This window comes from Helianthus annuus, chromosome 8, assembly GCF_002127325.2.
Source record: "Helianthus annuus cultivar XRQ/B chromosome 8, HanXRQr2.0-SUNRISE, whole genome shotgun sequence".
Lineage (NCBI taxonomy): Eukaryota > Viridiplantae > Streptophyta > Magnoliopsida > Asterales > Asteraceae > Helianthus > Helianthus annuus.
In genome coordinates, this window is record NC_035440.2 from 92,076,343 (window position 1) to 92,148,431 (window position 72,089).

At 37.6% G+C, this 72,089-nt stretch overlaps 2 protein-coding genes and 1 long non-coding RNA gene across 5 annotated transcripts; 2 read left to right on the plus strand and 1 right to left on the minus strand.

Annotated features, from left to right (window-relative positions):
* The first annotated feature begins 13,537 nt into the window (after positions 1–13,537).
* On the plus strand, positions 13,538–14,338 carry LOC110870343 (uncharacterized mitochondrial protein AtMg00810-like). The gene has a single exon (XM_022119529.1). The coding sequence runs from the start codon at positions 13,538–13,540 to the stop codon at positions 14,336–14,338; it is 801 nt and encodes a 266-aa protein (XP_021975221.1).
* Positions 14,339–16,206: 1,868 nt separating this feature from the next.
* LOC110873416 lies at positions 16,207–29,095 on the plus strand. Of its 2 annotated transcripts, none has more exons than XR_002555138.2 (3): positions 16,207–16,339; positions 16,465–16,555; positions 28,585–29,095. It is a non-coding gene; the product is annotated as an uncharacterized LOC110873416 (long non-coding RNA). The 2 variants fall into 2 exon arrangements; XR_002555139.2 differs by lacking the exon at positions 28,585–29,095 and adding an exon at positions 24,248–25,150.
* On the minus strand, positions 17,711–22,976 carry LOC110873413 (disease resistance protein At4g27190). Of its 2 annotated transcripts, XM_022122333.2 has the most exons (5): positions 21,247–22,972; positions 19,901–20,181; positions 19,747–19,827; positions 18,734–18,794; positions 17,711–18,345 (listed from the first exon to the last, which is right to left on the minus strand). In XM_022122333.2, exons 1-3 carry the CDS (start codon positions 22,766–22,768, stop codon positions 19,783–19,785), a joined length of 1,848 nt encoding a protein of 615 aa, XP_021978025.1. In that variant the 5' UTR covers positions 22,769–22,972; the 3' UTR covers positions 17,711–18,345; positions 18,734–18,794; positions 19,747–19,782. The 2 variants fall into 2 exon arrangements, with proteins under 2 accessions (XP_021978025.1, XP_021978024.1); XM_022122332.2 differs by having other exon boundaries at positions 19,901–22,976.
* Positions 29,096–72,089: the final 42,994 nt, after the last annotated feature.

A 72,089-nucleotide genomic window follows, 5' to 3' on the forward strand; every position in this document is an offset into this window, starting at 1 on the left:
GCCGACATTTTCATCAACCTTTTTAACAACCCACACTTGGTTGTTTTCAGCTTTCTTTTTGTAAACATTTTTAGAACATTCACCAACTTCATGAATAGAATTTTCAAAAATTTTGAAGTTTTCAGTTGGTGGTTCAACATCAACAATTTTCTCTTTTAGTTTCTCAGAAACTCCCTGTTTTTTCTTGATATTCTTTGGGCAGTTCCATGCAATGTGACCAGCTTCATTGTACTTGAAACAGGTTCGAGTTTCTCTTGGATGAAACACACCAGTTCCATTCCTCTTCTTTTCAGCAAGAAAATCCTGGTTCGTTTGTCTCCAGAATGGTTTCTTCTGTTCATCTTCTGATCTTCCACCTGAAACAAATTCTGTTTTTGTTTTAGAATTTTTCTCATTTTTATAAATTTCTGGTGGATTAAAGCCTAAACCTTTCTTTTTGTAGCTACCATTATGGTTTGGTTTCTTTTGAAAACCAGAACCAGAATTGTAACCTTTTTTCTTGTTTAAACGTTGTTGAACTCTTGAACTGTATTTTTTAGGTTTTCCAGTAAGATTTAAATCTTTTATTTCATAAATATTAATTTCTATCATTTTGAAAACCTTTTTGATCATGTCAAAACGAACACTTCTTATTGGAAACTCTTTGTCAGAGTATAATTTGTCCGAATCATTTAAAGTGTATGCTACTTCAAATGTTTCATCATCCAAATTTGCTTTTGATAATAAAAACTCTTTACTGTAAGACCGTTTAACCGACGACTTTGGACTGTTGACAGACGAACATGAACCTCCAGACTCAGATTTTGACTCGGACTCCTCATCAGTATCTAACACCTGATCGACCACCTTTTTGATTAACTCAGACTCATGATCAGTGTCAGGCGATGTGTAAGTAACGTCAATATTTTCTGGTAATTCATCAGTGGTGTTGGTTTTTAGCTTAATATTGACCGCTTTTTCAAGTTGCTCCTCGTTCGGTTTTCTAGGAGAATACCCTTCCCAAATTGGAGGCGGACACTTGTTATAGCTAACAGTCGGTTTCTTACCACTGTCTTTCTTCTTTGGCTTGTCCTCTTGAAAAGCTTCCATACCTGCAACAGTTGGATAAATTCTAGCAATGAGATAATTAGAACTAGAATAACTTTGCAACAAACGTCTAATTCTCTCATTCTTAATCTTTTCCATTTCCAACTCTTGCTTCCACTTAGCACTCTCCTCGATGTAAAAATTAATAGCTTTCTGCTTTGTCATCATCACAACATTCATCATCGTTAGTGCTTGTTCTCTTTCTGAGTTTGTCTTTTGAAGACCAGTCACTGTTCTGTTCAAAACATCATAAGATTCTTTCACATAGTTGAGATTGAACAACAACTGCTCTTTCTTCTTTTCATACTCAGATATCAACTCATCTTTGGTTTTGCATTCTTTGCATGGTTCCAAACACTTCAAGCAAGGCTTGACAACTTCAATAATCTTCTCAATTTCAATCACTTTATCAGCATCAGTCACCTTTTCTTCTTCATTCACTGTCTTTTCAGTAGCAACTTTAACTTCTTCAGTTTGAACACTCTCATCCTTTTCAGCATCACTTTCAATTTTCATTTCATTTTGCTCTTTTGCAGCTCGTTTTGCCTTCAGCTTTTCCATGCGATCTGCAAAATAGAAATGAAAACTTTCAGGAGACAGATGAGATTTGGCAATGTTAATATGTTTTTCTTCCTCATCGTCACTACTGCTGTCATCAGTTGGTGACTGATCAAACTGTACAGATTTTTCAGAACTAGCATCCTATGAACCAGAATCGGATGGAGTTTTATCAAAAACAACTTCCTTTTCTGAAATTGCATCACTTAGTGAACTATCATCTGCACTTAGTGAGCTTTCATCAGATACAACTGACTCTTCCTTCACACTCTTCACAGTCTCACCAATAGACTTCATCCATTCAGTGAACATATCAGGTTCTTTAACAATCTTTGCAATGAATGCTTTAAAATTTCCATTTTCATCAGTAAACATATCCCAGCTAAAGCCTTCAGGTAGCCTTTCATCATCTTGATCGACTAAGCAGACTTTGCTGTCAGGTGATATGTAATCATTCCAATCAAAATCCACCACACATGCTCTCTTTGAATCCTCGATTCTTCTACCATGAGCCACCTGTGGTTCTTGTTGTTGACCAACTTGCTGGTAAATGGCTTTCCGGTAGTAGTCGTCTTTTCCAAATGGATTCTGAGCTCCACTAGCTTCCCTCTTCTTGCACTCTCTCTTGAAATGGCCTTTCTCCCTGCATCGAAAACAAGTAACTTTAGATTTATCAAAACCTAAAGTAGAAACATGTGCACCAAGAAAGTCATTTCTCCCGGTAATCAGCTTGAACTTTTCGGCTCATCTGAGAACACTAGCAAGACACCATTTGATATCCATCAATTCCATCTCTTCGGCGTCTATCTGATCGTAATTCTCCTTTGTAAGCATAGGATTCCCGATCCTACCAGCCACTAAACCCTCATATGATAGCAATACTGAACCAAGTAGAGCCATATGATCTTTCGCAGTTTCCTCAGAAAAACTTTGACCCTCTGGAAGATTCAAAGCGATGTTGCACTGGATCACATAACCATTTCCAGTTTTGTTGCTCTGAGAGTGAAAGCTTGTAGTTGACTCTTTTGGATTGACACTCGGAAATGAAGAGAAACTACTGCTTTTTTTTGAAGTCTGATCAGCTTTTTCTGTCGAATCACCAGCACTAAAAACAGTTTGAATCTTTGGGCTTCTTTCAGCTTCCGGCACATTACCCTTGTAGTACATCTTTATATCTTGTTGACCACTAGGACTGTTCATCCTCGAGATCTTTTGCTGTTCTAAATCCTGACTTTCAATTTTCTCAATAAACTGTGAAATCGTTAACCCATCATAAACACCCGTATTCTTCAAGATCATTAAATACGTTCCCCATTCTTTTTGCGGTAATGCATCGGCTAATTTGTCTACCCACTCTTCACGATCTTTTGTAATATTCAGCATAGACATAGTTCGCACCAAATGGCAGTAACGTTCAACCGGCTTCTTTGTATCTTCTCCAGGTAGACTGCTGAACAGATCAAACTCTTTCTTGAGCAACGCCTTCTTGCTCTTAATCATGTTCTTACTACCCTCAACCTTAACACGAAGCGCATCCCAGATTGATTTCGAAGTCTTGTCATGCTGAAGCAGAATGAAGATGTCTTCTTTGATGGCTTGTTGAAGCAAACTAATCATCATCTTTTCAGCTTTGTACATATCACGCTCTTGATTACTGAATTCTGATAACTCTTTGATAACCTGTAAATCTGTACGTGGCAAAACGTACTTCTTCAGAATACACCCCCAAGATCTAATATGGTTTGCCTGCACCCAATTTTCGAATCTGTCTTTCCACCCGTAATACTCTTCAATACTCATCAGTTTCGAGGGCTTTTGTAACGTTCCGGTCTCATTTTCCAACTTCAGGTTCTGAGCAATGGAAGCCGGAGTAGTCGGAGATGAAGCGAACGCGTTGTAGAACTCGTCACTCATGATTACGAATCACGTTTTCCAAAAACAGGCACTTTGGAGCGGAATTAACCAAATAGCACTTTCGAGCGAAATCAAAATGAATTCTGGAGCGAAATCAAACAATTTGCAATATGGAGCGAGATCAGATGATGCTCTGGAGCGAAATCCCAAACTATGTGTCACAGGAGCGGAATCAAACCAACTGATTTGGAGCGGAACCTCAGAGTTTGTTAATCTAGAGCGGAATCAACACTAATTTTGGAGCGAAATCTGATACTTTGTATCCCAGGAGCGAAATCAGATCTCTATCACAAGCGAAATCAGACAGTTAAGAGCGAAATCAAAAGTTGTCCCTTCGAGCGGAATCAACTCGGATGTCAATTTTGTCCATTTTTAGTCTGTATTCAGCAATGAAACTTTCCAGGGTTTGTCTATGTCCAATTCTCTATAGTCTGTGAAAAATTGATCCGGTTTTGACCTTGAAAACTTCCTGAAATGATGAAAGAAGGTGTAGAAGTAAGAAATTTTGATGAAATCCAGCTAATCTCTGCATAAGTCCTCCTCCTGTGCTCTGATACCACTTGTAGGATCGTGTGCTGACCCGAATGAGTCGTTCAGAGGAGTTTGATCAATTACAGGTGCGGAAAACAAGTAATTGACGTAGAAACAGCTAAATCTTCACTTCTAACACTGATTGTATTGATTAGAACAATTACATTCAGTCTTCACACCGGCAGCACTTCGGTATGGAATTCGACAAACTGATACTGATTTCGCTCAGCAGAACACATATATATAGTGTTCTGATTTCGGCCGAAACATTCACTGAACAAAAGGAGCGAAATCACCACTAGTGATTTCGGGCGGAATCACCTAATAGAGCCTAGGAGCGAAATCAGCCTAAATACACTATAACATTTCCTATTTTCTCGTATAACGTGCCCTGATCTATACAACGTAATCTAAGACTCGATACAAAACGAAGTCGACAGATGTACGCACCAACAAAAATTGAATAATTTTATAAAGTTGAGAGAGAGTTTGGGTTGGAATTGTTTAAAAATGGGGTGAACAGGGGCGAAGGTTAGAAGGGACCGGGGGGGGGACCCGCTAACTTTTCGCTCAGTAGTGTTAAGTATGTAGCTTTCGTATAGAAATTTTTTGGTATATACGTTTTTGACCCCCCGTCTAAAATCTCAAGCTTCGCCACTGGGGTGAAAGATGTGTATTTAAAGATAAAATAATTAATTAATTTTTTTTAAATCTAGCCGTTTGAGGGCATTTAATTCAAAAATAATTATTTTTTTTAATAAAAAAGTAGCTGTTAAACGGCATTTGTTTGAAAAGTTGGGGCCCGGCAAGGGCATCTTAGAGAGGACGGTGAAGACGGGGCCCTAGGGGCCGGTGCTCAGGCCCTAGGCCAGAGCACGCCAGCCCTTGGCTGGTCCCCATACCGACTAGTCTAAATATGTAGGACCATGATATTCACACACATGTCCTTATTCCACACCCCCAAAGCGTCACGGTTTGGCCAAAGCGCGGCATTTAGGGTTCCTTTTGCAGACAAAAGGTGATGTGACATTGATATGAGGTTATATTCTGACATTGATTTGGCCAAAGCGCGACGCTTTGACCCCAAATTCTCGTGCTTTTAATAGGCAGGCCATGCATTTAGTCAGATATTCAAAATTTGATATCGCGAACTGTGTTTCATTCATTCGTGTGTTTTGTTGTTTTAGTAACGTTTCTTCGAAATACAATGTCGTGGTTTAGCATATATTTTGTCGGCGAATACTCTGACGAGTCCGTTGTTCCAGATTCTTACGAGGGAACCGCTATTTCTGCTTCGTATGATAAACTGATCCCTTCCAACACGAGGGAGGATGAGGTTGTATCTGGCATTCGTTATCGTGACAATACAGTGCAGCTGGACTTGAATATCCCTGTGGAAGACTCGTATGCACAACACGGCTATTCGGATTATAGATACGGAGGTGAACCATATCCTCAGGCTGAATATCCGTACGGTAGCCAAACTATCCCGACCAAGGTTACGATGGTGATAAAAGCTATGTACAACAAGACTATCCCGACCACGGTTACGGTGGTGAGCAGAGCTATGTACAACTAGACTATCTCGACCATGGTTACGATGGAGAGCGGAGCTTTGTACAGCAGGACTATCCCGACCAGGGAGAGGGTGGTGAGCAGGATGAGGAATGCTCTTACCTAATTATATTTTCTTTTGATACAAACCAGACCTTTTCGTCACGTGATGAGTTGGTGGATTAGGTACAGAAGACGGGAAAGGACAATGGCTACGTCATTGTGATTAAAAGGTCGAATAAAAGATGGAAGTGCGTTCAAGGTTTGGTTTCAATGCAATCTTGGTGGGGAGTACAAGAGTGTAGCTACAGTGAGGAAAACACGTAGCAAGAAAATAGGTTGCCCGTTTGAGTTGATAGGGTTTACGGAAGCAAAGGGAAGTGTTTGGAGGATAGAGGTGACGAACGCGAGGCACAACCACACTCCTATTGAAAACTTGGAGGGTCACGCGTATGCGAGAAGGCTTTCTTCGAAGGATAAAAGACTGATTGAACACCTGGCAGAGCAAGATATTCCAAACCGTAGCATCTGGCATATGTTGACGAAAAAGAACCCGGATAAAAAGATTATTCCAAAAGATGTACACAATGTTGCTCGGAAGATCAATTCGGAAAGAGGGTCGAAGAATCTCCAATGCAATAATTCGAAAACCTTCTTGTAGAAAAAGATTTCACCTATTACATGCGGGAAAATGAGACCGCGAACGCAGTTGAAGATATCTTGTTTGTGTGACACCTTGAAAATTCATGTCCAATAATGTATGAACACATGTCATAAGCTCTGAACGTGTGAAAGAATACTTTAGAGGGACTAAAGTTGACAAACAGGGAAACTATGTGAATATAAGGGTCCAAAGTGTCAACGATGGATAAATATATTTAAAAATAGCCCTACAAGATGTTTATACCTTCCAACGAATAAATCATGGATCATACGAAGCTAAATATGAAAGAAAGTGAGAAATTACAAACTACAAGGGCTAAATGTGTCAACATGTGCAAAGTATACCTCTGAGTGACCTTTTAGCATACCCGACGATTTGTAACGGTAAATTATGCTCACTAGAATATGTGGTAAAAATTTCATTAAGTTTCGTTATCGTATGAGAAAGTTATGATCAAATTCGTGTACGAGGTGTTAAAAGCGTCAACATTGAATTCTAGGGCCTTATGGATGATCTCAAAGTTAGTCAAGGACTTAACTAAGTTAGTAAAGGTCCATAAGCCCTTAAAAATCAAGTTAAAGGGCTGAAATGGCAAAAATGGGACTTAAAACCACGTAACAAAGGACCGGGGACCAAAATTGCAAAGTTTGAAACTTGTTTGGCTGGTTCAGAAGGTCTAGGCGGCCCGCGTAAGAATCCCTTAAGGTCTTACGCGGCCCGCGAGAGAGTGCCAGCGACAGAAAACCTGCAGATGCCAGTTGCAAGGCTGTTAACCGACTTAAGGGCCTGTAAACTGATACAAGGGGCTGAACAAATGGATTTTCATGCACTAGGGACAGTTGTGATGATCAGGGATCATTCATAGACCTTTGTGGCATCATCTAATTCATCTAAGATTGCTATATAAGAGGAAGAAAGTTGTAACCATGCTCACTTGCAATTGCAAAAGTTTACAACTTATTCTCTCGAGCTCCTCTGGTCAGCAACAAGTGTTCTTAGCATTCCTAATCATAATTAGGACTCTTGTAAGTATATTTAACCCTTCTAAATTCGTTTTAGCTTAGTTAATTAGCTAAAAGTCAAACCGTCGTAATTAAGGTTTGACTTCGTGATTAATTAAGATTTGTCCAGTCAAATCATGAATTAAAAATACCTTTGAGTAGGTAATTATGTGGGTAATAAACCCTTAAAAGGGTATTTTCAGAATCCCACTCTAACTATGTTAATTGTCGAGTCAAAGCTTATCATAAAAAGTCAACAGAATGGGTATTTACAAATTTATGCATAATTAGCAATGTAGGACACATGCAACCTGTTTGATCATTAAAATAACTTGGTAATTAATGTAAGAACATGTCTCAACATGTTCAACTCGACAATTTTCAGTTTAGGCTCGGTTTGGAACCGAAAGTCGCATAGTTTGACTTCTGCTTTGACTTTCAGTTCTGACCCGTTTAAGCCAAGTTTAGGATTGCCTTAGAGCTTCTTTTGGACCTATTTACATGTTAGTATAACCCTCTGAGATTATACAACTTGGTTCATTAGATATCCGATTCACATGCATGTTTCCGTTAATTGCTCATATGTTGACCATAATGCCCAAATGACCTTAAAATGTGATTTTTGAAAATATAAAAGGGTAGACACCTTAGCTACTAATTTATAAACTTGCGTCTAAATTTGAGATCAGTTTGAGGTGTAGATTAAGAGTTATGCTCATTAGCGTAATTAGAAGCTTCTTTAGTAATTAAATGGCGTAAATTGCATATGGCCTATCTAAACCCAAATTTTTATACAAAACTTTTTTACCCACTGATATAAAATAATATTTTGGGATTTTTAAAGATTTTTATTCAATTTTAGGCTGAGCATAACTTAGGTGCTGTTTGTTTTTGAAGAGGTAAAATGTCTGCAATCTGCGGATCACATCTGCAGACATCTGTTGAAGAAGAGGTGGACCAAATGTCTGCAGTCTGCAAGAAGAAAACTGTTTGTTTTTTAACATATGTAGACTTCTAAAATAAACTTGTGGAGGTGTACAGACGGTGGTGGGTGGTTAACATCAATTCTACTATCAATGCTAACGTAACCTCATGACGCGTTTACCCCATATCCAGGGCTTACGATCATCGGCATTTCATTACCAAATCTATGGTTTCATGCTCTTATGATCCGTCATCGCCAAATACTAACCAAAACAAAATCTTTACTACTTAACACACCTTTATTTGACCCGTTTGGCTCATTTCTAGAATCCTCCATTTCTAATGACTAACAAACGTTTTCTAAGCTAATTGTCTCTTTCAATTAAGTGATGATCACCATCACTTCAACTAGTACAATTACTTATTCTAAAACACAATTTCAATTATCTAAAATATCAAATTTTACATGATGTATTGGAACATGTTACATACCTTCAAAGCACACCTCTCAAACGCGCGTCGCCACCGGCTTGTCCACTAGACGCTCCGGTTTCCTTTCCTATAGAGTTCAACCGCAACATGTTTAGAACACTTTTCTTAACATATATCACCTTGTTTGTCAAAACTTTACATATATGCGTTTTAGCTCAAATCTCAGTTTTTAAGCCCTCTTTGAGGCATTTTTACAAACACCTTAAGGGCATAATTTCTCAAAATTTATAATCAAGTTCATGGCTTGCTATTTAGCCAATATTAACATCAACTAAGCATGTTCATATCAATTTTCACATTATCAAAATTTGAATTTACTTTCTAGAATTCAAATTACTCTAGAAAAACAATCAAATTCTAGTGTTTAACATGTTCCTATAAAACCCACTTATCACCATAAATGGTGATTATGAATTCACTAGAATTAAGCATGATTTCAACATATAATTGTCTAGGGTTCACTCCTAGACACTATATTGTTCCTATTCCATCCATATAACATTCATGCAACAATGAATTTCGAATTCTCTATGTTCATCCAGAAATTAAAAATAGAGATTTCCTATAAAATTCACATACCTTATGACCCCCTTACAGTGGAGATCACCAATCTAAGCTCTGATTTCATTTTGGAACTGATTTGTGCCTTCAATTTGTGAATTTTGTGTGAGTTAGGGTTTTGGAGAACCCTGGTCGCCCCCCTCCTGTGTTCTATTCGATCCAGACACACACCAGTGTGTGTTGGATTTTAATTTTTATGTTTTAATAAAACTTGTTTCACAATTGGCACATTTAACCCTCCTACTTTCATGAGGTTTTTAGTTTAAGTGTTTTTAACACTCGAACTTAGTATTACAAGACTCTTATCTAACTAGGTTAATTTTATTCCTAGTTAGTTCACTAGTTTATTTACTGACATCATATTTAATATAAAAGGTTTACATTTTTGGGGTCTTACATGCTTGCCCTGACGGGCTTTCCTTGCCATTACTCATATTCGCGATTGTTACGCGATTTGGTCCTTGGTGAGCATGCTCCTCTTGTCATACTTCAGACTGTTCCTCTATCATATCTGTCACTTGTTACCCCCTCGCCATCTTCAGATGCGAGTATCCTTCAATTAAACATTTACAAAGATAAGTAATGTCAACTTCACTAAACGCCCCTATCATAATACAAGGCTTTTCTACTATACGTGTCAGCGCACGTAATTTCATTAACTATATCTACCATTTAATTGGGGTAACGTATATTACACGATAACCCTATGTGTTGTTCATAACACTTTAACATGCTAAACCATTAACATATATGTACTTACCGGATTTGCGATCAAGCCTTGAACCAAACACACTTACTATTTTTAAGCGAATTTCGTTTAAAATTACGAACATAATCATGTAAATATAATTACCAGTACCTTGGAAAAATAAGGATTAATTAAATCTTTGACAATTTTCAAGTACACCACATAATGTGACTAAATTCGACGTTTAAAAATAACGATTAACAATGTGCGGAAGCTTGTAACTTGATCGTGTTCAGTTCTTCGTTGAGCTTGATCGTCCTCCGGTATTGTATATTATACCTACAATTCATAAGACATGAATTGAATTAGTCATACGTACTTTAGAACGTGTTTAAACGAGTTCGCGAGGCGAAATAATTGAAAAAAAAAACAAATTTTCAGAAACTGACTCCGTCATGCCACGCGCCAGAACCAACTTGCTCCCTCACGTGGCGCGAGGGAGAACCTTTTTCAGCAGGTTCGTTTCTGGAACCTGCACTCTGCCAGTTTTTACGGAAAGGACCATAACTTATTCGTTATTGGTCCGTTTTACGCGATTCTTTTTCCTACGCGACCGTAATTTGATTCTCCATCATATGGAGTTAACATCCGACATCTGGATTAACAAAATTATGGACTTTTAAGCTTTCGTCTTAAAATATAATTACTAAATTTTGACCCGTTCATGTATTTATCAAACAAACAAGTTTGTTTGACCCCTAATTCACATGAACCTCTTAAATTAAATATTGTCTATCATGTTAGCCTCAAATCACGGGTTATTACACCTCGTTAACCCGTTTATGCTTATATGCTTAATTTGACCCGCTAAGGGTATTTACGCGCTTTTACGCATAGACTCACATATTCATTTCTATTATCAAAATTTCACATTTCTATCAAGTGGTATTCCGCCACAACTATTATTGTGGTGGATTTTTATGTGTATCAATTAGTTATTCCGAATTCACCTTTTCCGGTTGTTAGCTTACGATAGTGAACCGCTTTAATGCATTTGATCCAGTTAAGGTTTTTGCCCATACTTTAACACTTGACTAATCTTACCTTAGCATAATACTTGTTTCTAAATGACTCGTAAGGGTCGTTTGCCCCGTTTAACGTTCAAGGGCATTTTGGTCAACCTTAGTCTCCTCTTGCATGACGAAGGACCATTAATGATATGTTTGACCAAATTCACACTTTTTACCCATAGACCTACTTATACATACCTGGCTCGGGTCATAGCTTTGACCCGTTCAAATACCTTTCTGCTTAAAACCTTGTAGTTAAAAGCAACAAAGTTCGCGTGATATTTCCTGTGACCACAAAGCTCAACAAGCAGTCATCAATTATTGTTGTTAATGGTGTTAACACACCATTTGACCCGTTTAGTCAAGCTGACCATTTACCAAAATATGATGGCATCTTAATACCATCCCGCCTCTTGAACCTATCCCGGTTTGCACCGTGAGTTCTTATTACTAAAAAGACATTTTCTTAAATTGTTCGACCCGTTATGACTTTCACCAAAAGATATCTTTTTCAAATCTTTTGTTTATCCGTCAACTCATGTTCGGATTATCGTTTGACCACTTTTACCCGTTATAGTTCACCCCATAACGCGATGTCCAAAATTTCTCGTTTATTAGTCTTTACCCGACTAGTTTTCCGTTTTTACCCTTTTTGTCATAACTTATGGTTTCTTGCCACTTTTACTTATTCCGACTTGCAATGTATCATGTCGGAATATCATAATCAATTACTTAGCATAACTCGAAGTCAATACTCACATGTATGTGAATTATAATAAAAGAGGGTGTAAGCTTAACTTACCTTGTATCCAAACTACGCCTTTCTTCATACATGATTTGTTTGACCCGCCTCCTTTCCAAGCTTCCACCTAGCTTGTCAAGCGTCAAACTATCATTATAATTCATAAGACGGTTAGATTAGTCATCATTACTTATGACTATTTCATCTTACGGATTTTATGTCGAAACTACTAATCGACTTCATCATTGGTTTGTTTAACTTTCTAAAAGTTAACTACCGTTATTCATATGACATGCACCATTTAAATTAAATCAACTTCATGATTAGAACTCGTATTATCCCATATCACACGGGATTAATCAAATTAGACAATTACGCGTTTCATTCACAATTTCAACATATAAACATTCATTTAGGCATTTTAACAAATACCTTACGGGCAAGATTTTTATACCACTTTTATCTAGTTCATTACTAGCTTTTAACCAAGTTTATATTATCAAAATCAAGCCCTTGGTCTAGTATTCATGAACATTATCGCTATCTTACATCATAACATCAGTTTTCTCACAATTTAACATACATGATCATATGTTCATCACAATAATATAAAACCCACTTAGCACACATATGGGTAATCATCAAATTTCTATTTTTCAACACTAGTTCATCGAATTATTAACTAGGGTTGTTTCTAAACATGGATTTCATCACAACAATACTCATAGATTCATCATCCATTCCAGAATTTTGATTATGGGTGTTCATCATAATTTCAAAGTATCATCAAATAACAAAATTCAACATACCTTGTGATCCCCATGACTAGGTGATTATTTTTATGTGTTCATGCATTGATTTAGGGCTTGAATCGAGCCACAATTTGTTGATTTGTTGAAGTTAGGGTTTGAGCTCCCATGGAGCTTCTCCTGGTCGCATACGTTCACACACATGTGTGTGTTTTTGATTTTTTTATATAAGTGTTTTAATTAAAACACTTCTCTAGTTGCCCTTGTTTAGTCCCTTAAATTTAGAGATTTTATAAAGAGGGTTAAAAGTCTTGATTTTTTTTTTTTATTTTTAGTCATTCACTTAATTGCCCATTAATAACTAAGTTAATTACTCCTAGTATCTTAATAGGTTCCCGGGGTTATAACCTGTCTTATTTTAAGTCCCGTTAACTCGGGCTTCTTATGACTTTGTTTTCTCAAGGCATTTGTTTTCCTTTTTTAATTAATATTAGGATTATTTATTTAAGTCCTAATATTCACCGGGTAAATTTTACCACTAACAGTATTTTACCCGTCTTTTAGTATTAACGTGGTTTGATTACCAAACCCCGTTTTCGGGGTGTTACAGACATTCAGTCCAGTTGTTAAGCCTGCCACTATTCGGACTGTTTTGACTCTTGTCTTATCTCAGAATTGGCCCATTCATCAGTTGGACGTCACCAACGCGTTTCTTCATGGGAATTTGAGTGAAATTGTCTATATGTATCAACCCATTGGGTTTCGGCATCGTCATTTCCCAGATTATGTGTGTCGTCTAAGGAAATCTTTATATGGGTTAAAACAGGCTCCCCGAGCTTGGTATCAACGTTTTACAGATTTTGTGTTAACCATCGGGTTTCAACAGAGTAAGTGTGACAACTCCCTTTTTATTTATTTTCATGGCCATGACGTTGCATACTTACTGATTTACGTTGATGATATAATTCTCACCACTTCTAATGAAACATTACGGGTTGATATTATGGCACGGCTGGCCGCTGAATTTGACATGAAAGATCTCGGTCCCTTGAGTCATTTTTTAGGCATTCACGTGACTCACCAACACAACCGCATGTTTTTATCTCAACAATCCTATACTAAGGACATCATTGAACGTGTGGGAATGCATTCTTGCAAACCGGTTGCCACTCCGGTTGATACTAAGTCCAAGCTCAGTGCCACATCTAGTCCTATTTTTGAGGATTCTACACTTTACCGCAGTCTTGTAGGTGCTCTTCAGTACCTAACTTTCACCAGACCCGACATCAGTTATGCTGTTCAGCAGGTGTGCATGCATATGCACGCACCCCGTATAGATCATTGGAATGCGTTAAAACGCATTATGCGGTATCTCCAGGGCACTTCTTCTCTTGTTCTGACACTAGGTTCTTTCACAGACTTCTCGTTACGCGCATACACTGATGCTGATTGGGCTGGATGTCCTGACACTCGTCGCTCAACTTTGGGTTACTGTGTCTATTTGGGTCCTAATCTGTTATCTTGGTCATCTAAACGTCAGGCAGTGGTCTCCCGGTCTAGTGCAGAGGCTGAATACCGGGGTGTAGTTGCCGAATTATGCTGGCTTCGTAATCTTCTTCTGGAGCTGCATAAACTCTTACCAAAGGCCAGCCTAGTTTATTATGATAACATTAGTGCGGTGTATCTTTCAGGTAATCTGGTTCAGCACCAACGCACTATGCACATTGAGCTCGACATTCATTTTGTTTGTGATCTAGTGCAACGAGGTACTGTTCGTGTTCTTCATGTTCCCTCACGTTATTAGATTGCAGACATCTTCACCAAAGGTCTCCCACAGATTCTGTTCGATGATTTTCGTTCCAGTCTCAGTATTCAGCCTCCTCTCGCATCGACTGCGGGGGTGTAATAGATTAGATATATTTAGAGATAAATATTGTGTCAATATTATATTCAAATTAGAATATACATCTCCCAAAAATATGGAGAAGTCTTGTAATATATATAGGATGTCGATGGAATGAGAAGGCAATCAACAATTATTCTCTATCATGCACGGTGCATATGAATGTGTTATATACAAGGTGGATGCTTGAAAACAGTTTAAGAAGTATTTATAATGTTTGTGCAAGCTTGAATGTTGAAGTAGATAGAATATTGGAGATTGCTTGTGTCATTACTGATGGGAAGTTGAGGAAATTGGTAGAGGTGAGGTGATAGTATCTCTTTGGTTTGATAATCGTGGTTTGTGAATAGTAGAGGTGGAAGTTACAACCCGTCTGCTTATGCACGGGTCGATTCGAGTTATGCTTAACCTTTAATGAGCAATTTGGGTAAAATATTTAAAATTTGATGAAAAGAAAGCATAAAACAATCTAAATCTCTGTATTTAAGAAATTAGATTATTAATGAAATATCGTAAAATTTGTGATAATATTTGGCACACTAATTATTCATGAAAGGTTTTAAGACTAAAACTGTTTATGGTCCATCCAGCATGTTACTCGCCGTACAAAAATTCACATGCTTTGACTCGAAACCATTTCGACCCGGTACTCCAGCTGTACCAGAAGTTACATGCTTTGACCCAAAACCATTTGACCTGTTACTCCAACAGTACGAAAAGTTACATGCTTTGACCTGAAACCATTGGAAGTGTTACCTAACCCATATGAACCACCCATTTTCCACCTCTAGTGAATGGTGTTGGTCTTTACACAACTTTTTTACGTTTCCAACTGTGGTTCTTGTGTTATTGATTGTAGCAGACAATCTGTTAAATGTTACGGGAACTAAAACCAGCTCTTTTTTTGGTTAGGGTCCTGATTTGGTAATTCATCAAACAAAAGATTTTCTAGATGAAGTTGGAAGACGTGCCAAGATCATCATGTACGGATCGAATAGTAAGGCTCACATCTACCTTGTGCATTATCTTTAATTTACTTGTCAACTATCATTTTATGAGGAAGACATGCGATTTATGTATGCCAGAGGTGGCAAGGTGGATAGGCTGGACAACCGGTCAAAACGGGTCATCTTTTAATACGGGCCAAAAAAGTCCTAAGTAACATGCCAATATATACTAGGGTTGTCTGAGAAGGTGACACAAAGTACAACCACTGAAAAAGAAGCTGAAGAGCTGGTGAGATAAAACTTGTTCATGGTTCTTAAATACCAATAATGAAACTTTGTCAATCTTGTAGATGAAATCAATCAAAATATCGCAATGACTGCAGTGGCCCTTCATAATTTATATTTTGAACAAAATAGTTGATTTTGTATATTGTTGTCGGTTATAGATTTTGTGAAGGGACATGTCAGCGCATGTACGCCTTCACTTGCAGGAAATTGTTGGATGTAATCTTGATTTATAGGGTCAATGTTGGTTTTGGATACTAGTCTGATGAGTCTCTAAACTACTACAAAAGTTATCTATATTATTCACGTGCATGGCTTGAGATTTAGAGTAAATTATTTGGGTTTTATTTTAGAGTATATTTAATAATTTGGATGTAGTTGGAGTTGGTATAGTTTGACCGAATCTGTTGGATGTGTACGTTGTGAAGTTGCACATGGGTTAAATAGTGGGTCTAGTTTTAGGGTGAGTTTGTTGAGTTTGAGGCTATATATAGCCAACTAGCTTTATTGAATAAATGCAGCTTTTTAATCTTTCTTCTTTCTCTTTATATACATACAGTGTTTTTATCATCCCGTATTTGAGAGTTCAACACATACGTGAGTGCATTGAGTGTGTGTTGTGGGGCCTGAACCAACAAATTCTGTTTATGTTGATTTTATGTTTTTTAAGGTAAAAACCTGCTCATTTTCAGTCATTTTGTTCACACTTTTCATGTGTTATCTTCATGCAAAACACATTAATCTTTCATATTGTTTTCTTGCAATTAAAATCTACCAGTGTTCTTTCTATTGTAGAAGTACATGCCCGATCTTGCTAGTCTTTTCTCTCACGTTCTCGTTGATGTCAGCAGCGTCAAAGTTTTATGTTGCCATTGGTTCCAAGAAGGTATCATCTAAACTTATATCTGTTGGATTAGACGTGTTAATATTATTATATCAGTAAAATATAACGCAAATTGACATGCTTAAATACAAAGGAACATGTTTTAAAAGTGCTCGGATCACATGAAACACGTTTTAAGTTGTTTGTTTCTTTTTTTTTTAATTTCATTATGTTTAGTTTTGGCCAACCAACTAAATTTGCAGGGGGTGTAAACAGAAGTTAATCTAAAATAAAACCATACCCAGTAAATCCCACAAATAGCAAAGCTACTTATAGGAGAGGCTGCTTCCAAAGAGACCCTCGGCTCGAAAACGAATAGCATACCAACACATCAAGTCAAAAAAATCTAGAAATAAGAAGTCAACCATACCAAGAAAGTGGTCAGAGTGACACAATATAATGTAAATCATAGCATACAACATCATTTGGGCATAAACACAAGAAGACGATCACCGGAAAAGTCCCTTAAAGAGTAAGGAAAACCTACGTCTCTAAAATACACCTAAGACCTTACTGCAATATCTTCTAGAAGTCCTTAACCCTAATCCTACATCTCCACGAAATCCTATCTTAGACCATGTATGTTATGCTTGTTGGGCTAGATGATCCCATCTCTTGCCACTTGGTTCTTGGAATGCATTTCAATTTACACAACACAACAAGTCCACAACCACTAATCACATTTTTCTATATCTATATATGGGTTTGTGTATGATTTGGTTGGGTTTTATTGATCTGGATTTTTGCTATATGTTTGCTTTCCTTTGGGTTTCTTTGTTGGGGTTCTTTTGTTGTGTATGTGGTCATTACTTAGCTCGAGGTGGATTTCTGAACATGCAAAATGGATTAATTCATGCCTTTATATAACTGATTATTGTGAATTATGTTACATCAATTTCAATTATCAAAATTTGGTGTTACATGCCAATTATAACAACACGTTGAACATAAATTTAAGTTGGTAAACAGACAAGAATTGAAGGTCGAGAATGTTTAAAGTCAAGGTTGGAGAACTCGCTAGTCGTTAGTCGACCGGTGAGGTGGGGACTAGCGACTACTCGGGATTAATCGGATCAGAACGTTATATGTAAATTTTATTCTTTTTATAAATATGTATATATATATATATATACTCACACATCCATATCAATATAATACTTAAAAAGGTAAAAGTAGTTCAAAATACAAACTAAACTTACATATAAGTCATAATATAACAAGTCTCAGTACTTAAAATTCAAACATTAACAAATACCTCAAATGTAATCGTCATCCCCGTAGTGTTCAATGATTTCGACACCATCTGACTCGTATTCAATCTCCTCATCTACTTCATCCTCTTTCTCTTTCTCTGACTCAAATTCTTCGTCATATTAGGGTAAGGGATAAGGAAAATGGGCTAAAGTTGTAATCTTGGGCCTGTTTTGTAAGGATTTCAAATGGGCCGAATAGGGCGACTTGGGCCGAATAGGTCCGACTAGGGCGGCTTGGACCGGCTTTGACCGACTAGCGATTTTTTGACTGATTAGTGAAAAATTACCCAGTAGGAGGCCGACTAGCGACTACTCGGCGATTAATCACCGAGTAATCGCAATTTTTGAAACACTGTCTAAAGTGTACTTGTAACATAATTAGAGTTGGGAAAATTACATGCCACAAACGAAATGAATTCCAAATCTAATTAAAAGTTTAACACAAGATTATTTGCTTCAAAGTAAATATCAAATACCACCAGATAGTGCAATCTTCCAGTTCCATCCCAATCCAATTCCAAAAAAGCACTACCTACATGCCTACAATATATATAGAAAAACATTATGTTTATTACATCTATAACACATAAAAATAAATAATAAACATATAAAACAATACACACACATGTATATAGGGTGGTACAAATAATTTTTAACGTGTAAAGTGTGTCGAAAGCACTAGTATGATTATTACACCATAATTTTAAAGGAGAGTAATAATTATTACACTTAAAATTTGTTGCACTGTGATAATTATTACCCTACAACTAAAAGTGAAGTGCAACACTATTTACAAGCATGGTACTGTGTTTTTTTTTTTCTTGGTTTCGTAAGCTTCGCACCGAAAAAGTATTTGTATATTACTCCTAATACTATGTGTGTATATAGATTTTAAATTCCTAAATTAAAGGGGGTTTAATCAGCCTACCTTGGTTGGAGCAAATATTGCAATCTTCTTGCACCAACTCATTATTCAATAATACTTTCACCTGGAAATAAATTAAAAGGAGAAAGGGGTGAAGTTAATTAAAAGGAAACTCATTACAACCGGATTATTCTTTGCATCTTGTAGTTGGTGTCCCTTGAACAATTTTTCAAGCTACTCACTTACATCATATTATCATAGAAAATTAAATATTAAACGTTTAGGATTAGAATCAAATACAAAGGATCCTAATTGTAAGAAATGTAAGAAGGATTTATAGAGTGACAAGTGTTCAATAACCCAAAAAAAACCCACTACACAAAAACCCCACTACAAAAAAAAAAAAAAAAAAAAACCCCTTAAACATCCACCATCACCAAAAACCTAACCCCCCCACCCCCCTCCCCCATTTTTTTTTTTTGCCGAGGGGGTGGAGGTTTAGGTTTTTGGGTGGTGGTGGGGCTGGGGGTGGGTTTTTAGTTTTTTTTTTAGAATTTTTTTTTTTTTTGGGGGGGGGGGGGGTTAGGTTTTTTTTAGGTTTTTGGGGGTGGGGGGTGTTAGGTTTTTTGAGGTTTTTTTTGGTGAGGTATATTTTTTTTTGTTTTTTTTTGTCGGGGGGGGGGGGTTAGGTTTTTGGGTGGTGGGGGGGGGGTGGGTGTTTAGGTTTTTGGTGGTGATGTAGTGGGTTTAGTTTTAGCTTATTGGACACTTGTCACTCTATAAATCCTTCTTACACTTCTTACAATTAGAAGCTTTTGTAGAATAACTTGACCCTAAACGTTTGATTATAAAAACTATGTACTAGCAGATTTTCTCAATTTGTAACAAAACTTACAGCTCAATAATTAAAAACAATTCGATCAAATTTAACTGCGTAGTTTAGTTAATTGTATATTTAACTTGATTAGTTACCATTTACACAGTTTGATATATGACTAAGCAGCTTGGTTTCCTTTTCGGCTATATATAATTAGACGTATGGTTGAGTCCCATCGAAAAAAGAGAAAAAAAAATACCATTAAGTTCTATTGTTCACTTGCACGATAAACATACTAGAAAGCATATGCAACACCCTTGTACGTGAAGTTTCCATTCTTCTGTAAAGGTAAGGTAACAAATTATTCACATAGCAAAGCAATATTAATAATTTAAGGCATGCACTTTTCATACCTCATGTATTCCTGCAATATAATCATTAATGCTACACTCTCTCTCTTCATCATAAAATTTGATCTTGGTTGTACGATTCTCTCCATAACTCCATCTCTTCATGCTAGGACAATCATGCACTCGAATATCCTCCAAAGAAGGATATTTGATGATAGAATGGCCAGAGTAGAAACTCTCAAGTTTGGGGAGATTATAAAGTCGAATACGATCAAAGGAGAACACGATATTTGTATCTTTTTTTACCAATTCAGTTTCACTTCCAGTTGTTTGCTCATCTCCATCTGAAATAACATTCACCAAACTTTTACAATTTGAAATAGTTAAATCTTTGAGATTGACAAGCCCTTGCGCTACGCTTATAGGGAATAGCTTTAATAAGGAGGAGCTATTATATATAAGGATTTCAACTAGATTACAAAAGCTTATATATTGATGTGGGTTATCCCACAGAAGCTCCAACCTATCCAAATGGTCCAAGTGAATTACTTCCACATGGGAAAAAAACTTTCCCTTTGTTTTCATCGGACCACTTTCATTTGATGTCTGAATTCCATCCAAGTCACATGTCTTCACCAAGCTTCTAACATTGCCACACCTTCTTAAAACAATATGCCTTAATTCATCAAAACCTTCTTGATATAGGTCTGGTAAGATGTTATCCAAATCTTCTATATATGACAATGTTAACACTTCAGATAGCTGAATCAGTTTCCTAATTGGCATCGTTAATGAGCATCTATATTCTGAAACTTCTAGGCAGCGTTTATATAAACCCCATGTGTGTTCAAACCTTGCCTGTTCAGATGTCCCAATGTCAAATTCTATCAAGGTTTCAATTTTGGGAATATAACGCAATTCCCAAACTCTTAAATGGAGAATTTTCAGCAACGCCAATTCGCTTAGTTCTGTAAGAAAACTACAATCCCCCCTCATTAAACTAATATACAACTCTTCCAACATAATGAGCTTTGATATCACACCAGGTGTTACGTAAGACAAATCATAACAATAGTAAACATCTAACAGCCTTAAATTGGTCAATCGTCCGATCTCTTCAGGGATTTTTCTAATTCCAGTACGTCTAAGCTTTAGAATCTCAAGACATGACAACCCCCCAAGTAATGAAATTTCACAGAGAGACATGTTATCACTTAGATCTAGCAGGCGTAGCATTGTGAGCTGCGTTAGTGATTGTGGGAGAGATGAAAAGTTGTTACCCAACATATCTAAAACTTTCAGCTCTTTCATGCCCCGAAAGAATTCATCCGGAACAATTGAAAGTTCATTATTTCGTATAAGGAAAGTATCAAGGTATGGCAAATCAAGTTCATAATCAGGAAGCTTACATATTTTATTTTCCATGAGTGAGATCTTCTTGTAGCTTTTTATAACGTCGCTTCTTGGCTGCCATTCTCTCAAACCTTTTCCGGACTTCACCAAAAACTTGTCATCACCTTTAAAAGTAACGAACAATGCCATATCACGAACAAGGTCGTGCATTTTAAATAATTCTTCTTCTTCTCTTCTATTGTCTTCAAAAAAAGAAAAATCATCCGCAGGCAATAACAAGAAAGATGATTTAAGAGACTCAACAACCAGTTGAACTATATCTTTTGTATCGTGAATGCTATCAGGATTATTAAATATCCCAAGAGCGAGCCCATAATGTGTCAACTTTTTAAGGCCAATGTTTCCATCTTCTGGGAACATACTACACAATAAGAAAAGTGACTTAGCTACGTCATCTTCAAGATGGTCGTAGCTTAACTTCAATTGCAGTATACCTTCCTTTTTGTAGATGACATCCCCATCCATGGGAGCATGTAGTCGACGAAGCGTTGCCTTCCAAATTTTAATTTCTTTGTCTTTTAGGGCTTTTCCAAGAGCTTGAATAAAAAGTGGCAATCCACCGCATTCCTTGACAATCTTTAATGCAACTTCTTTCAATTTATCGTGCCATTCACTTTTACCAACCACACGCTCAAAAAGGGTCCACGCTTCTTCCTCTTGCAAAGGGTTCACCGAAATATTCTTTTGGACATTCATTGCCGCACACACCTCTATGCTTCTAGATGTAAGCAAAATCTTGCAATTCATGTGCTCACTCACACATGGAATGCCCAAGTCCTGAAGCTTCAGTTCTTCCCAAACGTCATCTAGAATGATTAGAACCTTCTCTCCCTTTATTATTCTACTTGCTGGAACTTTAACCTTTTCTTGAATCATTTTAGCATCAACAGTTCTTGACACTGCTATAAACACAATATCCGCAAATTGATTCTTTATTGCTTTAGCAACTTCACTAGCTAGTGTAGTTTTACCTACACCACCTAAGCCATTAATTCCAACGATTTGTGTTGTGTCATCTTCTATAGCTCCAATGATTTTCTTCAAAGTCAACTTTTGGGTATGGATATCTTCAAGATTTTTACTTTGGTACAAGTCTGTGAATCCTGGGGCTTGAGCAGGAAGGGAGACACAAGTTTCAAAACTCTTACCATCTTCTTGGTGCTGCCGAAGAGAAAGCGTTTTTTTTATCGCCGTCTTACTACAACGACGGAGGGTACACAAATTGAAGCGTTTCTCCTGGTCTTCTCCTCCATTAGTAAACTGCGTGGCGTTGGATGTATAATCATCTGCTTTCTTCATCCACTCTTCCACACCTTCTAGGAGATCTTCCCCTTTAGATTTAGCCAAATCTATATGTTGCTGAACCCTTCCCTTCATACTCGACAGCTTATCAGCTTCATTTTTATATTTTTCAACATTTTCAGAGCAATTACACACGTAGCTAATCTCCCTTTTAGCCACACCACACAACAAGTCTACTACTTTTCCCGTTATGGAAGAAATAACCGTCTCCGCCATACTGTTATGGCGGTTTGGATTAATTTGGATGGAAAAGTAGTTCAAAGCATAGCATGTTTTTTAGATCTAACAAGACACGATTGACAAAACCAAGAAGAAATCATAAAATCATCAGAATCTTCAAATGAATTTATTTTTTATTGGTTCAACAAAACTATAATACAATACGCAACGAATACCTTTTATTTAATGTAATGTGCTTATGCAATTTGTTATATTTTAACTCAGAAAGGTACACGCAGGCCCCTCTTCAGTTCATTCTTCAACGTTAAAAAATATTAAACTATACATTCCATTCAAAATGGACCATGTTACTTTGGCTCCTTTCTGGCTTTCTTTTGTCGCTTACGCTTATCGTGCGCACCCTCACAAATAAATATGTTCCTCGGTTTACTAAATTTCTGCTTGACCATTAGACAAACAAATATGGATGAGAATTAGAGGTGCAACTCTAAACCGGGTTGGGAACCGAACCCGACAACCTTACCCAACCCGAACTTGATTTGAACCCGATCTCTTGCCAACCTGGTTTGGACCCGTTCCAACCCATAGGGTAGGACTCAGTTTGGGTTTTTCACAAGCAAACCGGTTTCAACCCGGAAGTTCACAACCCGATCACTCAACCTGATTTGAGAACCTAGTTTGAACCCAATATCTGGAACCCGTCCTGGTTTGAGAACCTGGGTTGTTACTCTAAAAACTACACTTGTCTTCTTTGTTAATTTATCATATCATTAGAATTCTGATTCAAATAGTGTGGTGTTTTAGGCTAGAGTTTAGGTAAAGCAAAAAGAATGTTTTGCAAAAACTTAAGAATTTTCGCGTTTCATATACTGATACAAGAGTCATGAATAATCAAAATCCCGTCGCAACGCGTGGGGTGACGTCAACTCGTTATATTACAAAAATAAATAACGTATGAATTTTTAAGTTAATTATGTTTATTATTAATTTTGAATTTAAGTTAATTATGTTATTTTTAAATAAATAACGTATTAATTTTCAACACGAAGCAACTGGTTATATATCGGGTTACCATGATTAGAACTTTAATTTTGATAATTTTATATTAATAGATATGAGCATAGGGTTGTACCCGGTTTGAGAACCCAACCCGGTCCCAACACAACCCAAATCGGTTTCATAAGGTTCGATTCTCTAGTCTGTCAACCCGGTTAGAACCCAACCCGGTTTGAATATTTTTAACCTAACCCCAACTAGGTTTGACCCCGGTTCGAGTTGAAACCCTAACCCAATTTGTGCACCTCTAATGAGAATGAAACTAGTATTCGTAATATCAGTCTTGTAAAGTTACGTCACATACCACGTCTCAATATCTGTTGCATACTAGGCATAATACGTTTTAACTTGTTAGAAAAAAAAATGGTTGGATTTTCAAGTGGATTGTTTTCTTTATATTTTAATTTTAAATAGTCAGCATTACGCGATGGGAATTCATTTGGCATCGATTCATTTCAGCAACCAGAAGAGAAAATTTCAAAAAGATGAGAGGATGTGATATATGCAAAAGGACGTGAACACATGTTTTTTTATCAATCAAGAACTATAATTAACGGCATTGATATTATTCAGTCAGAACTACCATGGTAACAACCCAAAGTTTCAAACATTTAGTAATACTGAAACAAAGGAGGGTTCTGGGGAACACCAAAAAAAAGTGAGAAATTGGAACACAAGGGTATTTTTGGCCATCATATTCCAAAGTCCGGGTGCGCATCTCTTAACCTTTTTATCGAGAATCATCTACAGACTTTCATTCTCCAGTAAATCAACACCACCACCACCCTAGCCCGCACTACTCCATCATCGATCCCTAGGTTTCCAATGGGGTTCAGGTAACTACAAGGTTTGGATCTCACAACACTCGTCAATGGAAGAGTGCTAGTTGTGGTAGCTCGGGGAGATGGGACTTACCGGCGACAAAACCTAAACATAAATTCGTTATCTTCGTCGGAAACGTTTTCGATTGATGACACATTGTTTGCCAAATATAAGCATACCACCACTTTCCTCTTCCCTGCTCTGGTCAGATTTAAGAATTACAACAAATTTTTTAGTTTATTGTTCAATTGGAAGCTAATTGAAGAAAATTGTTTTATTGATATCTGAAAATTTGTGTTCAGATTCATTGTGAAAGCTATTAGCTACCAGATGAACTTGCAATTTTGAATCAATTTGTGAATTTCTCTATCAAATCAGATGTGTGTGCTCTAGATTATAGTGATTTTGTTTCAAGGTGCACCAACAGTTGGAATGGGACAAGAAGCTATCAAGGTTTTTTAAGATGTAAAACTGTCTTTGATGGTCAATTATATATAAAATTTGCTACAAAAAGAAGAATATAAGCAGTGAGGGGTTGGGTTGACATATGTTATCTTAATTGCCTGTTTAATTCTTGGGAATTTTTAGAGCTCATTTGAATTTGTTAAGAAGTTTTATTTGCGAATTATATATAGGGGAATTGTATTAAAAAAACCAAACTAACTAAACACCAAGAATTTTATTATTTTCTGATTATTGTGATAGGCCCAATATTTAGAAACCCATAGAGATTATGATTTATGGATAAAGTAAATGAAATAATTATTTTAAATTCGTGTTTTAATAAATATATGATTTTCTATATTAAAAAAATGTGATTTTTGACACAATGATATTTTATGATGAACTAGTTGACTTTATGTCCGCGCGTTGCGGCGGGGACCCAATGACTGCAAAACGCGTGTCAGCAACGGCAAGCAGTTACCGAATATAAAAAAATAAATAAAAATGACATGGTAAGGATAGTCACTCCATTCTAAAAAAAGATTTTAAATAACCTAATATATAATAATAGGACCCCACACGTCCTACACGTTAGAAATTCGGTTGTTTTCAGTTCAGTTATTTCGGTGCTAACACGTTAAAATATGGATGAGCTCGATACCCATAACGGCACTGAAAGTACCGATCCGGAAAATCATCGAAATTAGGTACCTGCACCGAAAATGCTCGGTAGAATACGGTATGGTATTTAAAGGTAAAAATCAATAAATACAGGTATGGTGCTAGACCGGTGTTGAACAGAAAGTAACGATTCTGAAAACGCCAAAAGGTGGGTACCAAATTGGTGCCGAAAATGATTTGGTATAGTAAATTTGGTACCGATACGATACCAGTTTGATTACAGGATTTGATACGATTTGCTCATCAATAATCTAAATATCCAAGTTAATTTTACATGCTATAATTCATTCATTACAGAAAAAGACAAAAAAGAAAGCGAAATAAGTTGTTGTGTATATAAAACCTCATTCAAATGAAATACAATTTACTTACTGTGTGTATAAAAAGTAATCTAAACGGTACAATTACTTGCATTGTTACGTTGCTACAGGATTTGATGAGCTCGGTACCAACCGGTACCGAAAATACCGTTACCGAAATCCCCAAAAGTGGGTACCGGTACTCAATATACTTGGTAGGGTACGGTTCGGTACCGGTCGATACTGGTACGACACCGGTATTTGAGGGTAAAAACCAGAGAATACCGGTGCCGAACCGGTACCGAAAATACAACCGGTTTGCTAAATTTGATATCGATACCGGTACCCGATACCATTTGCTCATCATTTAGTGATGTTACTATTGATTTAATTATATTTTTAATATATAGGCCCAAAAGTGGGTACCTGTATCAAATATACTTTGTACGGTACGATTTGGTAACGGTCGGTACTGGTACGACACCGGTAATTGAGGGTAAAAATTAGTGAATATCGATGTCGAACAGGTACCGAAAATACACCCGATTTGTTAAATTTGATACCGGTACCGGTACTCGATACCATTTACTCATAATTATTATTATTATTGTATCAATAGGTTATTATAATATTATAAAACAACTGTTCATTCAGTTGTATTATTATCATATGGTAATTTTTTATAGAAATGATATCTTCAAAACCTACTAAAAAAATAGGTGCATGTATATATACACACACTTTTACCATCATATCGTAAAATTTTACATTTGATTTTTACTTGCATAAACTCATAAAATTGTTAATGTGTAAATTGTCATGTTAGGTAAATTTTAACATGATATAAAAATTGGTTAGACTTAGGAATTTCATTGTTGTCCTTATCAAATGTGTCACAACAAATAGTTAGGCAAAATTGTTAAATTTTAAGATGTGAAATCATACAATTGTAGAGTAGATTGTAAGTAACAAATTATGTTACATATTACTTCCCTTATGTGATATTTAGAATTTTATTTTTATACATACATTAGGGTAGCCTTTTAGCTTTTGAAGGAATTCACAAGTCGTGTGGTGTTTTAACAAGATTAATGTCACACCCTTCCACACACGGAGTACTACCGCGAGACGTGTGACTGATCAGAATCCATCCACTAATTATTTTGAACCGATTGGTTATTATCACAAATAATAGCATATTTAGTGACCTAATTTAAATTTTTTTTCTTAAAAACATAGTTTACTTAGTTTGCAGCGGAAAGGAATGGAGAACATATCATAATTTAAAACCACAAGTTTATTAATCATGAAACTTACAAACCACGCATTCCAACCGATTGTAATGTCCGTCCTAAACTGTATCGAGCAACCTGCAAAGCATGCAGTAGGGTGTCAACATAATGTTGGCAAGTTCACGAGTTGTCCAGTTTTAGTTTTCGAAAACGTAAGTTGTTTAGATAAACCATTTATAATCACGTTATGGGGAGCTACCTCATCTGTAAGCTCACTAAACTGTCGATACTAGTGACGTTGAGTTGTTGTGCCTCGAGTCAATGTCTATCACCATTGACCAAATTGCAAGGTCAACTATTTCACACCCGATCCCCCCGGTCACGGTGTGAGGTTTGTCAAACCTAATAGCGCTATCAACTAATAACCCATTCACCCCCGGCGATTAATCGATATTGTAAGCAGGGACTTTCCATGATAGAGTTTCGTTTAGTTTTGCTTGTTGTGATTTATAAATATTATCCAAACGTATCCCCCCCCCCCCCGGAATAGCAGTTTAGCATATACCATCGTATTTCATCCGGAAATATTAGTTTAATGGTATCCTTCTCAACGATAGTAGTTCGTCCGTGTCCCCCCGAGACGCATGCTTTTAGTGTGTGTGAACTCACCTTGGTTTGCTCGACAGACAATTTACTTCTTTTAGGTTGGTCAACCATACCCTATTATGGTTATAAATATTTATTAGGTTCGTATGCAAGTAACGCCACGTATAAATTACACGTATCTAACACGTAGTATGTAAATCCACATTTCATATAATACACACACTTTGCATAATGGTACAGTAATGGTAACAGTAACACATAGCCCAATTACATAACCTTCAGCTGTGTGTGGCCCAATAATCAAACCATCCCACAAAACTGCATGGCCCAAGATAATTAACAGCCCAAAATCTAAATGAACCAGTTCAGTCGAAACCATGAGGTCTCGACTCGAGACTAAGAGATGGAGGTGTTGGTGTTGGTGGTGGTGGTGGGTCGGGTGGGGTGGTGGTGGTGGTGTTGGTGGTGGTGGTGGTGGGTAGGTTGTGGTGGTGGTGGTAGTGGTGGGTCGGCTGGGGTGGTGGTGGTGGTGGGGGTGGGTCGGCTGGGGTGGTGGTGGTGGTGGGTCGGCTAGAGTGGTGGTGGTGGTGGTGGGTCGGCTGGGGTGGTGGTGGTGGTGGGTCGGCTGTGGTGGTGTTTTGTTTTTTTTTTAATTTATACAATATATTTTCGAAAGCCGAGTCTAATGCTAAATTGTATTTTTTATTAACAGGATATCGAAAGTCGGTGTTTTAACGGTGGTGGTAGCGTAATTCTTATGGAGAAACTACGTTCGTATTTCAGATTCATGCACTAGAACGCCGATCTAGGATTATGTGTTATCAGAGTAGCATGTTGACTTGTCAGCTCCCAGTGACGCTAGCCAACGCAGTTTGCCTCGTGACATGTCCTTCCAAGAGAGGAGTTCATTAGTGTTCTCATGAGCCTTCCAGCAACGGGAATGCCACTTCGCTCACCATCCTGACAATAGGTGGAAGACTGGACGGTGGTTGATAAACGAAATGCCGACTCCACTGCTCCAACCTCCTGATCCCTTGTGCCATTTCAGTGTGGTAGATGTGAAGCAGAATCCCGTTGGAAGGCAGGGTTCGGTACACAATTTCAAGACAGCCGGGGCTGTCTTTATATTATGTATGTTGCACCCATCGTTTTCCTGTACAGGAATTCAAAAATATGTAACAATTAGCGATCTAGGGTTTAGGGTTTAGTCGTTACATTCTGTATCAAAGTTACATGTTTTGTGTATTAATATAAAACGATGTTTAATTACATTTTGACTTGTGTTTCTTGTTGCGTTATGGTTAATAAACGACAATTGAAAACAATTAAAGACTTTCAGAAGTTGACATTTTTTTAACATACACATTGCGTTATGGAAACAATTAAACACATAATAATAACTGAAAAATAAAAAAGTTGACATTTAATGAAACGTTATAATATACCCATTTAATAAAATTAAACACATAATAATAATTGATAAATAAAAAAGTTGACATTTAATAAAACGTTTAATAATACTCATAAAAAATTGCCATTTTATAATATATACAATTCGTTTTATAAAAAAAAATTGACATTTAATAATACTTATAAAAAATTGGCATTTTATAATGTACACAATTCATTTCATAAAAATATGAAGTTTTTATAATACTAACACAATTTTTTATAACAACATTTTATAAAAAAAATATTAATTTTCTTAATATTTCACAACTTCCCCATACAAATACCCTATCAAAATAAAGTTTCACACACCCCAATCATTGCCAATCATTGGCTGACACCCAATGATTGGCATTAATTAGATGGTAGGGACCAGTTTGAGGCGTATTGGGCAATGAGGGGCGTATGGGTGGGGCCAGTTTCAGGCGTATTGGGCAATGAGGGTCATTTATGGTTAGGGGGTGTGTAGATACTTTTGGGGGGGGGGGGGTGTGGATACCTCCACCGTTAGGATAAATATATAGGGTAGAGTTTAGGTTAGTTGGGTTAGGTCTAGCCCAAGTGCATGAACCCGTTAAACAAATAGGAGTCTTGCTTAAACAAACTGGCCCGGTTTTAATTAAACAGGAACGCAAATTTGTTATTTAAATTCGATACTCCTTTTCCCCTTTTGCAATTCACACTTTCTAGGGTGTATCTCGTGTTTGATTCAAATTTGTTATTTAAATTGATACATGCAATTCGATGTGTTGCTACATGTTACATGTTGCTAAATTATATTGTTTCACTATACATGCATCTTATGTCATTACTAGTAGTAAAACCCGTGTGCAAACACGGGTGGTTTTTAGAAAACCATGCATAATACATTTTAATAGAAAGTACAGATAAATATATAGATATTGTACCAAAACATGTTATCTATTATAGATAATAGACAACTATAAACATAGATCATCGGTACTGAAATCCTAACCACTGTTTTGACCAAAGTTTGTTTGACCAAAGTGAAACCACTTTTTGACCACTGTTTGACCAAAGTTAAACCACTGTTTGACAAAGATCAGAAATATCGGTACTAAAATCCTAACCACTGTTTGACCAAAGTCAAACCACTGTTTGCAAAAAAGTCTGTTTGACCAAAGTCTAACCACTGTTTGCAAAACTATGATTCTTAGTGGTTCAAAAGTCTGTTTTGACCAAAGTCTGTTTTACCAAAGTGAAACCACTGTTTGACTAAAGTCTGTTTGACCAAATTCAAACCACTGTTTGCAAAAAAGCAACCTTTGTTTTCTCCACAAAACACTATTTTAACCCAACAGTGGTTTCAAACACCTGTTTTAATCCATCTGTTGACCCAAGTCAACAGGTGCATCAATGTATCAACAGATGTATCAACAACAGTGGTTTTAATTGATAAGCATTACTTATGAAAATATAATACAAAATCATATTGAAGACACACACTTACTTTGGCATATCGGGATCATCGATATCTCCATCATTATGACCACCATCACTTCTTCGCGTAAACATCTTAGCCTTTGCAACATCATGTCCACAAGGTTTTCCGTATTCAATTCCACCTCGTTACGTGATTTCGATTCAGACTCAAGACCAACATCAGATTCACATTTTCACGATAATTCACATTCTAAATCAGGATTTTGACAATTTTTTTTCAAGATTTGTTTAAATTCTTGTTTGCTGATGGACGCACAAGTTGAGAGCCTGACGAACGCAACCTTCACAGCAGTTGCCACTTGTTTATCAACCTCGAATGCTGTGTCGAATGACTTGTATTTCTCCAGCAGCCTTTAGGTAGGATATTACCACCTGATCTTACCAGCATCCTTGAATTTCTCTAGAGGTTAAAATTCAAGTGACAATGTGCGCCTTGAATTTCTCCAGCTCGTCGACAACCTCCTCTTTTTGGTGGTAAATCAAATGAATCATCCTCCATATCTGCACATTCGGTCATAAAAAGAATAAAATATCAAGTACATGATTACCATATAATATTATATATATAATCTTTATAAAAATATTGTAACAACCATACCTATAGTGTACCACCGCCACCGATACTATCACCATCAACAGAGACAGTGACAATTGTCCATGGATCATGTGAGTTCCAGTGAAAATCAACCACCTTATCCCTGCAATTGTAGAAAGAACACCATTCATTTGATTTTGTATAAATGCATTTGCAAGTAATATACCGATATAAGACAGTTCTTTCCATTTCAAGCCTTCACAGCAGCCTTTAAGAAGGATCTTACCACCTTATCCCTGCAATTGTAGAAAGAACACCATTCATTTGTGTTAGGGCTGGGTTTTTACTATAAGTGATCCTTATACGTGATCCTAACCAGTGATCCTTGTTTCTTTGGCAGGCAGTGATCCTCAGCGGACTTCAGGATCAGGATCATAGGACGCTATGGTGATCCTTATGCTAACGGTCACCTTCGCTTACTACAATATTATTTTGCAGGAACATCTAGCAGGATATGCTCTAGGCATCATGATCTAGGAACGCGTTTTCACAATTATGGCAAGAGCTGAATTGAAGATGGACGTTGTACCGGATATGGAAACTTGGCTTGATCTAAGGGCAGCAATTTAGGCTAGATTATCTTTATTTCTAAAGGGGTAATGAGCTGATATTTAGTCATTTTACCTAAAATAGGTCACCTACACATGTATAAGTACCACTCTTCTTCATTCGGAAGGGGACACACGACATACAACGCAACTCTCACACACTTAGACACTCGAAACGATAGTGATCCTTGTGCTCAGCTCATTATCATCCAAAGTTGTAATCATATTTTTCTTATATTGAAGTTGGTGATCGGTAGTTGCCATCACCCGAGGTTTTTTATGCCGGAGATCATACATTGATCAAGGGCTTTTTCCTCGTATAAATCATTGTGTCTTTGCATCTTTTATCACAGAAGTGATCCTTTACTTTCATAGTTAACCAAGCATCATACCCCGTTTACATAAAGTTTGGTTACATTATCCTTGTGTGATTTTTGACCAAAACAGTTTGGCGCCCACCGTGGGGCAATTGGTGCTTCATTCATAAGAAAATCTTTTGTTCGAAATCATTTCAAAGAATTACATGGCTTCATCATTGAAGAACACGTCCACGGCGATGTCTGCGGTCACCTCATCACAGATCACCTTGCCTCCTCCACCGGCAGGATCTCAGAAAAATACTGAGAAGAGATCAACTCCCACTTTCTCTAAACCTCTATCTTCTTCTGCTATGAATTCTTCTATTCCCAGTACTAGTGATGTATTTGCTTTAATTTTGCAGATGAAGGATCGTATGCAGCGGCAAGATGAAACCAACGAAAGGATCCTCAGGGAAATTGGAGATCTCAAAAGACAAAAGAAAGCGGTAGAGGATCATTCTCCACTGATGCCCAAATCCTTGAGCTTCGATACTCCAATAATCACTTCCCAGCCATCAGGGATCCCGGACGTGCAAATCATAGGGGAGTCAAGAGGATCACGTCTCAACTCGGCAGCAATGACTCAGACATCAGATTCACATTTTCAGCCAATAGGATCCTATCCTCAATACACGGGATCCTTCATGAATCCGGGAGCCTATCCGGGGGCACAGCAGTTTCAAGGATCCTACTTTGTTCCAGGATCATTCCAGGGCCAAGGATCCTCCTTTGTTCCAGGATCATCCCAGGTTCAAGGATCCTCCTTCGTTCCAGGATCATCCCAGATACCAGGATCCTTACAGATGCCAGGATCCCTAAAAAGTTTGCAAACAGGAAGTCTAGATGTCCATCAAGGGGACTTCATTCCAATGCAGACCATTGCTTCCACTGGTCCCTCCGTTGTTCCAGAATCCCAGCAATGTGGATTCCCTAACCTGAACCCAATGGGAGGTAACACTTTAAATAATTATCCTACTACTAACCTTGGATTCATGCAGGATACAGGTACCAATCATGTTATGGCCAGGGAACTACAGAAACTAAAGGACATGATCTCAAGTGTTCCGGGGGTAGTTAAGCCTATCCCAGAGATTGCAGATGGAAGCCACAAGGTATCTCGCTTTGCACCACCAATTTGTGATGCAGAGGTACCCAAAAGGTTCCATATCCCTACCATGAAGCTGTATGATGGCACGACGGATCCAGAGGAGCATATAGCACAATACAGGGAGAGGATGGAGATCAATCCTATCCCAGAAAAATTGAAGGAAGCATGCCTATGTAAAGGATTCGGATCTACTCTTACTGGATCAGCCCTTAAATGGCTGCTAAGTCTTCCCCCTTACTCTATTACTTCATTTGCCAATTTAGTTAATTTATTCAATAACCAATTCTCTTGTAGTAGAAAATTTGAAAAATTAACTAGCGATTTATACAGGATAACTCAAAATCATAACGAATCGTTAAGGGATTATATAACTAAATTTAGTAAAGAATCCTTGGACATTCCCAACTTGGATATGGCTACGGCTGTTGAGGCCTTCAAAATGGGACTGCTTAAGGATTCATTATTCTATGATGATCTTGTTATGACACCATGCAGGAATTTAGATGAAGTAAGAACTCGAGCACTCAGGTTTATCCGGCTAGAGGATGACAAGAGGATCCAGGAAAGACAAGTAGGATCCTCAAAACAAGATAAGCAAGGACCCTCCTTCAAAAGCAACAAGTTCAAATCCTACCATAGAAACGAGAACAAGAATGTGCATGCTGTTGACCAAGAAGAGGATGATGAAGAATATCCTCCAATCTCAGAATATTGTTTTTCCGTTGATAATCATGAACTAATCCTTGCAATGCAGAATTTAGGTGAGAAAGCTAGGTGGCCCAGGAAGAATGATAAACCATCCGGGACTAAAGACAAGTCCAAATGGTGTGCATACCATGAGGATTTCGGGCATCTAACTGAAGATTGCATAGCCTTAAGAAAAGAAATTGGATACCTGCTAAGCAAGGGGCATCTAAAAGAATTATTGGGGAGAAAAAAGCAAAGGACCCAGGATCCTGAAAGGATCCCTGAAAAGGCTCCAGCACCTCCGGCAAACGCACAAGTGATTAACTTCATATCCGGAGGATCAGACATTTGTGGTACATCCTTCTCAGCGGCCAAAAGACATGCAAAAGAATCAAAAATGGATAATGGAGAAAGGCCTATTAGAACCTCAAGTGTCTCGGAAGGGAAGATGATAACATTTGATGAGGATGATCGCGTTAATGTTCAGGATCCTCACCATGATAGCCTAGTTATCACTCTCTTTATCTCTAACCACTTTGTCCGCAGGATCCTTATTGACGGAGGGAGCTCAGTGAACATTATCCAGCTTGATGTCTTGAAGAAGATGGGAATCCCAGAATCAGACATCATCCCAAGATCCTCCGTGCTTGTTGGATTTAGTGGAGAAACGAAGAAAACTCTGGGGGACATCAAACTCCCAATCTACGTGGAAGGATTACATAATTACCAAAAATTTTGTGTAATTGACTGTTTATCTTGTTGCAACGTTATCCTTGGCAGGCCTTGGATACATGACATGAAAGCAGTTCCATCTACCTACCATCAATGTGTGAAGCTCCCTAGCCCATGGGGGATAATCAAGATCGACAGTGATCAGCAAGAGGCTAAGGATTGCTATACCTCATCCATGAAGCCAACCTCGAAGCCAAGGGAGCAATAGCAATTACAGTATCCTCCGAGGAATGTCTTGGAGGCAAGGGAACAAGATGTAGATGAAATCCTCTTGGATCCTAGTGATCCTGAATCAAAAATCTATATCGGATCAGGGATCCTTGGCAAGATGAAAGAAGACATGATATCCTTCCTCAAAAGAAGAAAATCTACCTTTGCTTGGAAACATGAAGATATGACAGGTATATCTAAGGATATTATTACTCACAAACTTGGCATCGACAGGTCTATCAAGCCAATCCATCAAAAAAGGAGGAAGTTTGCACCAGAAAGGAATGCCATTATCCAAGAAGAAGTAGAGAGACTACTTCGAGCAGGTATGATCAGAGAGGTAAAGTATCCTAAATGGTTAGCCAATGTGGTTGTTGTCCAAAAGAAAAACGGAAAGTGGAGGGTATGTGTCGATTTCACTGATTTGAATAAGGCATGTCCCAAGGATCCTTTCCCATTACCCCACATTGACTCCATGGTGGATGCAACAGCGGGGCATGAACTGTTAACTTTTATGGATGCATCATCTGGATTCCAACAAATCCAGATGGAACCATCTGACCAAGAGGATACAGCCTTTATGACCCCAACCGGTTTATATTGTTATATTGCCATGCCTTTTGGACTAAGAAATGCAGGTGCAACATATCAAAGGCTGGTAAATATGATGTTCAAGGATCAAATTGGAAAAACTATGGAGGTGTACATAGATGATATGGTGGTCAAGTCAAAGAAAGCTGAGGATCACCTAAGGGACTTGGAAGAAGCATTCGATATCCTTGATAATTATAACATGAAACTTAATCCTTCAAAATGCCATTTTGGTGTTAAGGCAGGAAAGTTCTTAGGATACATGGTAACCCAGAGGGGCATTGAAGCAAGCCCGGAACAAATCAAAGCATTGATAAATATCAAATCTCCTGCCAATGCCAAGGATGTCCAAAGACTGACAGGCAGGATAGCAGCTTTGAACAGGTTCATATCGAAATCCTCAGAAAAATGCAAAGAATTCTACGATATCCTAAGGAAGAACAAGAAGTTTGAATGGACTGAGAAACATGAGAATGCTTTACAAGCCCTAAAAGAGTATATGTCCTCAGCACCAGCATTAGCAAAACCGGAAAAAGGAGATGTGTTATCCTTATATCTGGCGGTATCCTCAACCGCGGTAAGTGCTGTCCTTGTTAAGGATCACGAAGGTACACAATATCCTATCTACTATGTAAGTAAAAGTCTACTTGATGCCGAATCCAGGTACTCACACCTCGAAAAACTTATCCTTGCATTAATCATGGCATCCACTAAGTTAAGGCATTATTTTGAAACCCATACTATTGTTGTTAAAACTAATTTTCCAATTAAGAATGTCCTCAGGAAACCGGATATGTCAGGGAGAATGGCTAAGTGGGCAGTGAAGCTTAGTGCCCACGATATAAGATACGAACCAAGAACAGCCATTAAATCTCAAGCACTAGCTGACTTTGTGGCTGATTTCAGTAGTGATCTACAAAAGGAAGCAGAATTGGAGGTCCAGCAGCTGGATGAGACCAAGGATCCTTGGATACTACACACCGACGGATCCTCAAATATCAAAGGCACAGGGCTAGGGATCCTACTAAAATCGCCACAGGGGGACATAATACCCCACTCCATAGCCTGTGAGTTCCAAGCAACTAACAATGAGGCTGAATATGAAGCCTTAATCGCTGGCTTACAGATTGCTAAGGATATGGGGGTAAGATATCTCGAAGTATATGTAGATTCATTATTGATCACCAATCACTTTAATGGATCCTATGCTGTTAAAGGTGAAAAACTAACCAAATATCTAGAGATAGTCAAAGAATTGGCACTCTCTTTTGTTTCTTTTAGCTTAACACAGGTACCAAGGGAGGATAACACGGAAGCTGATGCATTGGCCAACCTAGGATCATCCTTAAAAATTCCAGAAGATATAAGTATCCCTATCATCCATATCCTGGCTCCTGCTATTGAAAATCAAGTAGCCATGGAAATAGTAGAGGATACTGCAGTAACCCCTAGTGAAGAAGCTCGATCTTATTCAGGATCATGGATCCCACCAATCATGAAATACTTGCAAAACGGAGAGATCCCAATGGGAGAAAATCCTAGAGCTTTCAGGATCAAGGTATCTCAATTTACAATCTTAAATAATATGCTATATAAACGATCCCTTGCAGGACCATATTTGAGATGTATTGAGGATCCGGAAATTGAAGAAGTGTTGAGAGACTTCCATGAAGGAGATTGTGGAAACCACACTGGGGGCAGGGCATTATTCTCAAGGATCCTTAGAACAGGATACTACTGGCCAACAATGAAAAGGGATGCTATAGAGTATGCTAAAAGATGTGATCCTTGCCAAAGACATAGCAATATCCTTCACCAACCATCTGAATTACTACACCCCATACCATCCTCTTGGCCATTCATGAGATGGGGAATGGATATAGTTGGCAAGCTCCCTAAAGCACCTGGTGGAAAAGTATTTATGCTTGCCATGACTGACTATTTTTCCAAGTGGATAGAAGCTGAAGCCTTCGCTCAAGTCAGAGAAAAGGAAGTCATATCCTTCATTAAAAGAAACATTATAACTAGATTTGGCATTCCCTCTGAAATTGTATGTGATAATGGCTCCCAATTCATTGGAAGCAGAACCACTAACTTTTGTGACAGTTGGGGAATCAAGATGATCACATCAACACCAGTTCACCCACAAGCCAATGGTCAAGCAGAATCATCAAACAAGATCATCATCAACAATCTGAAGAAGAAGCTAGGATCCAAGAAAGGAAAATGGGCAGAGGAGTTACCTTATGTGCTATGGGCTGATAGGACAACCCCCAAGAATGCCGCTGGCCAAACACCCTTCTCTTTAGTATTTGGGGCAGAAGCAGTGATCCCAACAGAGATGGTAATCCCAACTGCTAGAACAAGTGCTCGTGATCCTGAAGAAAACGCTACAATCCTAGCTCAGGATTTAGATACTATTGAGGAAAACAGGGATCTAGCTAGGATAAGGATGGCAAGCTACCAACAAAGGATGGCTGGTGCCTACAACAAGAATGTCAGGATAAGGAAGTTCCAAGTCGGAGATATGGTGTTGAGAAAAGCATTTCAAAATACTATCAATCCTGCTGACGGGAAGCTAGCACCAAAATGGGAAGGTCCCTACTTGATTGAAGCTGAAGCAGGAAAGGGGGCATACAGGTTGCTAACCATGGAAGGAAACTTGTTACCAAGAGCCTGGAATGCTGTTCACTTAAAGAAATATTTCATGTGAACATGATCCTTCCTGCCTGTGATCCTTACATTGAAGTATCCTTGAAGGATCCTGGAGATATCGGTGATCCTTACTCTGGTAATATGCTTATCCTAAAACTATTGCATTTTCTTACTTTTTGCCTAAGGATAAGGATCATGTATCCTTCATCCTCTACTCACAAACCATTTGAGTTATGATAGTTCAGGTATCTTCAGCAAATCGTCAAAAATCTCCAAGAGCACCACAGATCCTTGGGTCCAACCCCAGTTATCCTTGGGATTATCCCCAGTTTCCGCCAGCAGCGCACGATGATCCTGGTATAGTTCACGTCTTTGGGACCAGTACCCACTTTCGGGGCTGACAACCTCATCGTACTGGCTATATTTAGGATCCTACGTATAATGGTGGACGCACCATACATCCGTTCCTAAGGTTTCTAACGTTTTCACGTTAGCTAAGGTTTTGACATTTTCATGTCACTAAGTTTGGATAGTTGCCAGAAAGGGCCATACTCCAGTTTACATACGATCCTTTGGGCTTGTCCCCAGTTATCCTTTGGGCTTGTCCCCAGTTATCTTTTTGGGCTTGTCCCCAGTGATCCTCTGGGATCATCCTCAGTTATACTTTGGGCATGTCCCCAGTTACTAATTTATCTTTTACATTGGCTTAGTCCCAAGTTATATCTCACTTTTCAGGTTTTGGAAGTCTAAACATATAAGGATCCTTAATCCTTATTAATTATCAAAGTCTTATCTATGTTGTCTTGATTGAAGGTTAGGATCCTAACGTGGATCCTCAGGTATGATTCTTGACTATTTTTGATTATACTCTTTATCCTAACCAACCCTTATACTTTGACAACCGAACCTATGATCCTTGAACTAAAACGCTTTAAGAATTTTCAATATGAGGATATTTGATCCAGGATCATATCCTAAGATTATTTAACACTTTGTCAACTCTTGTCATTTTAACAAATATAGCAATTGAGAAATAAGAGGATTATTGAAGGATAACAACACAAGATAAGCCAGAAAAGTTAAGTTATATTATTAAACAAAAGGATCATTAACCCTTTCAAAAAGTTGTCAAAATTGCCAACCCACATTTCTACCAGCAAAACGTGGCCCGTCCACATGGGTTGGCAAAGGGTGTCCATTGTCTATGCGGTCTTAGCATTTTTGCAGGAAAGTAAAAGCGGCAGGATCACAAAGGCTTCATCCCCCAAACAGAGGATCCCTCCACCTTTCGTAATCCTACCTATTGTCTAAAAGGATCCAGGATCCTTAACCTTAAGAAACTATTGTTTAAGTTACAGACCATAAATTGTTCCAAATACCACAACCACAAACAAACCTAAAAAAATTGGGCTCCGGCCTAGTCAACAATATCCATCATCGCCCAATCATGCAGCCTACTCCTTCGCTGCTCCATCTCCACCAGCTTCTCCATCCTGATCCTTATCAGCATCACCTCCCTCCAGCCTTGGGATATCCTCAGCATCCTCCTCATCATCCAAGTCCGCCAGCCTTGCCTTCCAACCTTCAACATCCCATGAGCTTTTGTCAAAGGTAGGATCCTGAGCCTCCTCGGCCATCTGAAGTTGTATCTTATACATAGCAATTGCCGCGGAGACCTTAGCATCTTGGGTGATCTCCTGCTTCTCGTTATCCATATCAGTCAGCCTCTGAGCAGCTTCATCCTTGGTGGCCTGGAGTTCCTTCTCAAGATCCGCTATCTTGAGATCCTTTAACACACCCATTTGCTGAAGATCGGCAATCTGGCTCTCCTGGTCCTCAACATTGCCAAGATAAGTTTCAATCTCAGCAAGTTTCTGCAACAGGAGAAGAAAAAGATAAGCATAGGATCAGATGATCCTCCAGAAAAGCAGGATACACAGACAGGATATGATAGACGGATAACCAACAGGGGCAGTGATCCTTACCTCATTCACGTAGTCGAGGAATTGCTGACGGAGGAGGGGAAATCCTTGGAGATCTTCAGAGGTTTTCCTCTTTTTTCCCTTGCCCCGGATAGATGCTTTAGGAGCTGATGCTGAAGGACTGGCAGCAGGAGCCTTCTTCTTCTTTGAAGACGTGACATTAGCAAGATCACTTATCCCAAACTTGGAAGCGGATTTAACAGACCTGGCAGATTTTCCAGCACCTACACAATTCAAAAACAAGATAAGTCTCCTTGTTAAATTAAATACTTTTACATAAAACTTATCTTCTATAAAGATACTTACTTGACATTGTGGCAGATGCAGAGGATATTTCTTGAGAATCTTGGATAGTGATTTGGAAGCTTCTAACTTCAGGATCAAGCTTTTTGAAAGCTAACACTCTCTCTTTTGCAGCAGGGGTTAATTTCAGACGAGCAATGGAAATAGCTGCATATAAGACAAAGGAAAAAAGACATCAGTGATCCTCATCATATGAGACAGGACTGATAGTGATCCTTCGAGGATCCTCTACCCTACCATGAGTGGCCCATTCCTTGGGCAGATCCTTCCCATCCGGGATGGAATCCCTCTTAACAAAGAAAAACCGACGTTTCCAGTTGGTATCATTCTTAGTAACTTTGAAGATTGGGTGATCCTCCCCAGCTTTCCGTTTCAACAAATATCGGTGAGAACCGAAGGTGGTGAGATCGTAAAACTCAGCTAACTCCGCCATCCCCAGATCAATCCCTTCTTGCTCGATGATCCTCTCGAAGGTATAAAGAACCCTCCAGATCATCGGCATAGCTTGGATGTAAGAGATGCCGGTTAAGGAAAAGAAAGACTGGGTAAAGTCTGGAAAAGGATATGAGTAACCTATAGTAAACGGAGTAGCAGGAAAAGCCACCCAGACATCTGAGACAAAATCGCTCAAAGCAGTAGGATCAAAGGATTTAAAAACAACATTCGCCGGAAAGCAATGGCGAATCATGTCTATATGGACATCAGTAAAGCAGCACCTCTCCGTAGGAGAGTCCTTGATAATCCCCTGGCTTTTTAAGGGACTATCCTTCTTGGAATCCTTGTATGGAGAATTCCGGAGCAACATGTTTTGTGACGGAATAGAAACAGAGACGGAGTAGAAAAAACAGAGTAAAGAAAAGGAAGAAGGGAAAGAGAGAGGAAGAAGATACCTGAACAACCTTCGGTGCAGAATATAAAGGGAGTGTATCTCGAATTTAAATACAAACTGATCCTCACCCTATCTCCTATTTATAATCATGATCTGCAGGATTGTCACATCTGTGACGTAATGATCACAACGGCTAGTTCATGTGTAACGGCTAGTTAATCGGAATCGCCTGTTAGAGATAAGATCGAAGCAAAATATAACTCGTCTATTTACAATTAACTCCTTATATTTTGGGGGCAATTGTTAGGGCTGGGTTTTTACTATAAGTGATCCTTATACGTGATCCTAACCAGTGATCCTTGTTTCTTTGGCAGGCAGTGATCCTCAGCGGACTTCAGGATCAGGATCATAGGACGCTATGGTGATCCTTATGCTAACGGTCACCTTCGCTTACTACAATATTATTTTGCAGGAACATCTAGCAGGATATGCTCTAGGCATCATGATCTAGGAACGCGTTTTCACAATTATGGCAAGAGCTGAATTGAAGATGGACGTTGTACCGGATATGGAAACTTGGCTTGATCTAAGGGCAGCAATTTAGGCTAGATTATCTTTATTTCTAAAGGGGTAATGAGCTGATATTTAGTCATTTTACCTAAAATAGGTCACCTACACATGTATAAGTACCACTCTTCTTCATTCGGAAGGGGACACACGACATACAACGCAACTCTCACACACTTAGACACTCGAAACGATAGTGATCCTTGTGCTCAGCTCATTATCATCCAAAGTTGTAATCATATTTTTCTTATATTGAAGTTGGTGATCGGTAGTTGCCATCACCCGAGGTTTTTTATGCCGGAGATCATACATTGATCAAGGGCTTTTTCCTCGTATAAATCATTGTGTCTTTGCATCTTTTATCACAGAAGTGATCCTTTACTTTCATAGTTAACCAAGCATCATACCCCGTTTACATAAAGTTTGGTTACATTATCCTTGTGTGATTTTTGACCAAAACAATTTGATTTTGTATAAATGCATTTGCAAGTAATATACCATTTGACTTGTACTTTATACATTCCAACCGCAACAGTTAAACATTATTTAGCATAGAGTTTAATCTCTTATTAATATGTTAAATTATTTTTGCAGCTCAAAGAACTGCCAAAGCGTTCGGTGGGTCAACCAGGTCCGAACTGTTTTGACCCGAACTTAATATATACATGTTTTGACACGTTATCGACTGACCCATTCTGCGCTATCTATCAGATGCTAAGAAAAACATAATTTTGTAGCTGTGCCTAGAGTGACGGAACAATAAGCCTGGTGCAATCGATCAGAAAATTATAACAGAATTTGATCATGCTTGGAATAGAGACATATAGTTAACGGTTTTTACCTCTCCAAGAGCATCTCCTCTAACTTCTTGTGAAATCCTTTTGTCATAAAACGCCCGTCTAAAAAACATTAACAAAACAGATTTAGTTAACTCGTTAATAACAAACACTCTTAAATTTGTTAATGTTTAATGTACCAAACTTCTCACACTTGCATCAATGCTTTGACACACAAAATCAACTTTAGCATAATGTTACCATCATGATGTAGATCGACACAAACCATAAGGAAACAATATAATTTATAAACAAACAAAACACATGAGCAATATAACTCGATATAATAAAAATCTACACCCCAACAACTAAAAGAAAGTTAGCAAAATGTAACATTTTTAAAGGCAATTACGGATATTTGTATAATCATTTGCATACTATTTAGCATGATTCTGACTATTTAGGGATCAAACTCATCTAATGTAGAATTTTAAGATTAAAAAAAACTGATACCATAACTTGAATCAAATGATCATCTGATTCTATACTTCAAAACAATCACTTTGAAGGCCTAAAAATAATATTAATTTCTTAAGACACTAAAAAAGCCATATGCCAGCATCTAAAAACTGTATAAATCCACAAAACCCTAAATTTCAAATAGAAGTCACTGAGCTCAGCGAAGAACAGTAGAAGCATGAAAACGAAAGATTCAATAGTGATAACACCACTGGAGATGGTTCTACTGGAGAAATCGTAATTGATTTTAGGATACGCATCCAAATTTCGTATCCTGTTCATTACACTTTCCATTTCTAAAACCTACACAGAATACTACTACCTAAATAAATTGAATTGTAAATACCTTGTCTGCCTCCATTTCAGCTTTACTCGGCGCCATTTCTTCCCTATATCATTTACAAATAACAAATCTTGAAGTTAAAGCTATACATAGAATATAACAATGATAATTACTCGTTAAAAATTATACGAAGTTATGAACCTCTCCTCTCTAAGAATTGATGCTACTTGATCCTTCATTTGCTCAATTACTCAGCTCCATTTAGTTATCGATGGGTCGGTAATAGTACGACGCTTGAACTTTGAACATAGCTTTAACATGAGACAGAAAATGATGACAAAAATAAATAAATAAATTTGATGTTAAGAAGAGAAGTGTACTCATAATAGCTTTTAAGAGAGATTGGTCATTGTCGGTGCGGATAAAGATGGAGGCAGTAGGTGAGGGATTTGGTAGGAGGAAGGGGTCTGGTACAGAATTATGTTATATATATATATATATATATATATATATATATATATATATCAGAAATAATGGTTTGAATTTTGAATCTGGAGCCATAATTTTGAATTTTAAATGTGACAGAAGTTTTGAATTTTGAATGAGCAGGGCTTTGAAACTTGTATGAAGGCAGGGCTTTGCCCTTTTAAATGTGGGCAGAACTTTGGAATTGAATGTGGGACAGGGCTTTAAATTTGAATGTGGAGCAGAGGTTTGAAAATCAAAGTTGACTTATATATTAAGTTTTATGATGCAATAATGACATAAGAAAAACATTGTTGGACAGCCTATATGGCTGCCACATCAGCTTTTCTTATGTCATTAGGATTTCTCCTTTTATAGTAAAGATAGATTCCATCATAAAGCTTAATATAAAATCACATTCAAATTTCAAAACTCTGGCCCACATTCAAATTGCAAAGGTCTGCCCACTTACAAAACGGCAAATATCTGCCCACATTCAAATTTCAAAGCTCTGCCCACATACAAAAGGGCAAAGCTCTGACTATCATTCAAAATTCAAAAGCTCTGCCCATATTCAAAATTGTGGCTCCAGATTCAAAATTCAAACCATAGATATATAAGATACCCTCTTCTTCAATAAAACCCTTTTCATCCCCATTCTCTTTCATTTTGCTCCTCCTTTCACAACCCCCGCCGCCGCCGTACTCCTCTGCATCTCCAATGGTAGATACTCCAAAGGTTAATCTGCTCCCCTTTTCACTTTAATTTCATTTTATTATGCATATAGATACATAAATATAGAGATATAGATACACGTACATCCAAGGGTTGTGACGTAATCATCGTCATGTCTCTGAAACAAACGTGATGAACACCGTCCGATCAGCACTCGGTCAGTACTTAGCAGTCGCGGAACCATAGAGAGAGAAAGTGAGTGATGAGAGAGAGTAATTGGGGGGTTTTTATAGGCTATCGAAGGTTTGAAACTCTATGTGCGATGAAGGAGAAAGGTTAATCTGCTCCCCTTTTCACTTTAATTTCATTTTATTATGCATACTATATGCGTATATGTATACATGCTTCTCTAGAATATCAATTACTGACTGTGAAGTAAATATCTCAATCAATCTGATCATTATGTTCATATATATATATATATATATATATATATATATATTGGTCAGTTAAATTGTTAGGTTATCAATTATGGCAGTTAGAAAATTAGTTTAATTAGGACAGAATATAATCAGGTTTTTTGTACTTTGTTAACTTAAGAACTTGTGAGACGACAATTAGTTGCAGTTTTCTTTTCATACACATTAAGAAAATTAAATATGTTTAAATGATTGGATCTTATTGTAAGGTAGCTAACTTGGGTATTAATATGGAACGGTTAATTTTTCAACATACAGGTAGAGTTTGTAACGCCCTACTTTTTCATACTTTCCATAATTAGAAAGCTCGCCTTGTAATGCTATTTTTAGAAATCTTGTATTATTGTAGTCGTCTTTTCGTTGTAAAATCCGAGACTTGGATCATAAATAAAATTCGTATTTCTTTAAATTCACCATCTACATATTCATACATGTTCATACGTTCGAATTCATTGTACATCGAATCCTTATTTGTAATTCATACTTATACTTATTCACGATGCATGTCCATGCTTGTCCTTATATTGTTGATACCTAAAAACCCCTAATAATATGCTTATTTATACAACGGTTAATCATCTAATATGTGACATATACTTGTCACTTACAAACATGTTACATACTTGTACATTACACTTTTTACCTAGTTAAATCATGTTTTATTTCATATTTCACCTTGTTACAAGTTAGGGGAAACATTGTTGCATATTATTACACAACTTAATTAACAAAATTACTCATTATAATGTTTTAAAAAATAAAAAAATAAAGAAATATGGCAGCCCCAATTCAGCAAAATTCAGCCCCATATAGTTGGGTTTTGTGGGCTAGTTTCAAGGTGTAACCCCTTCTAAACACTTCCAAAGCCCAACCCATTGAAACCCTAATCCTTCCCCCTATAAATACCACTTATAACCAGCCTCCCTACCACTTTTGCAACACTAAAAACTCTCAAAACATCCTCCAAACCGTAGCTGAAAGCAAAGGTTCGAGCAGATTGACACCCCTTCACGAAAATGAGCATAACTCACTCAATTCTTATCCGATTCACTTGATTCTTTTTCCTACTTGCTTGGATAATCATGGGGTTCGATTCCTAGACTTCTCCTTGGAGAAATCAGACCTGGAAATGCCCCGAAATAGTCCATAAACTTTCTGTTTGATTTTTATGTTCTTCAAAACTTGTTTAAACCTATGCAACTTGTGTCTAACACATCTCATGCCTATGTCCTAATGCTTACAACTTATCCCATGGTTGGTTAAGCTTAAAAACAAGGTTGAGACATTTGAAATCAGAGGATTAAACCTCATAAACTTGGTGTTTTGTCTAGGGTTTCAACCCACAAATCATGTCAAACATAGTCTTTGATACATGAGTGATTATGGAACAACTTGGGTTGTCCAAACATACAATCCTCACCTGATTTGATGATTTCTATTAGTTAGTTTACTTTACGTACATGTAAAGACCTTAGTTCATGACCCTCCTTGGTTGTTTTTACATCAAGTGTAGTGGTGAACATCAAAGGGGTACCTAAATGGAAGCCTTGTCTTCCTACCCCATCCATGACACCCATGACTCAACTTGAGGTACCTAAATGAAGATGTAATCTTCTACCTCTTACTTGAATACTTGAACATTTGGACTTAATAATATGTGTATAATATACGACCTACATACTATCTATGTACACTCGAATCTTTGATGTTGAAATCATATTCATTTGTCAAAGTAGTAGGTTATCATCTAAGGACCTAAACCTTGTTATGATTCTTATGGGTGTTCAACTCATAAAATCATTATAACCCATGAGGTTACCAAGTGTCATACAAGTGTTATGTGTGAAGATGAATATTTTGATATAATATTTTCATGTCACTTTCATTCCAAATCTCGACTCTAAACATGCTTGAACTTAAACCCTTACGCATTCAACCTTCCAACCTCGACAACTTTGTCACATTGGATAATCGGAAAACATATGCAAACTTTGTGAGTATACTCGTATTCCCCTTTTACTTTTATCACTTTTGGGGTGTAACATGTTTTATCTATCAACAAACTTACACATGAACATTTTGCTTAAACACATGAACATTCCTATAACATGCTTGTATACGTGATGGCTTGATACTTTAAACTTGGGTGATTCTTATGTGTTGAACTTATCATTAACTTCGTACGAGCCAAACCGTGACATATGTAGCGCTATAGGATTAACGACCCACCCTTTATCATCGGTTATGTCATGAGCATATTGCGTTTTCTTGGTTTGATACGCTAGACACATGCCATGTTTAAATGTTTATCTTGAATCACATGCTTGCTATGAGGAATTGTTCAAACTTATCTTTTGCTATGTACGTATCAAACTTGTATACTCGCCTTTGCTTTTGCATTGAACTTTATTTTAAACATGTTACAGGTTGAGGACGATGATGCTATGAAATGAAGTAGCGTTGATGCCTAGATACACATATAGACGTTTAGGTTTAATCGTTGTATCAATGTTGATTATGTTGTATTGTATTTCCTTTGAACTTGATGTTATTTGATTTCTTTGTAATGTTGACAAAAGAATTATGAAATGAAATCGGTTTATTAAATATTGTCACAAATAGCGTTATGATGACTCTAGCAATCTTCACACTTCGTCTCATCCCAATGTTTCCGCCATTGGTTGGGGTGTGACAAATTGGTATCAGAGCCTAACTATAGGGAATTAGGAAAAGTAGGAATGCTTTAACCTAGTCTATAGTTCTAGAGCTTTATTCGTATGTTTTACTTGAAATTACTAGCATGCTATCTTATTTGCTTTTATTTATTCTCTTTTGATCTTGTAAGCTTATGTGTCACTTGTGGGTTAACACTTAACATGCTATACTTGGTTTTATTATGTGTTAATACTTGTTTCTTCATTTTATCCTTTATGTGTGTTCTTGACATACTTTTTATGCGTTAATATTCGTTTCATCATTTCACTTTTATTGTGATGTTCTTGACATGTTATACTTGTTTTTTTAATCTTTAATATACACTTTTCCTCACGCGTTTTACTCGATTATTCTAAATCCGACAACACACATATTACACAAACGAGACGAGTTCACCAAAATAGGCGTGAAACCCATAATTTGGTGAACAACTCTCAATCCATCCACTTTCCTTTTCTTTTTACACGAAATTCACCATCAAGTTAGGAGTGAAATCCTCACCTTGATGGAGAAGTTCAAATTTCAAAATCTAGTGGACCCTCGTCAAAGTGTTGAAATTAAATTTTGACCCGACGAGTACCAACCACACTTAGGATACGAAACCGTCAAGTTAGGGGTGAAACCCGCACCTTGGCGACTAGTTCCACTCCTTGATTTTTTTCATAAATCCCGCCAAGTCTCGAAATTTCGATTGATTTGGGACATGTAGTAACCGGAAGGGTAAATACCGTTAACCGACTTGTCGGCGAGAGTATTTTACCTATTAGGCCAAAGCATGCTCCTCAAATTCAAAAGACTTTTCGACCACTTTGGTTAGTCAAAGTTCCGTTTGGAACACTCCAAACTTTGGTCAAACATGTGTTTCTATTATTTATTTATACGATGCAATCTTTCAAACTCGAGTTTACTTTCGATTTCTCTTTTCACACACACAACATATTGAACCTTTTCCATACATTTATACATATGCATGATTTCATATAATTTAAATTCGTTTTCCTTGTAACGACAAGTGGAGAAATATCATCGAGATGGGAGTGACTTCCTTACCTTGACGATTAGCTCCACTCCCTTTTCCTTAAAACGACCTCACCAACGAGTTAGGGGTGATTCCCTAACTTAGGTGACCGTTACCAAAACTTCTCTTTCGAAACATCTTATTATGCAAACTCGATCATACTTTATACCCAAATTGTTTAATGTTATTTAAAAATACCCACTCATACAGATTTCGAAATACATTGTTTTATCAAACGTACTTTTTATTCTACAATCTATTTTCACTCAACTCATATACACGAAATTCATAATCATGTCTTAAAACGTTTTATTGCTCGAACTTCAAAACCTTACGAAATGCTACCTATCAATTTAATCGGTTCAATGAAACTCTTGCCCATGAACTTCATATTCGACTTAATCACTAAAACACGCCCACCTTCTACTTTTAATCAAAATCCAACCAACCTTTCCCGAATACTTATAAGATCTTATAGAAGTTATATGATTGTTTTACCAAATACCCTTTCCAACACCAACAAATCAATTGTTATTTTATTTTTATTTCTAAGTCCTTTTGCTAAATTTCCCTTCTAAAGATCCTAGTTTTCACAAGGACCTCCTAAATTCATAATTTCTTATTTGATGAAACGAACTTACTTTTTAACGAAAACCTTTTTCCTACACCAATTTACAAAACACGCGGGCAAGAAGTCTTCATGGGAACCGACAATCTTTGACTTATATGAAATTTTTTTTTTTTTTTAACAAAAGTAGCATTTCAATCATTACAAAAATACATTATGCTTAACCAATTAGTACTTTATATCCTCTTACATACACAACTATATTCTACCCTTTCAACCAAGGTCAACCTAATTTTGATTCGATAAACTCAATGTTTCATTTAAACAACTATACATGCATATCATCGTACACATTTTGGTCGATACCTCGCGATAACATCATTTATATCATTCGTATTTACATACTCGACCTTTTGAATGTTTTATACACTTAGATCCGTGGTGTCCCAACAAACACTATTTACGCAATATTTATTTTTCATACCTACACCTATGTTCATACGTCTTATGCTTGTACTTATACGCATACTACTTATACGTTTTACGCTTCTACTTGTACACATACTATTTACACGTTTTATGTTTATGCTCATACATACATGCGTATTCATACTTAAACTTATGCTCATACTTTCATCCTTACTCATGATTCATACATTCGTACCTATACGCGAGCGCAACCCGAGGGATTCGCTTGCGTGGGTCCCACACATACTTAAACATGGACTTGCTTATATACTACATTCTTGTACGTACACATTCTAAATTTTTTTTATGTATACCCTGATTCATACACAACTAGTACAAGCTATGCGGATCATGCGACGATCAAAATAATCACGGGTGCACACGGGATTATAGTGATAGGCGTATGAGAACCATAGAGTGTGCTACTGCGTATGGTAATACACGGAACGCAACATGACACCGAAGACGAAACGGACGTAACATGGTCAAAACATGGTGGATACGCCGCTGGTACTTCCTATATATAAGTGTTTTCACCATGTTACCAAACTTTCGTAAAACGTGCCATGAGAAATTCAGCGTTTTACAGACCTTTTGGACCTAATACAAGCTTTAAACAACTCACAAACGCATCATATCCGATTATCCATGCCGAGACTTCATCTTTAACACGCTACTTTCGTCTATCTAATACTTATATCATTCATATACTTGCATTCATTTAGTGTCAATTGTTCACCCCATACTCCTATTATTCTCCATTATCCTTTCTTTCATATGAACCCCGTTCACATTCAAACTTATTTAAACTCCTTTGCCTATGCGCACGCATACCCGTTTTACCTATGCTTAAACGCCTCAACCCATTTTAGTCAAACAAATTCCTATCCTATCGTTCTTCAAAATTTCGTACTTTTCTAAACGTTTCAAAACTCCCAAGTCTCGATTCTTTTAGCCAAAATGCTTTTTCTCCAAGGTCTTCCTCTTGAATAAATTTCGGGACGAAATTTCCTAAAGGAGGGGAGACTGTAACGCCCTGCTTTTTCATACTTTCCATAATTAGAAAGCTCGCCTTGTAATGCTATTTTTAGAAATCTTGTATTATTGTAGTCGTCTTTTCGTTGTAAAATCCGAGACTTGGATCATAAATAAAATTCGTATTTCTTTAAATTCACCATCTACATATTCATACATGTTCATACGTTCGAATTCATTGTACATCGAATCCTTATTTGTAATTCATACTTATACTTATTCACGATGCATGTCCATGCTTGTCCTTATATTGTTGATACCTAAAAACCCCTAATAATATGCTTATTTATACAACGGTTAATCATCTAATATGTGACATATACTTGTCACTTACAAACATGTTACATACTTGTACATTACACTTTTTACCTAGTTAAATCATGTTTTATTTCATATTTCACCTTGTTACAAGTTAGGGGAAACATTGTTGCATATTATTACACAACTTAATTAACAAAATTACTCATTATAATGTTTTAAAAAATAAAAAAATAAAGAAATATGGCAGCCCCAATTCAGCAAAATTCAGCCCCATATAGTTGGGTTTTGTGGGCTAGTTTCAAGGTGTAACCCCTTCTAAACACTTCCAAAGCCCAACCCATTGAAACCCTAATCCTTCCCCCTATAAATACCACTTATAACCAGCCTCCCTACCACTTTTGCAACACTAAAAACTCTCAAAACATCCTCCAAACCGTAGCTGAAAGCAAAGGTTCGAGCAGATTGACACCCCTTCACGAAAATGAGCATAACTCACTCAATTCTTATCCGATTCACTTGATTCTTTTTCCTACTTGCTTGGATAATCATGGGGTTCGATTCCTAGACTTCTCCTTGGAGAAATCAGACCTGGAAATGCCCCGAAATAGTCCATAAACTTTCTGTTTGATTTTTATGTTCTTCAAAACTTGTTTAAACCTATGCAACTTGTGTCTAACACATCTCATGCCTATGTCCTAATGCTTACAACTTATCCCATGGTTGGTTAAGCTTAAAAACAAGGTTGAGACATTTGAAATCAGAGGATTAAACCTCATAAACTTGGTGTTTTGTCTAGGGTTTCAACCCACAAATCATGTCAAACATAGTCTTTGATACATGAGTGATTATGGAACAACTTGGGTTGTCCAAACATACAATCCTCACATGATTTGATGATTTCTATTAGTTAGTTTACTTTACATACATGTAAAGACCTTAGTTCATGACCCTCCTTGGTTGTTTTTACATCAAGTGTAGTGGTGAACATCAAAGGGGTACCTAAATGGAAGCCTTGTCTTCCTACCCCATCCATGACACCCATGACTCAACTTGAGGTACCTAAATGAAGATGTAATCTTCTACCTCTTACTTGAATACTTGAACATTTGGACTTAATAATATGTGTATAATATACGACCTACATACTATCTATGTACACTCGAATCTTTGATGTTGAAATCATATTCATTTGTCAAAGTAGTAGGTTATCATCTAAGGGCCTAAACCTTGTTATGATTCTTATGGGTGTTCAACTCATAAAATCATTATAACCCATGAGGTTACCAAGTGTCATACAAGTGTTATGTGTGAAGATGAATATTTTGATATAATATTTTCATGTCACTTTCATTCCAAATCTCGACTCTAAACATGCTTGAACTTAAACCCTTACGCATTCAACCTTCCAACCTCGGCAACTTTGTCACATTGGATAATCGGAAAACATATGCAAACTTTGTGAGTATACTCGTATTCCCCTTTTACTTTTATCAATTTTGGGGTGTAACATGTTTTATCTATCAACAAACTTACACATGAACATTTTGCTTAAACACATGAACATTCCTATAACATGCTTGTATACGTGATGGCTTGATACTTTAAACTTGGGTGATTCTTATGTGTTGAACTTATCATTAACTTCGTTCGAGCCAAACCGTGACATATGTAGCGGTATAGGATTAATGACCCGCCCTTTATCATCGGTTATGTCATGAGCATATTGCGTTTTCTTGGTTTGATATGCTAGACACATGCCATGTTTAAATGTTTATCTTGAATCACATGCTTGCTATGAGGAATTGTTCAAACTTATCTTTTGCTATGTTTTTTTTTGAAAGGTTAACTTCATTAGAAACACACCCCAGCCCGAAAACCGGACCGGGAACAACAAACAACAAACTACATAATTACAAATCTACACCAATCACCCCAAGAAACCGACCTACCTTTGGCTCTATTATTATACCACAGAAAACCCAACGACTTAACATCACTAAAAATATTATCAACCTTAACTTCGGCGGTCGAGAAAATCGCCTTGTTCCGCATTAACCAAAGGCACCAAACTGCAGTAAACATTATACCGTGCATAACGACTTTTTCTTCTGGTCTGAACAAGCAAAACTTATGGAACTCCAGCAAGTCTTTAACGGAAAACGCAAAAATAGACGGAGCACGACACCAAACTTATTTTTTGCTATGTACGTATCAAACTTGTATACTCGCCTTTGCTTTTGCATTGAACTTTATTTTAAACATGTTACAGGTTGAGGACGATGATGCTATGAAATGAAGTAGCGTTGATGCCTAGATACACATATAGACGTTTAGGTTTAATCGTTGTATCAATGTTGATTATGTTGTATTGTATTTCCTTTGAACTTGATGTTATTTGATTTCTTTGTAATGTTGACAAAAGAATTATGAAATGAAATCGGTTTATTAAATATTGTCACAAATAGCGTTATGATGACTCTAGCAATCTTCACACTTCGTCTCATCCCGATGTTTCCGCCATTGGTTGGGATGTGACAGAGTTCTTCAAAGAGCAGCGTGCGTAGGCTTCAAAGCCGGGAGCGGAGCTTGAGTTATTCGAAGAGCAGCGTGAAGTGAACTGGTATATTTTTTAGTGTATTATTTGTTTAAGAACATCAGTGTTTATCTAATAGGTGTTTGTTGATTGATGAGAATTTAAATGGAAGTTAGTTTTAACAATTAACTAATTGATGTGTTGTGAAGGAGTTTTCGATGAGTAACGATGGTCTCAGACCGAGAAATGACAGCGTATTGGCTGGCATGTTATTCATCCGACATGTAAGGTATTAAATCTGATTCGTTTTGGTATATTTCTTGTTGGTGCAGTTGTCTGTCGACTACATCTTAGTTCGAGTCTTAGGTTAGGGCTGATTATAGAGTGAACGGAAATCAAGAAATTATGTTTGAGATAGGTCCGCTTATAGGGTATATAGAGAGGTCCGCTTATTAGTCACTTTATATATAGGTTCGCTCATATGTCACTTAGGTGGTTCGCTCTTGTGACATGATGAGTGGTCCGCTTATATGGACATGTCCATATAAGCGAATCAGTGTGCCTATATATATGTGAGTCATTCAAGCGGATCTAAGTGTGTGTTTTTGAAGGTGTAACGGCGAAGCCCTGCCAATTTGTCTCCGAATCTTGTATATTTGTCAGATTATCAATAAACGAGACGTTAAATAGTGAAATCAAGCTTTACGAAGACCGAATCAATGAATTCCGCCTCTAATTCTGTCTAAGCGCTCTTCTGATCGACTCGTCAGGTCGCGAAAACGTTCCTACAAGTGGTATCAGAGCTCAGGAGGAAGAGTTCTTACCGTTTAGCTCGATTTTCGCTCAATATTCTGATTTCTACACCTTCTTTTATCAATTCAGGGAATTTTACCGGACGAAATTGGACCAAAATTTCACAGATTGTGTATTATTGAACAAAGACAAACCCTTGAAAGTTTTGGACTGAAACACGGACTAAAAATGGGTCAAAATGTGTTCCAAATGAGATCCGCTTTTACGGCATTACATCAGGTTCGCTTTTAAGGACAAAATTGAACCTGGTCCGCTCGAAAGGTCAAGTCTGGTTCGCTGATAAGTCACTTTTTGGTCCGCTTTTAAGTGCTCATCTGGTCCGCTTTTAGGGTTAATTGTAGTTCGCTCATAAGGTCCGCTCGAGTGAACAATTCAGTCCGCTTTTGTGACAAGTCTGGTCCGCTTTTGTGGTCAATTCTAGTTCGCTTTTACGACACTTGACCAATCCGCTTTTAGTGACAACTGGGGTTTCGCTTTTCTGTCAACAAATATTTGTCGGGATTATCGGTAAAATGACAATGAGGTTTGATGAACAGGAAAACAATGATCTGAAAAGGTTGAATGATTGGTATCGAGGATATTTCGATAGTTCTTATCAGAAATACCAAAAGAAATTTGGTATGAACGTTTCAAATGTTTTCTGAGTAAGAAAGATGAAAAATTGGATGATTTGGAGAAACGGTTTGATCGGTGTATTGATTATTTGAAGGAAAATCAAATAGTAGTAACAGAAGCTGATAAGACATCAAAGTTTGCTAATGGATTGTCAGCTGAATGGGATGATTACTTGAAATCTTTGAGAGAAAAATATAATTTTTCACAATTATCTATGAATAAATTCATTAGAAAACTTAAAGATCATGATTATGAAAATTATGAAAAGAAAAGAGAGGTGTTGGATAAGATAAAAATGAATTTGGAAGGTTTGAATTTAGACGTGTTAAAAGAAATAAACAAAAGAATCAATGTTTGTTTGACAGCAAAAAGAAAATTGATATATGATATGAAAAAAGGGTGTTATATTGATGATAATAGAAATCCTCTTGATCTTGTTACAATCTTTGGTGCAGGTACATATCAGATAGAGAAAGAACAAGTGCCAAAGGTTGAAGAATCTGTGAAGTATGAAACTTCAAATTCTGCATCAGTGTGCTTCAAATGTGACAACTTCAAGACTGATAATGACAAACTCTTGAAGGATGCGGAAAGTTTGACATCGAAAGTCAAGAAGTTGGAAGACGAGAAGCAAGCTGATATTAAACAGATTCTTATGTTGCAAGAAAATTGTGAGAAAATAAAAGCTGAAAATGACAAACTGTTGGATGGTTTGAACAGTTTGAAATCTGAAAACAAGTTTTTGAAAGAAAAAGAAAAAGAGTTTGAAAGCAACAAGAAATCCTCAGAAAATGAAGATTTCTGGATTAAGCTAGAAAACAAGAATCTGAAAGCAAATGAAACGAAATTTCAGGAACAGATAAAAGATTTGGAAAGTGAAAAGTCTGTTCTTGAAAACTTGAAGAATGTGAATGAAAAATCAATCAAGTCTCATCTTGAAAGAATATATCAGCTTGAACATGAAGCTGAGAATGCAAGAAACAAGATAGATGAACTTGAGAAGAAATTGATAGGTTTTGTGACTGCATCAGACAGTGTGAATTTTTCCTGTCCAAAACCAATCAATTCAGTTCCAATAAGTGACAGTGTCACAAACTTTGACAATGTCAAAGTTGAAGATTGTGATGAGAAATCTGATGATGTAAATGAAAAAATTGAAAAACAAAAATTGTTTTTAAATTTAAAAGAAAAATTTCAGAAAACTGTTATACAATCGACTGAAAAAGGTGAATGTTCTAAACAGAAACCTTTGAAGAAGAAAATGGAACAAAAACCAAAAGATAATAAAAGTTCATCAGATCGATCATCCAATCAAAAGAAAAAATTACAAAAAATAAAAAATGAAAATTCAAAAATTGTTGGTAATAAGTGGTGCAGGTCGGACCACAGTGCTTCAAAGCCAAATTCAGCAAACATGAGAAAGGAATACCACCAAGCCAAACAATGTTATGATCTGAGTATTTGGTGTGAAAAAGGTGGTCCATGGTATGATAACAGAGTGTGTTACCGATGCAGCTATCAAGGACACATTGCTGTTAACTGCCAGAGTCGGTATTTTGAGACAAGAAGATGCTTTAATTATCAAATTAAAGCTCACATTGCCAGAGATTGCCCAAAGAGATCGAATGAAAGATTGAGGGCTAAGTCTCAGAAATTGGCAAAGATTCCAGTCAAAGTCAAGCCCCATGAACAGAAGGTTCTAAAACCTAAAGTTCAAGATCAGACAATTCAAGAAAAGAAAGTTAAACTTTCACAGGGGCAGAAAGACAGACTGAGGAAAAAGAGGAAGAAGGCGAGAGAGTATTTGGAGAAGATTTTGTCCTCGGGTTCAGCGGACAGATCGAATAAGAGTTCTGATGAATCAACTTCCTCGGCTGCAAAGTCAAGCAAGATGAATTCATCAGATACAAATCTGAGGACTAAAGAGGATAAGAAGAAGAAGAAAGTGAAGTTTTCACTTCCCGACGATGAATCTGACTCATCAAAGTCAGACAAGCCATCTGCAGGCAATGATTCTGGTTTATCAAAGCCAGAGGAGCCATTGGTTGAGGTAAAATTGTTGAAAACACCCTAGGCTGGTCGGGCTTGGGTGGATCTTTTTAAATGAAAAACCTGACTTGCCGGAGCTTCCAGGTTGGTAAGCGTGGAGCATGAATCGGCATCTTTCTTAAAATTTTATTCGTTAACGTCATTTATTCAAAAGGTAAAAGGTTTGTTTGTGATTGATTCAAGTGGTTCAGATTTTGAATCAGATCAATCCTACAAGTGGTTAATCAAGGTCATTAAATTGAACTTGAGTTAACTACATGATTTGATCCCCAGAATCTACAAATGATTGGTAAACAAACTAAGTTTTCCGGAAAAACCATTTTGATTAAAACAAACTTAAGTGTTTTGAAATCACAATGGGAAAATAGTTTGTTGAGAGGGGGAGTTCTGATTGTTTACGTCATGTGGATGGAGAATTGATGCGATTCTCATCAAGTTGTCAACTTTGTACAGTTTGTTTCAAATTTTCCCAGAAAATCAAAATTGAAACATATTTTGATTTTAGGGGGAGAAAAATTTAAAAAAAAATCAGAAAATTTGAAAATGTCAAAAACATTGAAAAATTAAAAATGAGTTTTAGTGCGAATAGGGGAAATGATAGTACATCAGCTAGACTGGCACAGTACGCTAAAGATTTGTAATGTATAAATGCAATTAAGCAGTCTCGCTAAAGATGTGCCGGTAGGTTTTCACAGAATTAGTAGATCAATTTGGGATATAAACATAAATTTCACTTGCGTCTACGTGGGGAACACCTCCAGGATATATAGGTAACCCCTGAAATCCTGTTTGAAGGGTCCTGTATTCTGAGATACTAGGTCTTAATGCTCAGTGATATCTGGGGTATTATCCCGGGACTTCTGCTGTATGGAAGTACTGACCTAGTCCCCGGATAATACTTTCTGCAAAAAGCTTTGAAATACAAGCTCGCCCTCAGCAATTTGATTAAACAATAAAATTGATAATCTTTGCTGTTGTAAAAAAGATCCTCCAAAGGGGACCCACCTTAAAGTCGAAGCCGTCATCTCTCTGCGTATACGAAAGTATCGACCTGAGCTCTCATGGCCCTCGCACATAACCCCTTAACAGATATCAGCTGTGGTATACTCACCTGTAAGACTGAATACTGGGGTCTGGATACGGGAGTATATACTGAGGTGGGACACATGTAGATGTTTAAGTTCTAAAACACTAAATCTGTATCCCGAACAGGTTGAACATTTTGTGAGAATTTAAGTGGATCAATATATCGACAATCAACGCGAACTGTTTAAAGGCTTAAAATGAATTAACAGCTTAACGGTGCTAGTGTCTAGTCAGCAGCTGATATGATCCTCTTGCACGAACTCACAAAAATATGTTTTTTCTGCATTTAAATTTCTGTTATTGCATTTGTGTTTCATATTTGAAAAATCCAAAAAGATTTTCGACAACTGATGTTGGAGAGCTGAAATTCAAAATCTCAAAGGCTAAACAAGATGAATAGTTGGTTTGGTTAAAGTGATTTGAAATGGTTAATCAGATTTTGGAAAGTTTAATAAATTGTTAAATGTGAAAAACTCTTGAATATTCTTAAATGATTAGTTGATTCATTAAGTTGAATCACAATTGTGTTTGTTTGTGATAGATTGTTTGAGTTGTGCAGGTTTCTGATCCTGTTGCTACGGAAAGCCAGGAGATACATCAGAACCTGAGAAGAAGTTTGATGAGATAAAGCCAGGAGTTGATTTCAATGGTGATAACGATTTCCAGACGGCGATCCCAGCATGATGATAGGGGGAGTCTGATGAAAGTTAGAGCCAGAGAAGGATCCAGGCATATGATCCCAGGCAGAGTTCCTGAAGAAGACTGATCGAAATCGATAATGTCATGTTGAAGACTCTCACTGAAGATTCCGTCAACATTCAAGGGGGAGTCTGTTGGTGCAGTTGTCTGTCGACTACATCTTAGTTCGAGTCTTAGGTTAGGGCTGATTATAGAGTGAACGGAAATCAAGAAATTATGTTTGAGATAGGTCCGCTTATAGGGTATATAGAGAGGTCCGCTTATTAGTCACTTTATATATAGGTTCGCTCATATGTCACTTAGGTGGTTCGCTCTTGTGACATGATGAGTGGTCCGCTTATATGGACATGTCCATATAAGCGAACCAGTGTGCCTATATATATGTGAGTCATTCAAGCGGATCTAAGTGTGTGTTTTTGAAGGTGTAACGGCGAAGACCTGCCAATTTGTCTCCGAATCTTGTATATTTGTCAGATTATCAATAAACGAGACGTTAAATAGTGAAATCAAGCTTTACGAAGACCGAATCAATGAATTCCGCCTCTGATTCTGTCTAAGCGCTCTTCTGATCGACTCGTCAGGTCGCGAAAACGTTCCTACATTTCTCAAATCATGTTGTCATTTTGCTTTGGATCTGTTTGTTTTTTTTCATGTATAAAGATTTTAAACATCGACTCTTATGATGGAGATGACCGGACCGGTTATTTGAGATATGTTCAGGTACAAATGTAGTGACAACCATCTACAAATAACCATCAAATTAATATATTCATTTTTTAAGTTTCCTTTATATTGAAAACATGTAACTACTGTTAATATTCTTATTATTCAATATGAAACTTAGTAGTTCTTCAACCATTTTAATTAGGACAGAATATAATCAGGTTTTTTGTACTTTGTTAACTTAAGAACTTGTGAGACGACAATTAGTTGCAGTTTTCTTTTCATACACATTAAGAAAATTGAATATGTTTAAATGATTAGATCTTATTGTAAGGTAGCTAACTTGGGTATTAATATGGAACGGTTATTTTTCAACTTACAGGTAGAGTTCTTCAAAGAGCAGTGTGCGTAGGCTTCGAAGCCGGGAGCGAAGGTTGAGTTATTCGAAGAGCAGCGTGAAGTGAATTGGTATATTTTTTAGTGTATTATTTGTTTGAGAACGTCAGTGAGTGTTTATCTAATAGGTGTTTGTTGATTGATGAGAATTTAAATGGAAGTTAGTTTTAACAATTAACTAATTGATGTGTTGTGAAGGAGTTTTCGATGAGTAACTGAGAAATGACAACGTATTGGCTAGGATGTTATGCATCCGGCATGTAAGGTATTAAATCTGATTCGTTTTGGTATATTTCTCAAATCATGTTGTCGTTTTGCTTTGGATCTGTTTGTTTTTTTTCAGGTATAAAGATTTTAAATATCGACTCTTATGATGGAGATGAACGGACTGGTTATTTGAGATATGTTCAGCTACAAATGTAGTGACAACCATCTACTAATAACCATCAAATTAATATATTCATTTTTAAGTTTCCTTTATATTGAAAACACGTAACTACTGTTAATATTCTTATTATTCAGTATATCTCAAAAGATACTAGCGCTTGGATCGTAGCCTCTCGACTGGAAATTGGGATGTTTGTCGATTTAAGATGCACAGGAAAGGCATTACCTAGGTGCTTTGTTTTCCTGTTTTATGAAAATTTTGTTTACATGATAAACTTAAAATACACCCGTAACAGATTGTTACAAGACTATCTTTCCTTGGATTGTTTGGTTTTATGACAAAGATTTCACCAACAGTGGTTTTAACCCAACAATGGTTTCAACTACAGTTTTATCCACAAAACACTGTTTTAACCCAACAGTGGTTTCAAACATCGGTTTTATTTTCTAGCATCTGTTCACAACAAACAGATGTTTCAAATAATCGAGTATGCCTTTGCCAAATACATGTTTCACAACAAACAGAGGTTTATGTAAGGTTATCGAATTAAAACCAGATAAAAAGGACTCTTGATATGAAACTTAATAGTTCTTCAACCATTTTAATTAGTATAGAATATAATTAGGTTTTTTGTACTTTGTTAATTTAAGAACTTGTGAGACGAAAATTAGTTGAAGTTATCTTTTCATACACATTAAGAAAATTGAATATGTTTAAATGATTGGATCTTATTGTAAGGCAGCTAACTTGGGTATTAATATGGAACGATTATTTTTCAACTTACAGGTACAGTTCTTCAAAGAGCAGCGTGCCTAGGCTTCAAAGCCGGGAGCGGAGCTTGAGTTATTCGAAGAGCAGCGTGAAGTGAACTGGTATATTTTTAGAGTATTATTTGTTTGAGAACGTCAGTGTTTATCTGATAGGTGTTTGTTGATGGATGAGAATTTAAATGGAAGTTAGTTTTAACAATTAACTAATTGATGTGTTGTGAAGGAGTTTTCGATGAGTAACGATGATTTCAGACCGAGAAATGACAGTGTATTGGCTGGGATGTTATTCATCCGACATGTAAGGTATTAAATCTGATTCGTTTTGGTATATTTCTCAAATCATGTTATCATTTTTGTAGGACCGTTATTGACAGTCGTGTGAGTCAATCACAGCTAGATACTACTGATAATGCAGCGGAAATACAAAATCAGCATGAATCAAAGCAGAAATGGAGTAGAAACAGAAGCAGATCACTTTAAACTGGTTTTCTCATTAATTCTTCAAGAAATAGTCGAGCAGCAGTTCAGCTACACAGTGAACATGCGCATCCCAAATGAGAAAACATAGCTACTATATATAGGGGATGAGATTTCGCTCATATGACCATGTGTCACTTGGAGCGAAATCTTAAGCTAGTGATTTCGCTCCAAAGGACACATATGTCACTATGAGCGAAATCAGAACCTAACAAACCAAAATTTACATATTCAACCCCTATACATTACATAATTAACACATCTAGACCCTATACATTGATCAACTAAGATTAAGACGCAGGATTTATATATTCGTGCACCAACAAACTCCCCCTTGGATACAGCCGCAGTCTTCAGTCTTGGTCTTCGGGTCTTCACAGGGACTTGAACTTTTCTTCATGCTGCTTAGGCTTCCTCCTAAGCGCGTTCCTGATCATGTCATTCTCTTTCTTTCTTGCCTTCTCTTCTTCAGCTTGAATATTCATCCACATTCCTTTCTTTTCTTCAAGCTTTCATTTACTCTCAGAATTTATACCTTTCTGAAAGCAAAGAGTCGCAACTCGCTGAAATTGCATGGCCTGCTCTTTATCTTCTGCCTGATAATGAATCTTGTTGATGAATAAACATTCGATATCCTTTGCAGAGCAATTCACAAGCCACATAGGATCATACACATGTATCTCTCGTAATTCTCCTCCTGCTTTGTAAGTAATGACAGCCTCAGTCGAAATGTAACTATACACCCAGCCCAAGAATCCCTTATAGAAATCCTGCTCCATTGGTGGCACTGGAATAGTTTTCATTGTCTTCGGCTTTTTCACGTTGAGTATCGTTTCTACAACTCCTGTTTCAGGATCAACCCTCTGCACTCTCTTAGTGTAATGCGGTTTCCAATGACGAAACTCTTTCAACGATTCGAACTTGATATAACCCCACATTGGAATATCATTCTTTCGCACCGAATACCCAAGAGTTCTAACCATAGACAGCTCCTCTACATCCCACCAGGGTAATGGCATCACGTCATATAAGTATTCAAAGTACTGCACACCGCATTCTCTCCTGATTGCGTAAGCATTCACTTGAGGTAAGAAACCCCAGCTAATGATGTCACCGAGAGACACGTTTTGATCACGTTGATAGTACTTCAACGGTCTTTTGAACTTCCTCTCGTGACTGTCTTTGAACCACTTTTTCTTTTCTTCCTTTGCCATATCTTTGAGAGTGCCATCAAAGTTCTTATCTTTCAGAATCTCAGAAACTTTTCTTCTCAACTCATCGCGATTTTCTTCTGTAAAGAACTCCATCAGTGTAGGCAACTGTGAAGTATCTTCATTAACACTTTCATCATCCGTCCAATCTTTGACTTCAACTCTGTCATACATGTCGGCATCTTCAACATACTTATACTCGTACTCAGGCTGTTGGTTGATGTCGAAGGCATTCAATTCTTCCTCAAAGTCAAACTTGAAGTCAGGATTCACCATGCGAGTCATTTCTTTAATTGCGTCCAATGTGTACGTATGGAAATGTTCACCTTCTTCTCTGTAAGTATCCAACCTCAGGATTAACTTCTCGGCATGTTGAACATTTTGTGCATCACCTGACTCCCCCTTTCCATCAGCTCCCCCTGATTCTTCATTCACGGAATCGTTCATCAAATCATCAACTGTTTTCTCAGTGGAAGCTTCAGATACTTTCACACCCGTACCGCCCTGAGCATCCTCATCATGGTTACCAGAACCATGACTGCTCGTAGAAAACACTTTCTCATCTTCATCATCTTCTTCGTCATCCTCCTCCTCATCATCTTCGTCATCACTATCACCAATTAGCTCGTCAAGAGGTGTATCTTCCTCAAAAAGACCAGATATAGCAGAGATAGGTTCAGGATTTTCAACAACCATAGAAGGAACAATTGATCTTTCCATCACTGCAGAACTACCTTCAGCTCCTTTACCCTTATCTTTCATTTGTTCATCTATCTCGGCTTGACGTTGCGCCCTGAGTTCTTCAACTTGCAACTCTTCAAACTTTTGCTCTACAGACGTTCCGAGCATACTTTCAACGACTTTGTTCAACATATAGAATTCATGATCTCTGTACGCTTTAGCCGCCTCTAGCTCTTTGTTTTTCATCTTGAAGTACTCGTTTTGTTCATCTCTTCGAGTCTTTTCTTCTTCAAGCTCAGCAACTCTCACCTTCAAAATATCAATCTCTGATTGATCACTGTCAATCTTCTTCAACAACTCTTTATTATCACCCTCCAACCTCTTCACACACATTTCAAGAATTTTCTCACGATCTGCAACTTTCTTGTTTTCATCTAACACTTCATCCATCTTTTTCTCTAACTTCTTCACTTGTTCATCATTGGGAAAGTCGAAATCTCCAATGTCTTCAAGACTGTCATGAGGAGTGTAAAGACCTTTATGTCCAGAAGAACCAGGTTGAATTTGAGTGGGTGGAGGTGTTTGAAAGATTTCTTCTGATGTAAGAAGGATTTGTTGTGGTGGTGGTGACAGATGTAGTGGTGAAAGATGTATAAGTGATGGTTGTCTGGGTGGTGTTGGTTGTTTTGGTGGTGAAGGTTGTTGTGGAGGTGTAGGTTGTCGTGGTGGTGTTGGCTCATGTGGTGGTGTTGGAGGTTTCCTGGTTTCTTTGGAAGGCTTCTTTTGTAAGACAATCTTTGGCATTTTAATCTTCGGTGTAACTTTACGAATTTTTGGAGATACAACTTTCTTTCGAGCTCCAGCTTTCTTTCGACTCACAGAAGGAGATTGTGAATCAGAGACATGTTCTGGAGAAGGAACATAAGCATCATCATCATCCTTTTCCTGTCTCTTTCTCTTTCTCAACAATTTCTCTTGTTCTGTTGCTTCCTGAACTCTTCTTAAATGTTCGGTCTCATCTACTTTTTCTTCTGAAGAACTCGAGGAACTTGTTGTGCTCTTATCAACATCATCACCCTCAATGTCATCAATAACCTTTTCTTTCTGAGCTTCAATATTAACAACTTGCTCAGCTTCAACAGTTGGCCCAGTCTCTAAGACTTCAGCATTAAACATCATATCTTCACCAGCATTATACGGATCGTCTTCCGCAGCTACCACTGGTTCATCTTCTTCAGGTTCATCAATCAATAACGTTTCTGTGGCTTTCTTTTGCTTTTTCTTTGGTTTTGATGACGACCCTTCACCCTCTTGAATTTTAGGAGTGGCCTTTCTGCGTCTCCTCCCTGTTTCTTTGACAAACCATTCATTTTTTATGCTTTTAAACTCCGCAAGAGTTTTCAGCTCTTCAGCATAGGCAGCCTCTTTCATCTCTTCTTCGTTTCTCCAGTTTTTGTGATCAACTGGATCAGGATCAACATAATTGACATCCTTTATAAACCCGAAGAATTCAGCACCAACTTTTGGTTTAGGGTGATTAGGATGATATCTCGCAAGTTGTTTGAGCGAATCGTTGCTCATATGAGATTGCACCAACAAGTCATCCTTTATATTTCGATCAATTTCCGGATAAGCGTGATCTTTCAACATCTGCATGAATCTCGGATACATCCAACTCTTGCTGTCTGTTTTAATATTCTCAGCCATATAGTGAAAGACAATATGTAAGAAATTGTACTTCTTGTTCAGCACTAACGCAGTAACTATGTTCATTTGATAGTCACGCATCGTATCGTAACTTCCCTTTGTGTGACTAAGCGACATCAGAATACAGTGAATCAGGAACTTGTAGGGGTTCTGGAATTTTGACTTTAAATAATTTCCGACATTCAATGCTCCCTGATAACCCATTCTGAGCATGCATCCTTTTACCATTCGTTCTGGAAATCTTATTGGCGACTCTGCTTCATCCGGAAAGTTAATAACCTCACGAATAAGCGCTTCAGTGACTAGTATCTTCTCCTTTTTACCATGCACCTCAACAATTGACGAAATTACTTTGTTCTGATCATCGTAGCTTGCATTCTTCCAGAAACGGTCTATGTGTGATCTGTACAATGGACGTTGATCCATAAGCGCTTTCTGGATTGGAACTCGGCCCATAAACTCCAAAATACCGCTAAACTTGGCTAATTCAGGGTTTTTCTGCATATCCAAATCACAACAATTGTTGTGAAGAGGATCAAAGATCACACTTGAACCCTGCATATTAAAACACACAATGAGAATTAGAAACTTAGACCAAATTTCATCACAACAGTTTCAATTGAAAACCCTAAGTGTATAATGAGCGAAATCACAATGTTGACATAAGAACGAAATCAGAATTGTGCACTTGGGCGAAATCATTTTATGTACACAAAAGCGGAATCACAAGAGCTCTAAGGGCGAAATCACATCACAACACTAGACATGATGCATATGAGCGAAATCCCCAAATACTCTAAGAGCGAAATCACTGAAGTTAACAGTTTGGGGCGAAATCACTAACAAACACTTAAACTCGTTGAAATGATAAAATTGATCTTGTAATCTTGTTAACCTGATGATTCCGAGACTAATGATATGTTTTAATTGCATTATTGACCCTAAACCAACCCTAGATCTAAGTCAGTAACACCCATACATCGATAAACATCAATTATCATCAGATTTGAAACAATCAACACACAAATATGGAACCTATACACTAAAACGACTGCATATGTTTGTTTTCAAGTTCTGATTTAACTGTTAAAGGTCTAAATCTATGTTTTGTTCAACAAATATTGCCGACAGTTCAAAATAAAGATGATATATGTCAAATTAGAACTAAAACAACCTTGCCCATGATTGTAAACTAAGAAAATGACAAGATCTATAAGGAATCGGGCAGCAATTCGTTTGAATACAGATGATTTCAGGGTTTCGCTTCACAGTAGCCGGAGAGGAAAACACTTGAGCGAAATAGTATAAGTGTGACAATAAGCGGAATCAGACGACTTATATAGTCGGTCTGATTTCGCTCTTGATGACCAATGGTCCTCTCGAGCGAAATCACATTGGAGCTATAAGCGAAATCTGATGTGAAGCAGCTATGAGCGAAATTACTTTTAAGTGTCACATGAGCGAAATCAGAACATCATTTTTCAAAAATTTAACATTTTAACACTTTCCGATTGTTCACCGACACACCCAGTTAACCAAGTCCAAGTCAATGACCTTGGTCAACTGCTTGGCCTATCAAGTCCAAGTTAATGACCTTGGTTGACCGAATTATGAAGTACGCAATCTTTTCATTCTGAAAACAGTTCAAATTAGTGAACTTTCAAACCTTTTGAACTTTCAAACAATTTTCAACTGTTAAACAATGTACCAATCTCAGTTTAAGTACCTCCTGCTTACCCAGCCCTCATCAAACATAGACATGATCTACACTAAGCTTTGATCGTCTGATTCCCAACGTCGGTTGTCGAAAATAAAATAAGAAACTAAAATCTTTTTGGATTTTTAACAGGATAAACTGGAAACTGTACACACAATCTTTTTGTGAGCGTGTTAGGGGATCATATCAGCTGCCGACTAGACACAAGCACCGTTAAGCTACAATTTCATACCAAGCATTAAACAATTCGCGTAGATTGCCGATATACTGATCCACTTAAATTCTCACAAAACTTTCAATCTGTCCGGGATACAGAATTAGTGTTTTAACAGGATAAACTGGAAACTGTACACACAATCTTTTTGTGAGCGTGTTAGGGGATCATATCAGCTGCCGACTAGACACAAGCACCGTTAAGCTACAATTTCATACCAAGCATTAAACAATTCGCGTAGATTGCCGATATACTGATCCACTTAAATTCTCACAAAACTTTCAATCTGTCCGGGATACAGAATTAGTGTTTTAGGACTTAAACCTCTACATGTGTCCCACCTCAGTATATACTCCCGTATCCGGATCCCAGTATTCAGTCTTACAGGTGAGTATACCACAGCTGATATCTGTTCAGGGCTTAGGTGCGAGGGCCGTGAGAGCTCAAGTCGATACTTCCGTATACGCAAAAAGATGACAGCTTCGACTTTTCGGTGTGTCCCCTTTAGAGGATCTTTTGATTACAACAGCAGTGACTATCAATTTTATTGTTTCATCGACTTGCTGAGGGCTAAGCTATGTTTCAAGCTTTTTGCAGAAAGTATTATCCGGGGACTAGGTCAGTACTTCCATACAGCAGAAGTCCCAGGATAATACCTCAGATATCACTGAGCATAAAGACCTAGTATCTCAGAATATGGGACCTTTCAAACAGGATTTCGGGGGTTACCCATATATCCTGGAGGTGTTCCCCACGTAGACGCAAGTGAATTTTATGTTTATATCCCAAACTGATCTACTGATTTTGCAAAAACCTATCGGCACATCTTTAGCGAGACTGCTTAATTGCATTTTATACATTACAATTCTTTAGCGTGCTGCGTCTGTCTAGCTGATGTACTTTCATTTCCCCTATTCTACACAAACTCTTTTTGAAGTTTTCTAATGTTTTTGGATTTTTGAATTTTATCATGTTTTTGTATTTTTCTACGAATTTCTCCCCCTAAAAAGAAAAACATATTTTTGTGTTTTTTTTATCGAAAAGCAGAAAATAAAGTGTACAAACAAAATTGACAACACGACATGGTTCACGTCAGATCGCCGCCCAACTCGGCTTCACATTCTATAACTCTCCCAGATTGCAGATTTTCCATCCTGTTTAATTTCAAAAGATAATAAAATCTCTTTTTGTCAAATGGTTTTGTGTAAAAATCCGCTTTCTGATCATCGGTGTGCAAGTGTTCAATCCGGATTAACTTTTTCTCGTGACAATCACGGATAAAGTGGTGACGGATTTCAATGTGCTTAGTTTTAGAATGGTGAACCGGATTTTTAGTGATGCTAATCGCTGCTTCATTGTCCACATAGATCGGAGTATCTAAGAACTGCAAACCGAAGTCGCGCATCTGCTGTTGGATCCAAAGGATCTGCGAGCAACCGCTGGAGGCTGAAACGTATTCAGCCTCGCATGTAGAGAGCGCTACTGCGGTTTGTTTCTTGCACTGCCAGGTGATAAGTCGAGTTCCGAAGAACTGACACCCAGCAGTGGTGGACTTTGCATTTTGCTTTGGATTCGACTGATATCTGGCACAGAGGTACGTCGGGTACATGATGTCTGGACGGGAAGCCGTGAGATACATCAGAGATCCAATGATTGATCGGTACAATGTCTCGTCCATTTTCACTCCATTCTCGTCTGGACAAATCCCATGATTCTGTGCAAGGGGGTTGATGCAGGACTGCAATCTGTCATGTCGAACTTGTCAAGCACGTCCTTCACATACTTTGTTTAGTGAATGAAGATTCCATCGGGCATTTGCTCCACCTGCAGCCCGAGGAAGAATTTCATCTCCCCCATCGAACTCATTTCAAACTTTTCTTCATCACCTTTTCAAATTCTTTACACAGGTCGTCGTTGGTGGAACCGAAAATGATATCGTCAACATAAATCTGCACGATGAACAAGTGTCCTGCCTCTTCCCTAGTGAATAATATGCAATCTACTGTCCCTCTTGTGAACCCATTGGCCAACAAGTATTGGGAAAGCGTCTCGTACCAGGCTCTCGGGGCCTGGTGAAGTCCGTAAAGCGCTTTGTCCAGTAGATACACCTTGTTTTTGTGTAGTGGATCTGTGAACCCCGGCGGTTGCCCCACGTACACTTCTTCCTTGATTTTTCCGTAGAGGAAGGCAGATTTGACATCAAGTTGGTACACTTTAAAGTCTTTCCAAGATGCGAAGGCTAGAAAGATCCGAATTGCCTCGAGCCTGGAAACCAGTGCGTAAACTTCCTCATAGTCAATGCCTTCTTGTTGACTAAAACCTTGTACCACAAGTCGCGCTTTGTTCCTCACCACGACACCTCTATCATCACGTTTACACTTAAAAACCCATTTCGTTTTGATTAACTTCTGATTTTCAGACAGATCGACAAGTCTCCAGACGCCCAGCTTTTCGAACTGTTGCAGCTCCTCTTGCATTGCATTTACCCAGCTATCCTCGGTCAACGCTTCTTTGTAAGTTCTGGGCTCGATCTGTGAAATGAAACATTTTAATGAGACTTCTTTCTGCATATCAGCTATAGAAGAATAGAAACATGTAAGAGCTCGGTTTAATTGATCTCGGGTTTTGACACCACTTTGCAGGTCACCAATAATCTGTTCTGAAGGATGATAAGACAAAGTCCGAGGCATAGCATTGTCAGGCACATTCACTTCCGATTCCAAGCTCGATATGTCAAGATCAACGGTTTGATCCTCAGCTTCCGTTGGATCCTCGTCAAAAGTCAGAGCGGTTCCGCTTCTGAGTCGTCAGATTCATCAAAAGATGAAGCTGGTTCCTCAGGAGGTTCGTGAGCTGTTCCACTCGGTCCTGCTTCATCATCGTGGGTACTCCCGGTGGGTTGAGAAACTTCTAGCAGTCTAGATTCTGGCTCTTGTGACATATATTGCTGGTACTGGTACAGAAGAGCTAGTTCCTCATCACTCGGCTAAACCGGTAGATGAAACGACTCCCAGAGCTTGTCGTAGTCGAACAGGAATCTTTGTCCGGGAAGTTGTGGTGATGGAGTATGCTTCTGACAATGCTGGACTTGAATCACTTTCCCCAGGCACGGTACAAACACCCTTTTCAGCGGGCTTGCGTAACCTACAAAGAAACCCTCATTAGATTTAGCGCCAAATTTACCATTTTCATCAATAAACGTGCAAGGAGACCCAAACGGCTCCAGAAACTCAAGATTTGGCTTATAACGGTGCAGCAACTCAAAGCACGTTTTTTTGTACTTCTTGACAGTGAGAACTCTATTCAATGTGTAGCAGGCTGCTGAAACTGCTTCGCTCCAGAAGAAGATTGGTAGCTTGGAATCGGTAACATCGTACGGGCTGTCTCAATCAGGGTTTGATTCTTTCGTTCAGCAACGCCATTCTGCTGTGGAGTGTACGGCGCACTGAATTCATGAAGAATTCCCTTCTCATTGTAGAACTCGTACATCTTGTTGTTTTTGAATTTCGTTCCGTTGTCGCTACGAATCCTCCGGATTGGCAGTTTATACACCGTTTCCATCTTCTTGAAAAGCACCATCAACGACTCAAAAGTTTGATCTTTTCGTTCTAAGCACACTACCCATGAGGATTATCTTCCAACTTCTCATCATCTTAACCAAACCAATTGTTCATCTTGTTTAGCCTTTGAGATTTTGAATATCAGCTTTTCAACAACAGTTGTCGAGAATCTTTTTGGATTTTTTTTAATAATACGAAACATAAGTGCAAAAACAAAATTTAAACGCAGAAATAAAATATATACAAACACTATTTTTGTGAGTTTGTGAAAGAAGATCATATCAGTTTTTGAGACACATCACAAGCACCGTTAAGCTTTTAGACATTTTAAGTTCTAAACGATTCACGTTGATTGACGATATAATTGTCCTCTTAAGCTCAATCTAAAAACTTTCGAAAATGCTTACCGATACTTTAAGGTATATTAATTTTTCACTAAATTCTTATGGACCCCACGATCTCAGCATATCCCCTCATCATGCAATACACTAACTCAAGTAATGCCTTTAAACTTTTATCAACTGTGATAAGTGCGAAAACAAAACAGAATGTTTAAACATTAACAATCAGGTCCATACTTCCGTATACGCAGAGAAAGTCCAATGTTTAAACAAAATAAGAAAATAAAACAAGTTGAAATTGTTTAGGCTTTAACCACCAGGCAATACAAGTCTCCGCTGATGCTCTTTACATTGACAGGCCCGAAGAGATCCATGTGCAATCTCTCAAGAGGTAACCTGATTGTATTGAGGATCTTCAGTGGGTGTGACTTCCGAGTCTGCTTTCCCTTCTTACACGCTACACAATCATCATTTAAGTGAAAATTCTTCAGATTTACACCATCAACCAAATCATTGTGTACTAAAAAGTTCATTTTGTGCACATGAATGTGGCCCATCTCACGATGCCACATTATCGAATCTTTTTCCGTCGCTTTAGTCTTTGACACAAAACACTGTTTCTGATGAGTTGTTGGTGTTGCAACGCTCATATCAAGTATATAAAGATCATTCTCCTGAGGAGCTCGCAACAACACCATCTCATCAGGGATTTTAAACCCTGGTTTCAAAACAACACATCCAGTTTTAGTAAAATGTACACTAAACGCTTTATCACAGATTTGTGAAATACTGAGTAAATTGTTTTGTAACTCTACTATGTAGTTCACTTTGTCGAACGAAATCACGCCATTTGACAGCGTTCCTTGACCAACGATCCTTCCACCTTGATTCCCGGCAAATCCAACATAGCTTCCGTTTATTGATTTAACATCATAGAGAAGAGCTAGCGTCCCAGT

Coding starts and splice junctions, on each gene's coding strand:
- LOC110870343 (XM_022119529.1), top strand. CDS start 13,538: ATGGCACGGCTGGCCGCTGAATTTGACATGAAAGATCTCGGTCCCTTG.
- LOC110873413 (XM_022122332.2), bottom strand. CDS start 22,768: ATGGCGGAGACGGTTATTTCTTCCATAACGGGAAAAGTAGTAGACTTG. Junction 19,828..19,900: donor ATATTGCAGGAATACATGAG/GTATGAAAAGTG, acceptor TTACCTTTACAG/AAGAATGGAAACTTCACGTA.